Raw genomic sequence first — 69685 nt, 5'->3', positions numbered from 1 at the left:
TATGAAAGAATTGAAGGAATATAGATGTTCAAATATAGGCAGAATGGTGAATGTTACACAGTGTGTAAAGTGTAAAGTCATAAGCCCTGTAGATGCCTAGACTTCCATATTACCTTCTCTTAAATGTTCTTCATCTCTGTTGTAATATGTTATTATATGATTTTTATGCTTTTATCACAATCATTAGATACATAAAACTTCCATCTTTCTTCATTTAATAAAACTATGTGTCAAAAGTAATAAATATATTTATGTAATGCATCCTAATATTTTAAATAAATATTTTTTAGAAAAAGGTGTTTTTCATTTACAAACTTTTTCAACATTTGCTTAAGTTATGATGTAACAACTTTTATTTTATTTTATTTAATTATTTATATATTTTATCTTACAAACTATAATTAATAATAAAAATAATGTGACCTCACTGGGGTTACCCGTGCTGAGGACACCTAACAATTTACTTTTTTTTAAATAATATTTTTACATTTGAGAATAAACTAAGAAGACTAACTTAATAAACAGAGATAATTAACAAAATGTTCAGACAGTTTTAAGCACTACGTATTTATGTTTATAATAAATTTATGTACATCTATATTATTTATATTACAAAACGCACAATGAAAGAACAAAAACCTAACATTCAGCTATACACTTGTGGAGCAGTTGATTCAATATTGGTTTGGGCGAATGAGACAATCCATTTTACTTCTACCTAGCTCCACTATCCATTTTTTAAAGCCTTTTTGAATGATTAAGTTACTAATTAAAAATACTCAGTACACTTCCACTTATTTTTTCGACCAATTAGCACTTTCCCCCTCTAATGGGCATCTTCAGACTGGTAAACATTATACAGTGTAAGGATTATTTATAAAAAACTAAATATTATCTTAAGTGTAGGTACCTTTAAAAATAAGTTGAAAGAGATACAATACGTAATATTTCAATGAAACAAAATAAAACAAAGAGTGGTCGGATAGGAACTCAGGATAACAATCATTTATGGGGCATCCAAAAGAAACAATGAAAAAATCTTCCTCATCGGTCTGACATTTGCACATGGCAGAGTCCCGGACACGGAGTCTGAATAGGTTAGAACCATCACAGCAATGCCCAATATGCATTTTGCATATGGAGGATGTCTCAAACTTGTTTAGAATTACTTTGGAAAACCAGGCTTTTCTGTTACATCTGGTTTCAGTCGGAAAAGATGACTTCCCTCTGCTTGGAAGGAATCTACCTAATATTCTTGCCAAGTGCAAAGTTGCTTCTCCTTCATCATAACGAGGAGATCACCCAGTAATAGTAGATTACTACTGGCAGAATCCCCGGAAGGACCACCTCCTTTGCTAACGAAGAGACTAAACTAACTAACTAAAGAGGGTCCGCAGAAGAGAGAGCCCGGAGAAGAGAGAGAGTTGGGAAGCGGTTCGGAGGAGAGAGAGAGCCGGAGAAAAGAGAGTTCGGGAAGCGGGTGTCACGGTTTTTATCATCTTTTAGACGTCCCCCCTTCCGGGTTGGTCTCGTCGCTCTGATTGGCGGGCGCACGCTACGGTTGGGGCGGTCTTCCTTTCCCGTCAAATTCCTTCTTTCCCACCAAATTATGTTCTTAAAATCTAACTTATTCTAATAAACTTAAATATAAAATTAACCTAGTCTTATAATTAACTTATGTTAACAATCGGAATAATCGGCTCGCGTGCACGAGAAGATGTATGAAGGTAGAAGAAGCGAAATCTATTTGCAGAGATAGAGTGACGTGGCGTTTCATCCTCTCTGCCTACTCTTACGGAGAAACAGCGTCATGGTTGCCGTTATATTTGTCATAAAAAGTTGGAATATATAAATATGGTTTTGATGTAAATAAAGTGATTTGGATGTCATGGATTTGAAAATATAAATATTATTTTTAACTAATTATTACTAGCGTTTTTAAAGTGTCCTGAGCTTCACAAATATTGACATGTGGCCGGTTCTTGGAGGTACCTTCTCGGTAAGAACAATAGGCTCTCGATTGTCTGAGCGGCCGGATATTTATTACTCAGCTTCAACGACCCTTGCGAAAGGCGCAATTCGGGTCATTGTTGCTTTCTAAAAAATCGAACGGTATTTTTTAAAATAGACGCATTTACAAAATAATTATTTTTATATGAAAAATGATAGAATTGATGGATTTGGCACAGCGGTACTTTCGGTCTATATCAAGCTTTTATTGGATGCCTTTGATAAAGAAAGAAGATATCGAGTTTCCACGCAGAGCTCGTCCTCAGGATAAGAAGATGGGGGGGGATTAGATTTTTTGTAGAGCACTCAGGTAATCCGACAGGATAAGAAACTTGCTATATTGTAAGCACAAAGCGCACTTGACAGCTTCTCGGATTGCGATACATTACGCTGTAAATACTGACGCATTATAGTGCAATTTGTACAATCTTTGAAAGTCGTCGTCTTCACAATATATGGCCTCACCCGTGTGGGTTGGCAAATCTGACTGAGATCCACCTGTGTAGATAATTCTCCAACCTATCCATCTTGACGACTGAATACAGTTGAATGTACACCAGGGCTGTTGGTGGCTTTCAACTCCGAATGCGAGTTTTAATATTTGGGGCGTATGCAGAAACTTTAAATGGATTACGATAAAGGGGGAGAAGGTCTTTAGGGTCAATTTCAAAAGATATGTATAAATAATAGTTGTTGACTAGTAAAGGAAGCGGTTTATAGGACCAAAACGATGAAGATGTCACACATTCAGAGAGAAATTTTAGTTTATGAAGGAACAATATCCGCCAAATATTGTCTTCTCATTTCGAGTGGGGCATCAGAAGCCTCTACCTATTAAGCGTTAATTGGAGAGGACTTCATTGCCTCAATGACTATAGTCTCAGACTTTGGGATTGGATCAGGTCTAGTCTTTGGAGATTATTTTTTTAACATGGTCCTGAAAGGAATGAGGCATAATCGAGATGGCTCCTAATATATGCAGCCTAAAAAAGTATCTGTATAAAAGGGTGGCTTCCCCACCATACTTGGGAAACTGCTCTTAACGTATTCAATCCGGCTAAACACTCGTTTACCATATGATTTATGTATGAGTTCCATACAAGATGAGTGTCCAAAATAACTCGCAAGAACTTCTCAAGCCAGTTTTTAGGCCCAGACACCAGTGACAAATTCAGTGGCGTCCGGCACAGTCTCCATTGTGCTACCAGACGAGTCGGAACTTGACCCATCAGGAGGATCTGGAGGTTTTTCTTTATCATTCATTTTTCAAATAAAGAAATAGAACTCCAAAAAATAAAATATGCAAGGCAAAAATAAATATATCAAAAAGTATTGTTACCTGGGTGGAAGGTTTGCGAAACAAATATAAAAAATAAATAAACTAATGAATACTCATATAAATTATTCACAGCACTAAAGTAAGGCGATTCTAACACAGATTTTACTAGATTAGTACGTTATTATGTACAAAACACTTTTATGAATACAAAAGACACGATAACTGACAAGTACGTCCGCCACCTTTTGTTAGTCATAGACAATCCCGGATCCACAAACTATACTCCCGGATCCCAAATCAAATTTACTTTCATGCATTGAAAAAATAAATACCTATTTACTAAATTTTTAAATAAAAATACACTATTGCCCAATGTGGTATTTCTCTATAAAATAATAAAACAAAATGTTATTTCTTTTCTGGAATCCATTCGTGATTTTTTTTTCGTATTTGCCAATATAAATTATTTAGGTTTCAGTTTTTTATTCACATGAAAACCAGCAAAAAACAAATATTTGAAAAACCTTTTAAAAACAAAAAACAAAACCTTAATAATTATGTTATAACTAATTACTCATAATGGGAATATAAATTAGTATTTTGTCCGCGTATCACGGGGGGGTTAAATTAGAATATAACAAATAATGTGTTTATGGGGGAGTTTTTGGTTATTGATAGAGTGGCGATGAGAGAAAAATTAAGATGAGATATGTTTATTGAACTAGAACATGGGAATAATCTTAGAACTAGTTGCAAACATGAGAGAAGAAAAAATACTTACAGATCTAGGTCTTTAACTAATGCAGTTCGTAATTGTCACTCTTCACTTAAAGCTTAACTCTAACACAATATTATCGGTGGTTTCACTTATGTGGAGAGATGACAGATGGTGGTCCGGATGCTGTGTTCGGACGAACACATGCTGGGCGATGTCCTGGGTGGAGATCTGCCATGGATAGAGCCTTGGGTGGCTCTCGGGATTCAGTCCCGTGGTGATGGTGATGGTGACAGCTAGCTGGAAGACTGGCCGGCCGTAGGCTGGGCACACGCGCTGGCGATGCAGGAAACTGGCATTTCTTTGGAGGAACCTTCGCGGTTGGAAGGCGGCCTCCGATGACCCTCGTGGAGTAGTCGGATTCCACGAGGTTGCTACGTAGCACTAGCTACCCTGTACACTCACTGCACTTAAACTCCCTAACTTCAACTTCCACGCTGCATCGTCTCCGCGATCGAGGGTACTTGACTCACTTCCCCGACTCTCGACCGACTCTTGGTCGACTCTCCTTCCTGGCTCTTTTCTGACTCTTCTGTTCCGACCGTTTGGGGTGGTTTTATAACACTCAAATTAGGCGGCCTCCGTGGTGTAGTGGTCAAGACGCTTGACTCACGCACGGAAGGTTCCGGGTTCGATTCCCGGTGAGAACACAAAAATTAAAAATGTGATTTTTCTCAAGCCTGGGTGCTCTGTGATGTAGTTCACCACTGTAATTAGGCCTCCTGGCCTGTTGTGGTGCAAAAAAAAAGAAAAAAAAAATAGGAGAAAAAAACTCTCTCCTTCTCCCTCTCACTCATCACTTTTATTAGTTGTCTCTTTTCAACACTAACTTATGACCGTTTCGTAATATTAAAATCATGATGTTTTGCATATTATTTCTTATAAAACTAAATTATAATTAACTAAGACTATAATTTATATAATATTAAATACGTTTATAACTAATTAATTAAAAATAAACATACACAAAATATAGAAAATTAAATCAATTTACTAATTTATATTATTGAAGATTAGAAAAGAATCATTAATTTTTAAAAAATGGAAATGATTCGCCTCCTAGTGTAGCGGTTGGCGCGTTCGCCTACCAAACTGAGGTCCTAGGTTTGATTCCTGGCAAGGTGGATGTAAAATACCTTCATACATATTATAAAATAATCGCTGATACGTTGCCATTGGCGCACTGACGCAGTGCCTTATGTACCACGGGTGCGGATAAGAAAATGATGGTGCAAAAGTTAATTAGAGTTTTTAGTTAATATGTGGCAGGTTGGAATAATCGGCGCGCGTACAAATGAAGATGTATGAAATTTGAAGAAGAAAGGTTTGTATGTATCGCAGACGAATTGATTATGCGTTTGATTTTGTTATTTTCAAATAAATTGGTAAGTTTTTAAAATAGAAATATAATTTTAATGGGCATCGGTTTGCGATTTATTATTCAAAAATATTATGTTTTCCCCAGCGGAAAACATGGGTCAATATTTATTGTTAAAGTTTTTGTTTTCAATAGAAAGGGTTTTGGAATTCCAAGTAATTTGCCGCTTGGTCATTTGTATTTAACCCGAGGTATCGAATCCTAATTGACATTAACCCTTACGCTGCTACGCAGTTTTTCAAGAATCTAATCAGAAATCCTCTTATTTATACATTTAAACAATATTTTATCGAATACGTTGTTTTCCAAACACACTACTGTTTTATCAATTAATAGCAATTCCAAGAAAAATCTTCCATTTCATAAATATCTAATTCAAGCCTAATGGAGTGAGCAAGATAGACAGTTCGTGCCGCAAATAGACAATTTTCGTACAGCGGTTGTAAACCCTTTCTTAATTGAAAATAAAAACAAACAAACTGATCTCGTAGTGCAATTTCAAGGCGCATTGTTATTATTGAAACGAAATAATTATAGTTTTTTTGTTGATTGCGGAGCAAAGTGCTCTGTTATATATTATCAAACCTACCACTTCCATCAATGCATCTAAACAAAAATTGAGTAAAATATATCTAGAAATTTGTTGCAACAGAGAGGAAAAACATTTTTGCCAAGGGAATATGGAAGTCTAGGCATTTACAGAACTTATGATCTGTCATTGGCTGGTTTAAATGACCACTTTACACACTGCGAAATATTCACTATTCTGGGTATGTTTTACACATACATATTCATGATTATTTTTACATTACCTCAACTCTTCCATCTGTTGACTTTTGCAAACTAAAAGAGCTGAAACCTTTATTGTTGTCGGTAAGTTTCATCTGGATAAATTATTTCACCTCCTAGGTAATGCCTAAAATTACTTAAGTTATTTTAATCAACAATATTTTGAATATGTCCAAATGTTTGTAAGGAGTTATTTAGATTGAAACCTAAAGGTAACCGGTAAATGTACAAATATGTGATACTATTTCTTGGTAGTTGTTATAAAATAATTAAAATTTTAAAAAAATATGTTTTTGTACAACTGTCTCACAAATTGATATCTCTCCTAAGAAAAATTTTCCGTTTCACTAATAGCTAGTTCACGCATAATGGATTGAGCGAGATAGACAACAGTTGCCGAAATTACAAACAGCTGATGTAAATTACATATTTTTTACATTTATATATATTTTTAATCTTACTTTGTTACTCTAACAATTTAACTCTTCAAAGCGTCCTTTTTATTATTAATAAATTTACAAAATATATCATTCAAAATAACGGATAGTGAAAGTGATAAAAAAATAAAAGTACCTCGCCGAGAAAGTCGGAGGCTTAGCAGCTCAACCTATTCCGAAAGTGAATATGACAATAACGATATTTTTTTAAGTGATAGTGATAATAATTTATAATATGACTCTTACGAAGAGCACGAAATCGAAAAAGCTTTTTCTGAAGTATTTTTGGATCAATATCGAGCTGATATACCTCATTTGCGTTTTGTTTGTAGAATAGTTTGTAGAATAGAGTTTGTAAAGTAATAATTATGTTTTGTTAGTAGAGTAATAATTACTACCTAATAAACAGCTAAAACATTATGATTTCCCATTACTGTGGGTACCCATTATAATAAATTAACAAATGATTTTTTAATATTCAAACGTCCTAATTGACAATCATTAGGTTCCATGGTGAATTCTTTTTATGTTTTATGGCTCTTTACTTATTTGTTTATATTCTTAATTATGGGGTTTTCCGGTGATATAGGGACCTCACAAGATAAGAGTTATTATATTAAAGGTAAATTATTCAATTAGTTATTCATTACGGAAATACATCAATATTTTCGTAATCACTGAATCGGGTTTAATAGCGGGGAAAACACCAAATATAATTATTTTCCTCAAATATCATATAAGTGATTAAAAATCTAACTATTAACATTGATTTATTTTTTATTTCACTGTTTTTGGAATGTTAAAAAGTTCACTGTTTCAGGTCCCGACAAGCTAGAAGTTTCCTGTGTTTAGTCGTTTCTCTTTTCTTAAAAGCACTGAGAATTTAAACAACATAAGTAAATTTATAATGAAGATGTTTAGTGGTTTTAAAAAAAAAATCGTTAAAAGACAAAGCTTTTTTTTTCAATTTTTATGTATCGTATTATCAGCGCTACGATATTTTAATGTTTTGTATTTCTGACATTAATCCGCGTGTGACGTCGCAAGTTCTCTTCCGCTTTTTCTCGGTTAGTTCTGTTGATTAGTCCATTGACGATTAGCAAACCGGAAATCTTACACAACCCTCTTATCATTGATTGATTCATATGAACAAGTGACGTCGTTCAAAGTTGTTCGTTTTCATTAAAATATTTTAAATGATTTTTTATTCATTTTCAAGAAACTTTGCCGTACAATTTAATGCTTAAATTTTTACAGCGCGTAAGAAAACATTTTTTGTATAAAATTTTCCGTAAGGCTGAAATAGGTACGAAACTAAATAATAACCCGTCGAATAAGTAATTTTTATGTTTTGAAAATGTTTTATACCACTGACGGTTAAGTGCAACAAGCAGTTCCCGAATTCATTTACCCTTTTGGGGATTATGACGTCAGCATCAGTCTAGTTAGAACTTTATGATAGGGATTAACAACAACGATATATCGTTGTTTAGCAGTATAAGGGTTAAAAATGGACGAAATATTTGTAATACCTAGTGACGGCTCAGGTAAATGGAAATTTATTTTAATGTATTTATTTGTAAAGGCGGTCATTAAAATAGGGTTATTTTCGGAATTGGCTAGCATGAATTAAAAGGTTATATTTAAATGCATTATTGCTGAGAAACCCTAGATTAGAGAACTGTAAAATGTATTGGAAAGTTATATTTAAATTATTATTGTATTGAAATATTTTAAAATATCGCCACGTTTTTTCCCAATACAAACAAAGGTTGATTTTATAATCTAAAACGAAAATACCTGCCTTTTTTTACGGGTACAAAAGATTTTAATGCATGAATATTTTAAACAGGTATGTTTAGCTCGTATCGCACATGCTCGTTCATGTTTATATTATGACAGCCTTTTACAAAAACGAATGGCAAGTATTACTTTTGATGTAAATTTATGATATTGACGATATAACTACATAACCTCATGACAATACAATGAAGAAGAACCAAAATTTTTTAAAAATCTTTTTTTGGTTCACCAATATTTTTTTACTGTTTACTTGTTCTATAAAAAAAGTCGAGAAGTTTTTTTTAGTCTTCCGCGGGTATTTCCAGCGAAATTTCAACGATTTCCTTACTAAAAACATATGAAATAATTCTTTTTTATATTAGTGACAATTTGAGAACCGCCGAACGCAAGTTGAGAACAATATGACTAAGTTGGTGATGCTGCAAGAACTTACTTTTGATTATCGACATTTTACTGCACAACATTATTTTTGTCTATGACAAGTCCATAGAAGTTAATAGTGAATATCCAGAATATCTCTGGCTTACTCGTTCCTTGTTTTGCGTCTACGAATGCGGGCTGTTGACAGAGTGGTTGACAGGTCGCAGCGTTGTTTTCTTTCGTAAAGGCAATTAAAACGACTTATCATTAATATAAACATCGGAGCATTTTCATCATGAGTTTCTCAAGCGACGAAGTAAACTTTCTCGTTTACCGGTATTTACAGGAGTCGGGTAAGTCATGCTTTAATCTAGAGTTCATTCTCAAATACAAGCCACCGTTGTGTTCAATTCGATCGTATCTTTTCCATAAAACCGGCGACAGATTTCAAGAAATGCACTCGATCTGTCGAATTTAAATCGCTTTATCGTTGGTTCTGAAAATATGAATGTTTTTCATGGTGGTTATTTGTTCTTTTTTAGGTTTCCAGCACTCCGCGTACACATTCGGCATCGAATCGCATATTTCCCAAAGTAACATTAATGGAGCCCTGGTACCACCGGCAGCGTTACTCAACATTCTTCAGAAAGGCCTACAATACACAGAAGCAGAAATAAGCATAGGAGATGACGGTAAACCGGAGTTTTTTTTACTTAAAATATTGCAATAATGAAAAGTATGATAAAGGAACTCGATCCTTAATTTATTTTGAAGTAGCTACATTGCGTGTACTTTAAACCGCGTGCATAAGACCCAGGCATTGACCTATTAATTTATGATGCCTAAAATATAATATAATTCTGTATATTGAGAGGATATCACGGTCTCACTTTTCTTCATGCAAATGTATTCCTGTATTTTTCCCTAGATTATGGACATAGTCCTTAAAATATAGCTTGATTAGAATGACAGTTGTCGTTGTTTGTAGTAACGTCTAAGTAGTGATTTATATTGACACACGAAAAATCATTTGTATCTGGTATGTTAATTAATTTTTTTAATACAATGCTTGACATATAAATCAACATAAATATATAAAATCAGCTTTAAAACTAAAATAAACCCAATTATTAACGACGTTCTTACAAGGTTACATCATTTTTCAAAAATGTAGGGATGGACAAATTGATCAATGTAAATTGATCGAATAAAAAAATAATTCATTTGATGTTCATGAAAAAAGTAAAAATGTCTTATTTTTTGGTAAATAATTGTCTTAAACACACTAGAATAGGCTTGTTTTTGCATTTTTATATCAATTTTCGGAAACAGAGTTCCATGTTTGCATGAAAAAACTGATAAAATCGATTTGATTGGTACATGATCAGTGATCAGTAATTTCCCATCACTATTGACAATGTTTGAGTATGTCCAAATGCTTGCAGACTGGCTGGATTTTCTCCCTACGGAGTTGTTCATATTTAAATTTATTTCAACAGAGAGGGAAAACGTTTTTGAGAGGAGAATATGGAAGTCTAGGCATTCACAGGGCTTATGACCTGTCAGTGGCTGGTTTAAGTGGCCACTTTACACACTGTGTTGCCTAGTAGGTGATTTGGTTCAGCCGGATGAATCTCACCCACGTGATAAAGGTTTCAGCTCTTTTACTTCACAAAAGTCAACAGATGGAAGTGTTGAGGAAATGTGGATGTTCAAACATAGGCAGAATGGTGAATGTTACACAGTGTGTAAAGTGGCCACTTAAACCAGCCAATGACAGGTCATAAGCCCTGTGAATGCCTAGACTTCCATATTCCCTTCTCAAAAACGTTTTCCCTCTCTGTTGAAATAAATTTAACTATTGACATTAGTTTGGCAGCTGTCATTTTAATCAAGCTATATTTTAAGGACTAGTTATATATCATTGGCGTGTTCCTATCTTTTGTTTTTTGATAAATTGTTTATTATGGGAACTAGAACCATCCTCAAACTCTTGAAAGCACCCAGTTTTAACTGTTGTCTTCGGACGTACAGTATACAAATACGATAGCTATTTTTGAAAAAAGCAAAAGGTAACTTCACAGAAAACTCCACTCTGATCATTGAAATATTAATACATACGAAGGCGGATTGAAAATAATGCTACCTAAGTAAGAAAAAAACATTTTAGTTTTTCAAAAACCATTTATTTCTAAACATAGTCTCCTTTTACTTCGACACACTTAGTAAGACGATATTCCAACTTTTTTATGCCATCCGAATAATACGATTTCGGGAACCTCTCAAAATACGCGTTAGTTTCGGTAATCACTTCTTCGTTTGAGCTGAATCTTTTTCCAGGGAGCCATTTTTTCAAGTTTCAAAACAGGAAAAAGTCACTAGGAGCTAAATCTGAACTATAGGGGGGTGATCAACCAATTTGAAGTGTACTTCACGTAATTTTAACATCGTATCTAATGCTGTGTGAACCGGTGCGTGCTCTTGAAGAAAGAGCACTTTTTTCTTCTTTAAATGTGGTCGTTTTTCCTTGATTGCATTATTCAATTGATCCAATAACTCACAATAATACTTTCCTGTGATTGTGTATCCTTTTTCAAGATAATCGATGAGCAATATTCCGAGTGCATCCCAAAATACAGTGGCCATAACCTTGCCAGCTGATTTCACTGCCTTTGCCTTCTTCGGAGCACTTCCACCAGCTTCCACCTATTGTTTCGATTGATTTTTGGTTTCAGGTGTATAGTGATGCACCCATGTTTCATCAACAGTTATTAATCGACGCCAAAAATCAACAGGATTACGCTTTATCATGTCCAAACACTGCTGTGAAGTGGTCTTTCGAACTCGTTTTTGTTCGACACTGAGCAAACGTGGCACCCATCTTGCCAATAGCTTTTTCATATGCAAAATGTTGAACACACGTTCATATGAGATGTTTACCATTTCAAAAATCTCACGCAACTCGACTCGGCGATCATTCATAACTATATCGAGGATTTTCTTGATATTATAGTGGAGCAGACTCACCGTAATGTCTATCGAGCTTTTCTTTTGTTTATACGACTCATTAGTTTGTAGTAATTTGGATCTGTAGTCTGGTCACCAGTCACCACATTACGTAACTCACATTAATTTAATTTAATCTCTGCAAAAAAAATCTTCGTATCCTAACGGTTAAATGTAACCTGGGCAGAACCCTTCAAAACTTTTCTTTAAAACTTTCCAGGCACGGAAACCCGCCTGGTGGAGAGTCTCAGTCTCATCGACGCCGTGATGCCAGAGGTGGTCGCCTCCCGCCAGAACCAGCAGAACCAACAGAAGCAGGCGCTCAAGGTGGAGCCGGCCGCCACGCCCACGGGGCCCGCACCAGGCGCCGCCCCCACGCCCACCGGGCCCCCTGCGCCTGACCAAAATGGAGAGGAGGGCGTCAACAGCAACACGGCGTCGGCGGGGGTCGCGACGCCCGCCCCCGACGGAATGGAGGTAGGAATATCTATTTGTGTCACGGATTAATCCCAGTCATTAAGAATACAAGCGAAACTTACTTTCTCGATATATAAATACCTCGTAGAATTAAAAGACATATGACACTAAAATCCGCTAATTTGGAATGTCACTAATCTTTTATTTTTAAAATAAATCTTCTATGTCTGAAAACAATTTCTTAATTTTCATACTTCTTCTTGTACCAGTTAGTTTAATCGGCAATATGGTGTGTCCAAATGTTTGTTTCCAAATGCTGGATTTTCTCCCGAGGGAATGATTTAGATCTTAATTTGTTGCCACGGAGATAGAATCTCAAAACATGGTTGAAGTCTTCTTCTTCAAGCTGACATTCGCACATTGCAGGGTCTGCAGATTACACAAATAATTTTAAGATTCTTGATTTGGAAAACAGTAATTCAAAAATTATTTCTTAAGGGCTATTTTTCTCTAAGATGGTACTTTTGACATAAGACTATAATTACTTTCATAGCGCTTGACGTGGCTGTTTTTAGCACAATTAATTTCTAGAACAATTCGGCCAGTTGACATTTCAATTGAATACCTAATATCGACTGATTTCATAATGCTATTGTTTATTTATTTTTTAATGAGTTCTGTATTAAAGTAATGGATAATATATCACGAAGTTATGTCGTTTGAGTTGATTTCATGGATGAGAGTTGTGTTATCACACAAAACCACAGAAAAATATCAATTTATAGTATATATTACTTACATTATATTATGTAACTTCTATGTAGGTACAAATATATGCTATTTTTTTATAGCTTACCTGTAAATAAAATCACTATTTGCCACTGACATACAGAGGATATCTCAAACTGATTGTTAGATTGTTTGTATTTTTGTTTTGACTTGTTAATTTAGCAGTGGCTTTTAACGCTCCCCAGGTTGACACTTCTATTGAGATTCCTGCCAGCAAAGCGACCGTGCTGAGGGGACACGAATCCGAAGTCTTCATCTGCGCATGGAACCCTTCCACCGACTTGCTAGCTAGTGGGTCTGGAGACAGTACTGCCAGGTATTCCATTTTTCTTCAAATTTAAACATGACCACTAGAAGTAAAATAAAAAGGTTACAAACTTGTAATAATGCGCCAAGCTATAGAGGAGCCCAAACGCAGGAAAACCATTCTATGACTATTGGGTATTAAGTTAGCTACAGTTCCCATCAAAACAATGCGCCGTACTCAGGTTAAGAATTGCCAAATGGATATTTATTTGCATTGTAAATACTTTTATATATGTACCTGTTTATTTATTATTGCAGGGTTATTCCAATTTATTTTTCTATAATTCGCCTATATTTATTTTATAAAACTGAAAATCCAAGTGTGTGTTTATTTTTTATTTATTTATTCACAATATACTTATGTTACATTTATTGAGACATAAATCCCAACTCCATGGAACCAAAGTCCTGTGTTGAGTTTGTTTGTCCGTCATATCTCCGAAACGGCGAGTCGTAGCTGCCTGAAATTTGGACACGTCATTTTAAATGCAATTTCAAGGTTAATGTTGCTGTTTTCGAGCAAAATTTTAATTGACCTCTACTCGATAAAGACTCGAAATATATGGATGCCAGTGCGGCCCCGACATATTGCCCGTAGTCAACTGTCATTAGCAACAGTAAACATACTTTAATTCACAAATTTATCCCCTAAATTGAGAAAAAATAGTATCTGAAGTAAATGTGTAATCATAAGAAAAGTTTTTAAGTTTAAAGGACAATAAATGCCAAAAATGGGAAAATATTCAAAATCAATTACCTGTGAAAACTGACTCCTTTAACAGCTTTGACGCTCCTACTGCTGCAACCAAACATACTGCAATTCACTGTAGTCGATTTTTATTAATTATAACGTAAATATCTAAGTTATTTACCAACAAAGACTCCGATTATGTGCAACAAATCCTGTCCTGACCCTGATCAACCTCTCTATAATAATGGAAAAAGGATCGAGAAAGTTGACAGCTTTAAATACTTGGGAGTTCACATAACTGAGGATGGAAGCACAAAGAGCTCGCAATCCACCTAGGAATCGCTGGAGCAACTTTTAACATGATGCGTGTTGTCTGGAACTCAAGTCTATACTTGGTCAAAATGAAATGCCGATTTTTCAACTTTTGTATAATGCCCGTACTCCCATATGGGTGCAAATCTGGCACCTTACCAAAGCTCAAAACACCAAACTTCAGAGTTTTGAGAGTAAGTGCTTGAGAAGAATATTACGTATAAGGTGGTTCGATTTTATAACTAGCATTGAAGTCCGAAAACGGACGCAGCAGCCTCCTATAATGAGCGTCTTGAGGATGCGGCGGTGGACCTGGCTCGGACACGTGCTGCGCATGCCTCGGGAGAACCTAAACCCAAGCTGCCTCTTCTTTAAACCTGCGGGCTCACGCCGTCCTGGGAGGCCGTCAATGTCGATCTTTAGACTTTATTCGGCGGAATTAAGAGGCGCTGAATTGACATGGGAAGAGGCAAAAATGCTGGCTGGCGATAGGGTCTCTTGGAGACAACTGGTGATGTCCACATGCTCCACTTAGGAGCGGATGTGGAAAAGTAGAAGAAGAATGCTGCTAGGGAAATAATAATTTTAATACGCATTCCAATGACCTGTCTCGGAGCATTGTGATAGTTGATTCTCATTTCAGGATCTGGGACATGTCAGATAACCCTTCCGCGTCCCCCAATCAGCTAGTGCTGCGTCACTGTATACAGCGTGGGGGGGCCGAGGTCCCCAGCAACAAGGATGTCACCTCCCTGGATTGGAATGTGAGTATATTTCTATCTTTCTGTGTTTAACCCTGAAAAAGTGTCTAAAATGTATAATATAAGTAAATAAATATCTTTTGTTGACAGTGCGATGGTCAGTTACTGGCTACAGGCTCGTACGATGGCTACGCTCGCATCTGGACCACAGATGGCCACCTTTCTTCCACTCTCGGCCAGCACAAGGGACCCATCTTCTCCCTCAAGTGGAACAAGAGAAGCAACTTTATCCTCAGTGCCGGGGTGAGTACCTAGCTCTTTGTAAAGATAAATATTCATATAAGTATAATTGATTGAATCTCCCAGTGATTGTCTTCTTTTTCAACATGATATTAATTGCACTTATTTGTTTATAAATTTGTATAAACCACTTAATTTTTTTTTTTTTTTTTAATTACACTTCGACCGGTTTCGAGGTTACTACCTCATCGTCAGGAATTTAACTAACTTATAATTACACGCGTTGCTATTTATATAATAAAATATTGTATGAAAGAGACAGAAAATTGAAAGAAAGAGAGAGAAAGAAGATAAAATAAATCATAACGGGAATAGTTTTAAAAGAGGACTCGAAGTTAAATTTAATTGATTATTTATTATTTGAAGTTTTTGATTAATGGCTTTACTAATTTCTAATCGTTCTAAATTATCTAAACGAAAACCATTTTTATTGACATGCAAAATTTCTACACACTTTTCTTGATTAAATTCATGGTTTTCGGATATAAGATGATTCGCGAATTCTGAAAAATTATTATTACTCAGACATCTTATATGTTCTTTGATTCTAACTTTAAATTTACGTGAAGTTTTTCCAATATAGGAATTGATTATTATTTTGAGTGTGTCGTGCGCGTGAAAAAAGGTAGTGAATTTGTTACCCCATTGAGATTATACAAATGTAGAGGTCTGTACATTATGTAAGGCTGAGACAATTGAGCATTATCGACGAAATCAGAAAAGGAGCTCTGCGCTGGCTTGGACATGTAGAGCAAATGGACATTGAAAGAACCGCTAAGAATATTTACAATAGTAATAATAATAATAATGGTTTATTAACAAAAATTACAATTTCTTTATCTACTACGTACATTTTTTTTTATCAATATTCCTACAGAGATGAGGTAGAATTTTTTCAAATTCTGAATTATCGATATTCACTTTACGTTTTTACAACATTCCCCATTCCGCTTATTAGCGAATATCGACACAGGTAACATTTTGATTCTTGTATATATCTTATTAAATGAGAAACCATTACGTACATACTTAGGTAACAGAATTCTCTGCATTATGTCTAGTGTGCCTAACTAGGTACAAACTGTTTTAAGGCAACCATTTTTTGCAAAAATAAACAATCACATGATTACCTACTAGTTAATTTATTATAAAATTATACAAAATAAATACCATTTATTATTTTAGAATGTTTTTTAGTAAGTTTTCCGATTTTTCTCTACCTAAATCCAGTAACCATTTTATTACGAATTTGTTTAATAGAATTCGGGCCACGGTTTTGTAATGTTCGGGTAACATATTGAATATTTTGGGGCCCAGAAACCTGAAATTTCTTTGCCCAAATTTCGAATTTGTGGTAGACCCCATGACCCATCCTTTAGTGTGACTTCTGGAATTCGGTCGATTTGAAACGCAAATGTTGATGGATGCAGAAATACAGGAAGACTGAGAAAGACTTGGCTTGACCAAACACAACAAATATTTGATGGACATGTCAAAAGTCAGAATAATCGGCACGCGTGCTTCAGAAGATGTACAAATGTAGAGGAAGCGAGATTTGTATGCAAAGATAGAGTGATGTGGTGTTCTATCATCTCTGCCTACCCTTACAGAGACAGTGTGATGTTTTGTTGTAGAGATTATATTTTTATTTTAATAATCCAACTTATTCACCAACCAACCAATTCACCTTTTTTGTGTACGTAGCCACTTCACTAGCCAATAAATACATTTCGGAATGTCAAATTATTATTTTGTTCATAAGTAAAATAAAACTTCGTTTTTACATTCCTAAATTTTACTGATCATCTTACCTTCATACTATTGTTGTAACTATGCAGTGCCCTATGCATCATTTGGTATGGAAAGGAAAAGATAATGATGAATTTTACCTTATCCCGCGATCAGGCAAACCCGGGCTGTCTCATTTCGATACCCTTTCACGATACTTTGCAGTTTTAAAGACACACTGATTAAGACATCTTTAAATAAATAATGACTTGTTTCAGGTGGACAAGACGACTATAATTTGGGACGCAGCGTCGGGTCAGTGCACGCAGCAGTTCTCCTTCCACTCGGCGCCGGCTCTCGACGTCGACTGGCAGAGCAACACCTCCTTCGCCAGCTGCTCCACTGACCAGTGCATCCACGTCTGCAAACTCAATGTCGACAAACCCATCAAGAGCTTCCAAGGACATACGGTAACAAATATTAACCAATTACAAGTTCATACAGCGGGTAAAAATTCCAGTTTCGTAATGTCTTATTTCAATAACTCCATTTCCCGCATAGTATTTTTTTATAAAATTCACAAGTCCCCCGAGAGTCTCCCATTCCTCAACCCATGAGCTAGCAAACTGAATGAATAATCTGAAAGTTCTACCATTCTTGACTAAGTCTGGATTCTTGACTGATCTGGCAACATGTATCAGACCGTTAATTAGATTTATTTTCTGTTATTGTTTTTGATTTATTTGTTATAATATCCTAACTTTTCGCACTTTTAGAGCAGTGCCGGCGTGAAATATATCTCTACCCCTTCTGCTTTCCCCATACAATGCTTCTATTTTTAAAATGCCTTTTGCATTTTCAGAATGAAGTAAACGCGATCAAATGGGACCCGCAAGGCCAGCTCCTCGCCTCGTGCTCCGACGACATGACGCTGAAGATCTGGTCCATGAAGCAGGATACGTGCGTGCACGATCTGCAGGCCCATTCCAAGGAGATATACACCATCAAGTGGTCGCCCACCGGCCCGGGAACCCTGAATCCAAACATGAATCTTATACTGGCCAGCGCCAGCTTCGACTCCACCGTTCGTCTCTGGGACGTGGAGAGGGGAGCCTGCATCCACACCCTGACAAAGCACACAGAACCGGTGTACAGCGTGGCCTTCTCTCCCGACGGGAAGTTCCTGGCCAGCGGGTCCTTCGACAAGTGCGTGCACATTTGGTCCACGCAGACCGGGCAGCTCGTGCACAGCTACAAGGGAACGGGGGGCATCTTCGAGGTCTGCTGGAACTCGCGCGGGTCCAAGGTCGGCGCCAGCGCGTCCGATGGCAGTGTCTTCGTGCTGGACTTGAGAAAATTGTGAATGGCCGACACGGGCGACGCCGGCCGGATCTGCTGTATTCAGAGGATCACGTAATCGCCGGCAGTCGCTAATTATCGTTTGCCGCAAGTTAGGCTAGAGACTTGACCGTTTAGTTCCGGAAACGACATTAAAACATGTGATTTTCGCCGGACCATCAAAAGTATTTAATAAACGACGTCTTCAAATCAATCTCAATATATGAATTAAGAGAGAAACATGTCAATCCTCCGGTATATTAGTTAGTCAAATCCATCCAAGATTTGAATTAAGTTTTATGTCATTTTTCATTTGTACCTGATTCACAATAGGGTATTTTCCTCAGAGTAATGATTCGCTCCCGCTTATAGAGATGCCCTTTCGCTCGATTGCATATAACTATAGCGGTCCAAATTTTTGGTTTAACAGCAAACGTGTAACGGACAGTTTGGTTTACACTTGCAATTCTCGGCCTGAGCACCTGCGGCCCGTTGTATGGACGTAAACTGCAGCTAACTTCATGATTGATAACACAACACTGGTCTACATGATTTTTGTCTCACAAATACCAAAAGGTGAACTTAATGCAGTATTTTACCCTGTTCTCAAATATGTATTCGGAATTTCTCCGTCACCAACGGAGTTTCATCAAAGCCATGGGACAATATGTAACACAAGTTTCTTAAAATTAATGATGCAAAAATCAAAGATGGAATATTTGGGGGTCTACAAATACGATCACGAATGCACGATGAAAAGCTTTCACAACTATTGAATCCACCGGAGAATGCACCTTTGCAAGCATTCAAAAATGTCACGGTTTCTAGGTAAGTCAGAATGTTAAGGTATTAAAATGTTTGAAAGTATTAATGCCCGTATCTTAGGAAACCCTGTGTGATGGGGAGAATCCGATATCATATTTTATTTATTTATATATACGCCCAATGGGCATTTTTATGGACACATTTATACATAGAAAATTATTATAACAAAATTAGAAAGACTCAATGGTTTATAGTAGACTTTGTGGGAGTGGAAGCGGGAGAAATCGTATTGCGTGAAGTTGCTTTAGTGTGCGGTTTATATATAATGATGCCTAGCGGGTGTTTTAGTAACTAAAATTGTGTTGTATGAAGTTAGCTTCGGGGTGTCATTAGCTAGGAATGTAATATGAAGTTGTAGCGAGGTGTTGATTGCGGTAATCAGTAATACCACCTTAACATCTAGGTACCGTTTGACAGTAAATTAGAATTTTATGATAAAACCATAATTTATGTTTTCATATATATGCCCAATGAGCAGTTTTAAGGACATATTTACACATAGAAAATTATTATAAAAGAAAGTAGAAAGACAATAGTATATAGTAGACTTGGTGGGAGTAGAAGCGGGAGACAGGTGTTTATAATTTAATTTGATTCAGTGATCGTTTGAAAGAAGACAACTGGTTATCAAAGAAATCAAGACTGGTATGTTTGTTGGCAGACCTAAGAATTCTGGGCACAGGGGAATGAAAACCATAGTTAGTTTTATGGTTATCGGTATGAAAGAGTAAGTTTTGTCTGAGGTTTCTAGTGGGGATATTTAATTTTATTAATCTCAGTAGTTCAGGCGCATCAAAGAGTGAGTTGAGAATTTTAAATAGGACTATAAGGTCGGATTTATTTCGACGGTCTTGAAGAGAAGATATATTCAAAGTAGTTTCTAACTCGTATGTATATAGGTCTCTGGATAAGCCCAACCTCCAGCCTATCATATTTGAATTCTGGAAAAAAAATACTATCAGATTCCCATATTTTTCTTTCCGAGACAAAAGAAAGCTTTTTTGCTGCATAGTGTAATCATCGAATGGTTTTCGACACTAAAAGCGGATGGCGTATTATTACTCCGAGGTATTTTCACAAATCAGGAATATCATTGAATATGTAAGCAAAGTGTATTAAAAATTGTAGTGGACTGTACTTATTTTTAACTACGAATCATCATAATTAAGTTAAGGAGACTTTTTATCGTTGATTATCAATATAATATGGTTTAAACGTATTTGTTTACCTACACTGGAGTAAATAGTTGGTAGAAAATGTTTGTCTTAGAGCCGTTTTAAATGTAATAACGAGTCATTGGGATGAACTTCGAACGATATTTATAATTATCTTTTTTAAAATACTTAATATTAACCAGAGTAGAATTTGTGCTGTCAGGCAATCGATTTTAGAAAGTTCATACTGTCATGTTAATTCTTTCACGCTTGAAATTATTCCGTGGAATACATGGGCGGCCTCCGTGGTGTAGTGGTCAAGACGCTTGACTCGCGCACGGAAGATTCTGGGTTCGATTCCCGGAGAGAACACAAAAATTGAATGGGATTTTTCTCGAGCCTGGGTAATTCGCCACTGTAATTGGGCCTGGCCTGTTGTCGTGGAAAAAATAAATATTTTTTTTTACAAATATTTAATACTTAAGAAATGTTTTTTTTTTTACATTAATTTTTAATGAACACTGGCTCTCAAACTGATGATAATGCAACAAAATTCGTGAAATACGTATTATTTTATTTGTTTATTATCATAGCATATACGTTAAATTATGCATTCATACAAAGTTACTTTTCTCAGTAATTCTGACTACTAACATACGCATAAAAATAGAGACATAGAAATACTTGTAATTTTAAGTAAAACTCTTTTTAATTTCGGTAGGTATGTAAGAAAATAAATATTAAATTTTGTATATATTTGAATGAACACCCAGGCTGAACGGGTTAACGTGTTATGCCTTGTTTAAATCATCACTTTTTGTCTTTTAAGTAAAAAGAAATATTTGTTTTTACCCAAATATTCAAAAAAAAATATATTTTCAACCAGGCGTAAATAAATGCGCTAAATGTAAATCATGTTGTTGTACAGTTGGTTCGAACCTCGGATCTCCGATCCAGAGGCCGTGACACTACCGCGATACCACAAAACAGTTTTAGCCGACTTCATTGTTATTACATATTGCATTATTTTGCAGTAAATCTATTTAAGAAATAATTAATTAGCAATTAGTAGAGTATAAAAGAAATTAAATATCTGTAACTAATTAAATTATGTGCTTCATATTCATGGAAAAATTTCGATAAAAAATATTTATTGATTTAAATTACTGCATTTTTTTAGAATGAAATGTTTTTGTGATTAATAAAAATTTATATTGATAAAAAATCTGTTGTTTTTTTTTGTCAGCTACATGAAGAGGTCGCCCTTATTTTAAATGTCGTCTGAAATTGCACACAATACAGGCAGTGGCGGTATTTCCATAGAAGCCCACAAGCCGGGCTTGCCTGTTAATTTTATTTAAAAATTACCAATTCTGGAACAACGCTTAAAAATAATTCATTTTGTTGCTTAAATTTCGCGCCGCATGAGAATTAGAGACCTGTTCGACGTTGGTAATGTTCGCATCCCGAGATCCGGACCATTTGAAATCCGTGTGGGCGAACGGCACTATGTCTTCTTATCTCGCTCACGCACGTGGGGTTTTTATGGGTCTTTTTTCACGGCGCAATTCGCATGTGATGCTAACAGTAAACTCATAAAATGTTTGTCTGTATATGTCGAGTTTTATATGGGAATCTGAAGCCAGCTTCTTTAGGGTAAATGTAGCAGAGAGCGCCTCTCGTATTTTGTATCGAACGTACTTTACGATTGTTTATTATGCTCTTTTTTACGGAATTTGAAAATTTGAAACAGTTTTTTTTTTAATAAATTGATTAAAGACCCTTACTGATTAAGATTTATAGTAATTCACTAGCATTTTTGTGCAAACGTCATATATAAAATGAGTTCGGAGATGGCCAACGTTCCGTTTTTATTTGCCTATCTACAATGAACCTTTACCTCTATCCTGTATCAATAATAATCTATCATTACTTTATTTATGTAACTATGGGTTCCGATGACTATCTTTCAACGCATGTTATATTATATTGATGTTATTGATAATGGTTGATATCTAGCAATAACTTTTATATAAAATAATATTGTGTTTTCTTTATTTCGTTTATTTAAACAAACTCAGAAAGATTATCTTATGCATATTTTCATAAGATATTGTTATTTGTCATAATATGCCTTCTGGATGCTTTGTAGACTGTACAAGTGTAGTGAAGAAAGCATACATCATGTTTTCACACAAGTGAATTCATAATCATTGCCTTTCCGCACCTAATGGTGCATAGAGCACTGCATCAGTACACAAATCGCAGTGTAACTTGATCATTTTGTTACATGAAGGTAAGATGATCAGTCTTACGCTTGAGGTACCAATCCAGGGACTTTAACATATTCTAGTGAAAAATTAAACAAATATTTCATGTCAACCATGTCGGGAATCGAACCCGAGACCTCTTGCATGGTAGGCGAACGCGCTGACCACTATACTACGAGGCCGTAAGGTAAATTAAAAATATATGCAAATGGGCTTGCCTTACTGGTAAATCCTAGGCACGCTACCGAATGCAGGCACTTATTCCTATTGGAAAAAATGGGTGTTAGCATATATAAGCTCCTGACGTCACTGCAACCTGTGTAGATCTGTTATGACAGGTCCCCTTAAATTATTTCTCGCTTAAGTCCAGGTATTTAAAGAGCCTGGCTACCGTGTGGAGGACGAGAGTTCACATGTTTGCTAAATCTCCCCCTCCGAAGTATCGGGCTCTTTAACATCCTCAGGTTTAACCAGTGTCCCCCCGAGGATGCGGCTTCTTTCGTGTGACATTCAAAATATAATTCAATGGAGCAAACAAAACAAATTATTCTTCAATGCCTCTAAATGTTTTGTAATGGCAGACACAAGAACATCAAAACAATATACTATCGTTATCTCATGGACTGAGTGAGGCTTGAAAGGGCTTCAACGTCCAGAGATCTCGGGGTGATGTTTGACGCTCAGTTATCTTTTAATCTTCATATATGTAGTTAATCTATGTAATGACTCCCTTAAAATGTTTGGTTTTGTTCTTAGAAATGCCAAGATCTTTTCTAACACTCAGATTATGAGGACATTGTACAATTCTTCGGTAAGAAGTCGTTTGGAGTTTAGTTCCATTATTCGGTTGCCACATGAGGCTTGATACTTTGATGGTGAAGAGAAATTTCTGCGCTATCTGTACCAAAAAGAGTGGATATTATCCTTGGCTCTTCTCAACCGACGTTTTGATGGGGATGCTAGACTATCAGTCATTATGGAGGAGGAGGGACGTTCATTTGGGTGTTCACTTCTTCCAGGTGATTGGTGGTCGCATGCATAACTCAGAAATTCTGATGGATGTAGGTCTGTTCGTATCTAATAACTATCTTCGGCAGAGACAGCATCGAGTATTTTACCTACCGTGGGCCTTCCCTTAGGAAAGCACTTTCAAACTTTTGATTGTTCTTTTTACATTTTGTTATATTACTTTAATAACATAACAATCTACTATAATTTGTGATCTATTATTGTATTTATATGATTTTCTTACAGTAATGTTCTAAATATATGAATAAAATAAATGAAATGATATGAAGCATCGCATTTATTTAAAATGTGTGTAGGTGTTTCTTCATCTGCACTGCAGAACCTACATCTAAAAGTTTGGGAAAGGTTTATTCTAGCGCGGTGTTTGTTCAATCTGCAGTGCCCTGAGCGGGCTCTAGTGATAACCCTCACTTGGTTTCGGCCAAGTTTCATTAGATAGCCAAGCTTTGCAGTACCCCTTTAGTAGTTCCTTCGCATGGTGATAAGCAGGTGCTTTTTGCCAGAGCATTACACTCTGCTTCCGACCCCACAAATTAAGTTCGTTACGAGGACCATATTTGGGCAACCCACAGTAGGTCTCTGGGTCTATTGGGGCTGTTCTCAGCTCCCAGCCTCGCCAATTCAATAGTGTAATTAGATTTATTAATCTTATGTAGCATAATACTATCTATATTTTAGAAATATGTGGCTAGTAAAATAATAATGTAACCTTTTTAATAGATTGAGTTTTTCCACTGAAATTTCTTGGTGGAACTGCATTTTAATTATAATAATAAAAATACGTATATAGTTTTATTCCACTTTTATTTATAATTTTTTACCAGTTACCGGGTTTCGTCGTTATTCGTGACCGACATCGTCAGACTGGTGGGAGACTAAACAAATCTCTATGTTTTATACAAGTGCAAGCAGGGGTTGCAAATTATAATTTTATATAATTATGGGAATAAAAGAGTTTAAATTAAAATAATTTAAGTACAAAGTAAAACAATTGTATGAATTTATGTTTTGTTTGAATGCATATAATAAAAACTGGTGAAAATTACATAATTTTATGCAGTTTTATAATGAAAATGTTTTTGAAATACATGTTTTTAAATTTTACTAAAACTAACAGGGGCCGCTATTTGGTAGTTCTATCGACAGCTATGTTCTTTGGCCTGAGGGTAATTAAGAAATTCTTATATATAACATAGACATTTGTTTAGTCTCCCACCAGTCTGACGATGTCGGTCGCGACAAAACCCGGTCACTGGTAAAAATTTATAAATAAAAGTGGAATAAAACTATGTACGTATTTTTATTATTATAATAATGTACCTAAACATGCAATAAAAAATATATATTTTTTTTGTATAAACTATTTTATTTTTTATAATGAGTTCAATAAATTTGTAATAAAAAAATTGTTTTATTTATTTTAAGTTATGTACATTCTTCTTCTTTGTTTATTGGCTTTTTAACCTCCCTAAAGGGGTGTTCTAGCCAGTGTCAAGTTTAAATCATGTATATATATTTTTTTTCATTGTATTATGGATGGATCTCGGTCAGATTCGCCAACCCACACGAGTGCGGCCATATATTGTGAAGACGACGACTTTCAAAAGTTGTACAAATTGCACAAGAATGCATCCGTATTTACAGCGGAATGTATCGCAATCCGAGAAGCTGTCAAATACGCTTTAAGCTCACAATATAGCAAGTTTCTTATCCTGTCGGATTCCCTGAGTGCCTTACAAAAAATCAAATCCCCCCATCTTCATATCCCGAGGACGAACTCTGCGCAAAAACTCGATTTCTTCTTTCCTTATCAGAGGCATCCAATAAAAGCATTTATATGTCTTGGATCCCTAGCCATTGTGGTATTCCCGGCAACGAGAGGGTGGACAAGTTGGCAAAGGAGGCGGTCCATTCCGGGGATCCTGCTTATAGTAATTTTCTACCACTAGGTGATCTCCTCGTTATGACAAAGGAGAAGCAACTTCACACATGGCAAGAATATTGGGTAGCCTCCTCCCAAGCCAAGGGACGACACCTTTTCCAATTGAAACCAAATGTAACAGAAAAGCCTTGGTTCTCCAAAGTGATTCTGAATAAATTTGAGACATCTTCTATATGCAGAATGAATTGGACATTGTTACAATAGTTCTCATTTGTTTAAAATCCATGTCTGGAACTCTGCCATGTGGGAATGTCAGCTTGAGGAGGAAGATCTGAATCATGTTTTCTTTGGATGCCCCATAAATAATTGTTACCCTGAGTTCCTATCTGACCTCTCCAAAATCAGCGTCCAATTCCCTACTAATATTTTAACTCTTTTGTCCCCACCCAATAAACATATATTTAAAATTTTATGTAAATATGTAGCTATAAATGGTATTAAGTTGTAAATAAGTTATATATTATGTAAAGTGTATGTAATATTAAATACTAACAGAGTAACTTGTATGTATAGTACTAACCATGTGTAAATAATAAAAAAAGTATATCTCAAATTTGACACTGGCTAGAACACCCCCGTTAGGGGTGAAAAAAGCCAATAAAAAACTAAGAAGAAGAAGAAGTATATATATATATATATTTTTAAATAATTACCCCGTTTTTCTTTTTAAATGAAGACATAACGAAATATATTTTGTATCCTGGTAATAAATTACACTAAACGTCAAATATTTACTGAATTTGACAGATCGCATCAGTTGAGAAAAGACTAAACAAAAAATAGTGTCGAGGCTCGTAATTCGATATAACTACCTTTATTTCAATCCTCTCAAGTGTAAAATCTTCAAGATGAAGGCGATTTTAGTGTTCAATAACATGAATGATCTCATATACTGGAAATGGAATCACATATTCGTAAAACACGTTTTGAATTTGGCAAAAGGACAGGGTCTAATAGCGGAAGATATGGTATTGTACAATTATTTTTAATAAATTTCTACGATTTTATCTTTTATTTATTATTTCTATCATTTCGTTTAATCAGTAAGACTTGTCATGTGGTTTTAACGCGGCTTTTTTACGTTTTCTATTACAAACTTATTTAGATACTATCAACGTAATACCATTTATCAGTTTGAGAAACCTTCCACACTTCTGCATTTTAATTGTTTGAGAATGCTGTACTTATTAGGTTATATTTCTCGTCAAAAATGAAGACTTTTAAGTGCAGAAATGGTGTGTTGAATTTATGTTTTTCCCTTCTTTAATTCACAGCTTTTTTTTTGTATAGTTTTAAAATTATTTTCTTTGTTTATTTATATTATAAAAGCGCTGACATACTATTGTTTTATTTTCTTTTATTTAGGAAACATACAGTACAGTTACAAAGTTTAATATTTTACACAATTAGACTTGATTCTAATGGACCAGTGAAGTTTCCATATTATAAAGCAATTATATGTAAGGTTAATTGTGAAAGTATAAAAAAGAGAAAGAAAAAGAAAAACATAAATGAAAGTCGTTTAAAAATTAAAATTTAAGTGAAAAAAGGATATTTTAAAGTTTGTAGTTTGTAGTGAGTATTAACAAATGGAAATAATATTAAAAATGAAGAAAATTTGTAAGAGTAATTCAAAATTGAGAATTGAAATAAAGAATGAAAAACATGCTCAGATGTAAAAATAAAATAAAATAGTAATAACATTTAAAAAAAAAGGAAACACATAAATATACACATATTTATTTTAAGGGATTCAAAGAAACGATGAGAAGAATCTTTAAGTGAAATATAAGACAATAAATTTAGGTCAATTTAAAAAACATCTTCAAAATGAATGACACATTATAGTAAGAGCAGCAATTTATTGATTTTATTTACATATATAATATAAGTAACTAAAAGTAGTTTAAAAGTATAAAAACATGCCAATGCAGCAGAGAAAAAAGAAAAAATAAAGAAGGAATAATAAGTATAGCAAGTAATCTTTAAAATTTGAAAAAGCAATATAGGGAGAAGATTTTAAACCAAGAGAAGTCGGTAAAATTTCATTAAAGCGAGTATTATTTATAATATTTGATAATATCTGTATTTAGTAATGATTTTATTTTTTACAAACTAGAGTATTACATGTGTGAATAATGGCTTGCTCCACGCGAAACATTAATTTTAAAGGCGGTTCACAATTATTTAAACTTAACAGAAAGACCTCGGAAAAACAATAACAGATGTTTTAAAACGGGAATGTGACATATTAAACATAACAAATGAATCCAATTCAATTATCTACTTGAATGATGAATCTGCCTAGACTAGATCTGCCTAGACTCATCCTAGACTTCCATATTCCCTTCCCCAAAACGTTTTCCCTCTCTGTTGAAATAAATTTAAACATGAACAACTCCCTAGGGAGAAAATCCAGCCAGTCTGCAAGCATTTGGAATACTCAAACATTGTTGAATTACTACCTGGTAAAAGAATAAGTATAAAAAATTGGAAAATTGTTTTCAGGCGTTGCCTAGTAGGTGATTTGGTTCAGCCGGATGAATCTCACCCACGCGATAAAGGTTTCAGCTCTTTTACTTCACAAAGGTCAACAGATGGAAGAGTTGAGGAAATGTGGATGTTCAAACATGGGCAGAATGGTGAATGTTACACAGTGTGTAAAGCGGCCACTTAAACCAGCCAATGACAGGTCATAAGCCCTGCAAATGCCTAGACTTCCATATTCCCTTCTCCAAAACGTTTTCCCTCTCTGTTGAAATAAATTTAAATATCAGCTTTAAGCTGCTCGCTTAAAATTATTATGATAATTGAAATATCGACCCATTGTATGTTAATGGTTGTCTCTAATACGTATATTTGTATTTATTTATACATTTCTTTTTCTCTTTCTACAACTAACATAATTATATTAACACAATTTTAGACAGTTGGCTCTGAATACAGGTCCAGATGAATCTAAGAACTTATTTGAACTCCAAATACTTCAAACTCGTAGAAACACAGCTGACGTCATTTTTATATAAAAATCATTCTAACAATTTTTACATTGAATCGGGTGGTAGTTCCATGGCTAGCGTGGCAGACTCCCGGATCAGAGGTCCGAGATTCGAACCCCAGTCTACCCCAACTTGATTCCCATTTTCTAGTAGTGAGTTATTTACAACTTCAACAATGTTTGATTATGTCCAAATGCTTGCAGACTGGCTGGATTTCCTCCCTAGGGAGTTGTTCATATTTAAATTCATTTCAACAGAGAGGGAAAAAAAATTTGAGAAGGGAATATGGAAGTCTAGGCATTTACAGGGCTTATGACCTGTCATTGGCTGGTTTAAAAGAAGTATAAAAATTGAAAAATTGTTTTCAGGCGTTGCCTAGTAGGTGATTTGGTTCAGCCGGATGAATCTCACCCACGCGATAAAGGTTTCAGCTCTTTTACTTCACAAAAGTCAACAGATGGAAGAGTTGAGGAAATGTGGATGTTCAAACATGGGCAGAATGGTGAATGTTACACAGTGTGTAAAGTGGCCACTTAAACCAGCCAATGACAGGTCATAAGCCCTGTAAATGCCTAGACTTCCATATTTCCTTCTCAAAAATTTTTCCCTCTCTGTTGAAATGAATTTAAATATTTACAACTTGTTCGAAATGGCCACCAAAATTAAAATATTTATGTAAATTATAAGATTGCTAATATTTCTTTTCTTTAAAAAAATAAAATAAAATTCAATAAGATAGATTGTCCTATCCGAAGCTTGTATCACTTATTAATTTTATATTATACATTATTTAAGTTACCAATCATGAGAAAGCCTCTAATTTGACCTTAAAAATGTATTTATAATTATGTACCTTATAATTTTATAATTGTCTGTCGGTTTTCCAATAAAATAAAATAATTTTAATAAGATGTTCAGTCAAACTCGTTTTGAAATAATGTCAATGATGATTCAACTTTATAAAGACGTAATTAATTCTGTTTATGTCCTCATTAGATTGTACGTCTTCATGATGATCTCAAATAATTAACATTTGATTTCCACTGTAGTAATAAGTATGTTACAATCAAAACGTCAACAATGATAGCAACAATCTTGTTTGAATGATATTTTAATCGGGTTACTTTATTTATTGTAATGTTAGAGTGATTTATTTTGGCTATTTATTTAGTCAGATGCGGAAAATGAAGAAGACTTAGAAAGACATGGCATGATCAAATCCAACAAATATTTGAGGGTCCAAGTCGGATTGGTCGGCCTCGTGGTGTAATGGTCAGCGCGTTTGCCTACCATGCAAAAGTTTTCGTGTTTGATTCTCGAAATTTTTATTTAAATGGGTGTTTTTACACTATAGTCCTTAAAATATAGCTTGATTAAAATGACAGCTGCCAAACTTATGTCACTAGTGATGGGAAATTACTGATCACTGATCATGTACCGATCACAGCGATTTTATCAGTTTTTTCATGCAAATATGAAACTCTGTTCCCAAAAAATTTATACAAAAATGCAAAAACAAGCCTATTAGTGTGTGTAAAACAATTATTCACCAAAAACGATATTTTTACTTTTTTTCATGAACAACATCAAATTAATTTAAGCTAAGAGTTTGCCTACTTAACATGTACCATTTAAAACCATACATACCATACCCAGTGCTGAGACTAGTTTACTTGGGGCTAGTTGACCCAATTATTCAATATGGATTAAGAATATGGGGACTAAGTTTTAAATCTTATACGGATAGAGTCTTGAACTTACAGGTACAAATTTTAAAAATTATCGTACCTGTAAAAATAAAGAATGAGAAAAAAGACAACAATAAAATATTATTTGATTTTGTTAACGTTCTGCCAATTAACAAACAGTGTCAGTATAAGATAGTGACAGATCATTTCCTCGATTGCAATTTTAAATCCAAAATAAACCACCAGATCATGACCCGACAAGTATCGGCACAGCAGCTGATGGTACCACGACAGAAAAACTACTATGGTGACAGAACAATGGGTAGTGTAGTACCAAAACTGTACAATTTAATACCAGCTAAAAATCGTGAAAAAAACCTAATTTCATTAAAAAAAAATAGTCAAAAAATTATTAAACAGCAAGCGAAACTTAAGTGTATAAATATATTTTATTCTTTAATTACTATTAAACTATGTACTTACTTATGAATTTAAAAAAAAAAAATGTAATGTAACCCGCAGACAAGCTTCGGCTTTGCGGGAGCAAAAATACAATTACGTATGTTACTTATTCGTTAAAATGAATACAAATTATTTTTTATTCAATCCATTTACATTTTTAATTTGTCCCATCTCTAACATTTTTGCAAAATGATGTAACCTTGTAAGAACATCGTTAATCATTAGGTTTATTTTAGTTTTAAAGCTGATTTTATATAATTATGTTGATTTATATGTCAAGCATTGTATTAAAAAAATAAATTAACATGCCAGATACTAATGATTTTTTGTGTCAATATTAATCACTCCTTAGACATTACTACAAAGTTATGTCGTCACTTTGTCATTCTAATCAAGCTATATTTTAAGGACTATAGAATATTTCACTTTCACTGAAGCGTAAGACAGATCATCTTACCTTCATGTAACAAAAATGATCAAGATACGCTGCGATTGGTGTACCATTAAGTGCGGAAAGGGAATGATGATGAAAGTCGGAATAATCGGCCAGCATGCATGACTGAGCAATATGGCATTCTATCCTCTCTGCCTACCCTTACGGGGAACCGGCCTGGTCGTTTGTCTGTTTCTTATTCTTATTATGTACTGTTTTTATTATTTGAATAAATGATGGGTGTTTTATGCCTGCAGGAAGTTCAAGAAAGGGACCGAGCCGGGGAACTTAGTCCCGATGTGGTTATTCAGATCTTTTCTCCCATCATCACATCGCAGAAGATAATGAGTTGTCAGTTTGGGAACTCCTACACCTCGGTGCAGTGCAAAGATGGCACAAACATAGTTTTCGATGAGGTATAATCAGTTAATTTATTTATTTATTTGACGGACTTATGCAGTCCATTCTAACGATGGTAATAACAATGTCTTAAAATAGATACAGGCACTAATAAAATAAAATACAACTAAGTAAAATTAAAGCTAGGACAAAAAAAAATTACTACCTCAAGACAAGATCTGATCTATCTTAGTAAATTTTTAAAACTATAAAGACTTAGACCAAAAAAGTCCAGATCTTGTCTCGAGTTTACAATACGTCACAATCGGGACATTGGTGCATGCAAGCCACAGTTTGTGCTGTGTTGATCGAGGAACAGCACATTATTATTTCGCAACCAGCGGATGCCACTTGTTCCAGTAATGATGGTACATCAATGAGGAACTTCAGCCCTACGGGAAATTGGATACAAAAAATGTTTTCTTACGCGGGGTAAAAATTAGAGCATTAAATTGTAACACAAAGTTTCTTGAAAATGTACAGAAAAAATAATAAAAAATATTTTGATAAAAACGCACTACTTTAAATGACGTCACTGGTTCATGTGAATCAACCTATGATCTGAGAGCTATGGAAGATTCCCGGTCTGCTTGTCGCTTCTGGACCAATAGGAAGAACTGAATGAGAATAAGCGGAAATGAACCTCTGATGTTACACGCGGAGTTATTTCAGAAATACAAAACTTTAAAAAATCGTAGCGCCGATAATACGATATATAAAAATAATAAAAAAAAATTTTGACTTAGTTTAACAGTCTATTAACAAATAAAAATTTTTAAAAAAACCACGGAACTTCCTCATTAAGCCATTCAGCAAATTAAACATAAATATGTAGTCAATGTTATTTCTACGTTTTTGTAGACTTGAGATTTTTAACATTGACTCCATTTCTTCGTAAGTGTAGTCTCCCCTCTCGAGGCCAATCATCCATGCTACTTTTCTTAGCAAACTATGTTGCACCGATTCGATATGATTTATCCAGCCTACATAGAAGGGAGACCAGATCACGGATGCATATTCTAAAAGAGGACGAACAAGTGAGCAATATAATGTTTAAACCGTGAACATATTAGTAAAGTCACTAGATGTCCCGCTAACAAAACCCAAGAGTTTTAGTGACTTGTTAATCATAGTATCCAATAGTTAAGTTTACAGTCCATGATAACTCCGAGGTCCTTAATAGACTTGACTACATCTAAATTAATATTTTCTATTTTGTAATCAAAGGAGATAGGTGTTTTCATTCTATAAAAATACATTATTTTACATTTTTTAATATTCAATTCTAGGTAGCTGGCTTTGCGCCACATATTAAATGAATCAATATGTGACTGAAGCAGCAAACAATCATTTGTATTTTGAATAATTTTAAGATTTTTATTGTCGTCGGCAAAGAGCCAAAAACGCGTAAAGGAGAATAAAACGCGTAAAAGCTAAGGAAAATAATGATATTTTTTAAATTTTGCGGGTTTAAAGAATCTGATTGTATTTTTTTATTATGTTGGTATTCATCCCCCTTAAGTATGCTCAAATTTCCAGTTGTATTCATTGTTTACTTTGTCTGTGGCAGCCGCTAAGGTTAGATGTGTTCGGCGTGCTCGGCGATTTTCGCCTTGGCGATCCAGAATGCCGCCACTGGGACAATTGAGCCTTAGTTTCGACGTCATATCTGTAAACCCATGTTTCGTCACCTGTTATAACACGTTTCAGTAATTCTGCATCGTCGTTGACTTCATTCAGTGACACCTGAGCAACTTTAATTCGACGCTGTTTTAGTTCAAAATTTAAAAAATTTAGAATAAATTTTGCTGCCATGTGTTTTATACCCAAAACATTCGAAAAAAATTCATGGCATGAGCCAATCAATATGCTATAATCATCAGCGACTTCTCTGATTGTGGATTGGCGATCGTTCATAACCATTTATTTTATTTATACTTTTACATTGTTCGTATTCTTTTTTTATACATAATAATGTTTTTTTTTTAAATTTTTATTTAACTTTTTGTACATAATGTTATTTGTACATTGGCGGGCTTATTGCCAAATGGCAATTTCTTCCAACCAACCAATAAAATAAAAGTTTTATTTTTAAAATTCAAGTCACAGAACATATTCAATAAAAAAAAAAATGATTAAAAAGATAAAAATATATAAAAATAGAAATAAACGTATTTGTTTATAAATTACCTAAAATCAAAACTATTATTCAATGGAAAAAAGGAAAAAAGCGGAAAGAGGAAAAAGGAAAGGAGGAGAGATTAAGGAAGAGAAAGGAGATGTTTCTTCAGACGTGATTTAAACAGATTGATGTTCCCTCACTGGGGTGTCCCGTGCCGAGGGAAACATTTTACAAATTGTGAAACATGCCTAAGATTAGCTATTTAACAAAGTTAACATAATAATAACAATAAAAAAACCTAATTAATCTAATTAACCTAATTATCATCAACATAATAAACTAAAATAATCATAAAAAACAATCATTTATATAGACCAATAGAACAAATTTCATAAACAGTACACACATTTTACCTATTTGGCTTGATCCACTCATCGATATGTGCGCAACCCACCTCCACCATCCATTTCTTAATAGCAATTTTATACTGTGAGAACTTACTAACTGTCCTAATGGATAATGGAAGTAGATTGTACACTTTAACCGAGTAGTAAGCCAAATCCTCTTTGACCGAAGGTTGTATATATTATTTTATTTTTTGCAGCATCAGGGTGGAGTATCTAGTAACTCTTGTTATCTTCATTCACTTTTTCCACGTTTTCATCGGTTGTTGATGTGCTGGGGCGTCCGGGCCGTTTGTCATCTTCAATGTCTTCATGGCCATCTTGGAAACGCTTATACCACTCATAAACTCTTGTTTTACTCATAGCAGACTCACCATAGGCCTTTGTTAATATTTTACACACTTTGTTACACTTTATTTCATTTTTTTACACAAAATATGATACAAATTCTTTGATCCATTTTTTTCAACAAACGAAAATTGCCGAGCTTACAAAAACACGTATAAGCTTAGTGCCTGCCACAGACAAAGTAAACAATTAATATAGCTGAAAGTTTTAGCATACTTTAGGGGCATGTATACCAACATAATTAAAAATTGACAGTCGGACTCTCCAAAACCGCGAAATAAAAAAAAATTCCCGTTATTTTCCCGTTAAATTATCATTTTACACACTGTAACAATCACCATTCTGCTTATGAGTAGTTGACTTCCATATTAATGTAAGGCATTTTTTAATTTCCCATATATACTTGGAAGCAATATTACATTCGCACACCTATGGTTCCCTCAGTATAATGTATGTATTAATCAAATTGAAAACATACAAAAGAAATTTATAAGGAGCCTGGAATATCGTTTTGGCAACATTGAAAATGATTACGGCGCATCTTTGATTAATTTTAATATAGAATCACTACAAAAAAGGCGCCTTACATGTGATTTAAGTTTTCTTTTCAAAATTCTAAATTATATGGTTGATTCGCCGTATCTTTTACAAAATATTGGTTTTCGTTGTCTTCTTCGCTATACCAGATTAAATTCCCTTTTTTATATACCAACTTGTAAAAACAATAATACCTCGAATTCATTCATCAGACGTACCTGTAGATATTTATAATGGACTCAGTATTGATGTAGACATTTTTGACTGCACGTTGCATTTGTACAGAAAATTTCTTCATCGATTATTTGGGATAGTTGCTGAATGTGCATCTTGAGTGGTTTATGCTATGTATATGTGCCGCATGTAATGTATATGTTTGTGTATGTTTTATATGTGCGTTCATGTGTGTGCGTGTTTGCATAATGTTTATGTCTTTTGCATAATTTATGAAAACTTAATTGGTCTTTTTATGTCAAAAAATTGTTGTTTTTAATACTTATTATGTATGACTGTATGTTTTCTGAATAAAATAAAATAAAATAGAAATACTTGTGGATATGGAGAATGTAAGAATAGAGTAAACTAGTGACATCTGTTGTTGGAAAGAGGAATTTTTTTATACACCGGAAATCTTTTATTGGATGGTTTCCCGAGCTATACAACAGCGAGTATTTATTTTGTATCACAGTTATTTCCAAATCTTTCTGGATTTTTTCCTTACGAGATTGATACCAATATTAGATATTTTTTCAACAAAGATGAAGCTGTTTAGAATATGAAAGTATGGACAGAGCTTATGATCTGTCACCGGCCGAGTTAAGAGATACGAGTTTGATTTATTTTTGTATTACAGTTTGTGGGCTACCTGCTGGTCCAGATTAGCACAGACAGTGTTGGCAATATGCAGAGAGACCTGGCCACTTGTATTAACCTTCTCCAGTACTTCTGTGGTCCTGATCCCTCATTGTGAGTATGTTTTTAATTTAAGTTGCCTGTTTAACTTCTCTCAAAATTGTAATCTTTTTGTATAAATGGATCTCTTTAATATCGCGAAATAAAAACTAATTGCAGATAAAGCATTTACTTTTATACCAGAGCCGCGATTATAAAGGCTATCTACCTCGGTATGCTCTACCGACTTGTCGCCTCGACATTATATGATCGAATCCAACCAATGAATGGCCATGAAAGTTTAGTCCGCGTTCTCTACTTAAAATTTAAAATGGTTCTCATTTATATTTCAAAACGATTTCTGTGATAAAAAGTGGCCTCTTCAAAGCGATTATAAACTCCAATAAATCCCAATTCAAGCAAAAAATGCTCGCCTAAATCTAATTTTTATACAACTTTTGACACCTACCAAGACGGTTTGCTTAAATTTTGTCTATATTTATCTACCAAGCGATTACAAAGCCGGTTCTTTTAACGTCTTGATACGTACACTCAAGAAGATAATAAAACAGATGGAAAAATATAATAACTACATTTATTTTTTATAGTGGCAACATTTTTACGCCTAGATTCTCTTATATGTTTATAGGGCAGAATCTAGCCACATTATCTGTGCATCTAGCCCTTCGTTTTTAAAACTGGCAGTTATGTCAGAATTTAATTTGACTCCTAATTTTACTTATTTTTTCTCTCGTATTTGAAATAGGATTTTAAGAAAAAAATTTGCCATCTCAGAATCATTAAAAAATGAAATAAATTGTAATTTAAACAAAAACCGCTCGACAATTTTTTTTGACACTTAATGAGTAGATACGTGTACCGTGAGGTACTAGACCCGTCGGTACAAACCGATGTACTTACCTCAAAACTGGAGGGTTGGGGGTCAGTAGTGTATCTTCGTAATCGCTCGGGATAATTTACCGGCGTCCTTAGCTTCCCATTGTTATCGCGGCCCAGGGGATAATTATGATACAATGAAGCCTCTCATAAAGATCTGGGACCAATCTGACCCAGTTATATTATTGCGCGCAAAACCCAAATAAGTTTTTAATTTTAGAGCTTTACCCGACAATTCATGTTGTATTCAAATATGATAACGATTTTTCTCCATCACACAAGGTTTCCAAGATACAGACACTTATAATTTCAAACATATTAATACTTTCTCTATTCTTAACTGCACGATATTCAAACATTCTGACTTACCTGGTAACTGCGGGTAACATTTTCGAATGCTTGCCGAGCTGCATTCTCCAGTGGATTCTTTTCGTCATGCATTAGTGATCGTAATTGGTGACCCACAAATATTCCCACTTTCATTTATTGTTTGAGGTACACAGAACCAGGAGTATTGTTTATGGCTTTGACGAAATTCGGTGGGTGATGGAAAAATTCTAAATACATATTTAAAAACGGAATAAAAAAACTACAATAAATGCATCTATTGATACTCATGAGACAAAAATCTTGTTGACCAGTGAGATTATCGAGTTATGATTATGTATTTCTGGGCGAGACCCACAATAGCATTGAGCCGACGATATGCTAAAGATTTATTTGAATAACTTCCGTTTTCCATGATCCAGCCTGAAGCACGAGAAGCAGCGCGCCGGCGCGGACCTGGCCCTGCGCAGCTGGCAGTGGCTGCGCGCGCGCTCGCAGGCCGCGCTGCTGGGCGCGCTGGAGGCGCTGGGCGGCGGCGGCGAGGCGGCGGCGGCGGCGGGCGGCGCGCTGCGCGCCGCGCTCGACGCGCTGCCGCCGCCGCGCCGCGCCGCCCACGCGGTCATCTTCGTCGGCAGCAAGCTGCTGGCCCTGTACTCCAGGTAATCGCACCGACTCTTGCGTTTGTCAAAAATTGGCTAAATATGTCTTGGTTATTTGTATATTACTAGCCGAACCCGGCCACGCTTCGCTGAGGCTTTGTTGAGCGGTTCAGAATAGCACCCCTGTTTTCTTTAGACACTCTGGTAACGAAAGACGAATCAAGTTTGATTGAAATCAAATGCCTTCCCTGATTCAAAAGCCTGTGCGGCCGCTGGTAACTATTATACATTATCTTACAGTCGTGGTGCTGAAGACCTGACTCCCATGGACTTGTTCTTTTTGGGAGTGATGTGCACCGGAGCCGAGCTACAGTGGTCGCGCCGTCCGCCCAGTACGGAGGGAAGCCGATCCCCTAGTCCCAGCAACCGTGATGATGAAGTTGAAGACATCTGTGAGTTCAATGTTCTTATCACAACCGTTAGGGGATCACTTTTACGCTTCAGGTAGCAATACCACCTTTAAAACAAATATTTCATGTTGATCCTACCATTGAACCTAGTACCTCGAGCATGGTTGGCGAATATGCCAACCACTACCACATGGCGTAGTAACATTAGTCAGTTCCAGCAAGCAGTCATGCTCTCGCGCTTTGTAACCAAGTTTAGTACACGCATCGAACTCAACTTCGTTCCTTCTGTTCACCTCCAACTGGGGTGGGAGCTCCTCCACTAATATCCAATAAAATTTTACAAAACTGTTAAAATGACTTCTGTTGATACTTTTCTATCCTATTTCAGTGGAGTGCGGAGACTTCGGCCAAACTCTTTCCTGGACTGTTATACTCGGCACGGGCGCCCCGTTTGTCCTCCTCCTGCGTCGCCTGTCGGCGGGGGCCACCCTGGCGCTGTGCCTGGGCTGCGGAGGCGCTCCCGGCGCCGGCCCAGCCCTGCGCTCCGCCCTCCTCTCCCTGGCGGGTCTGGCCATTCCCCTAGCCCAGGCCAACACGCAGCAGTTGAGGCCTGACCTCGCCAGGTTGGAAACAGCCATGAAAAAGGTCATTATTATTGCTATTGATCGCGCCACTTGCCCGTTACTGGTGGTTCGCGGGATGCGTTATCCTTTATTTGCTTTGCCACAGAACCCTAAATACAATGACTGCAATTACCTACCTTATTCTGGCTTCTGGCACCTTTATTGTTTGGAAGTTCTGTCACGTGGCAGTCAGGATCAGATCCTTTCTTGTGGTCAGGAAGGAGGGGCACTTGATGATTACACAACACAGCGGATTTAATAGTTATTGATCGCACAATAGGTTCTTCGCGATCGCGGTGAGAATATAAAAAAGAACATGTACACACGGTAAATTCAGTTGTTATTCTGGCGCCGGGACAATCTCAGTGCCTACGGTAGGGAAATGCAACATCTTAACCAGGGCCCAGTAGGTAGCAATTAAATTCGAACGCCTCATCCTAGTAATTTATTTATTTATACTTTTACATTGTTTGTATTCTTTTTTTATACAGAATAATGTTCCATCACTGGGGTGTACCGTGCCGAGGGAAACATTTTACAAAATGTGAAACATGCCCAAGATTAGCTATTTAACAAAGTTAACAAAATAATAACAATAAAAAAAACGTAATTAAACCAATTAACCTAATTATAATTAACATAATAAACAATAAAAAAACAAAAATATTCTTAAAAAACATAACCAATTTATATAGACTAATTAATAAAATTCATAAACAGTGCATACATTTTACATATTTGGCTTGATCCACTCATTGATCCGTGCGCAACCCACCCCCACTATCCATTTCTTAATGGCAATTTTATATTTTGAGAACTTACTAATTGTCCTTATGGATAATGGAAGTAAATTGTACATTTGAACCGAGTAGTAGGTCAATCCTCTTTGACCGAAGCTTGTATTTATTTTTTTATATTTTTGCAGCATCAGGGTGGAGTATCTAGTAACTCTTGTATTTGTAACGGAAGGTAGAAAATAATATTTACGTGCGTATAGTAACAAAGTTTTTAGATTAAGTTGTTTTATAGATTTGACATTCAGATTTTCAAATATACCGAGGGAGCTAGTTCTGATTGGGACTCTTAAGATAATTTTGCTATGTATATGGGTGTGTACACATAGAGTTAATGTGGCGTAACCAGCTATGATACGTAAACATTAAGCACTACGTTGATTCTTAATCTAATATTTGAAGTATTTTATTTATTGAATTTCAAACTCGATATAAAAATATTTGGTGTACGCTTTAAACATAATTTTAGGTTACTTATACATGTTGTCCAATATTTTCGCATGTAATGTCAATTATTATGTTGAAATCAACATTACTCGGATTCGATTTGGCAGTCTACATATCCCTAAGTAGAACTGTCGGGCGTTCTTGGGAAAATTTTACAGAAATATAACTGTTTTTAGGTACTGGACACTCTGAAGAAAAATAAGAACCAACCGGACTCTCCACAACGCAAGCTTCAATCTCACTGGGAGGCTTTGAAGAAGAAAACTAGTGACATTATACGCGCGTCATCGTCTGGCGTCAGTTGGATGAGTGCGGAGGCCGCGTTGTGTCCTCTCCGACTAGCGTTGCGAACAGCATACCACTTGCAGTGTGAAGGGTTTTCTCCGTCCGTAGGAGATACGTCCGCGGCTTTCGACGCAGTTCATTCCAGGCTCGGACCGCTGTACGACTTCCTCAGAGTAAAAGCGATGAAGAATTTCTCTCTCACCTCATATCCTTTTGATTTTAGTTAGTTTATATTACACGGTAGTCTCTAAAACTAATCCCCAGCACCACTCGCTCGGATTAGTCTTAGAGACAAAGTAAGGAATGAAATCACACAAAAAAAATACTGGACATTATTGAAAGAGTTGCAATGTTTAAATGTCGCTGAGCTGGTCATGTTGCTCACAGCTCAGATGATAGATGGACGAAACGCCTCCTGTGCTGGCGCCCAGCTCCGCTGGAGAGATGTTGGGAAGCATTCGAAAACTGCGTGAATGCAAATAGCCTATGACCGTTTGGCATAGAGAAAGATGGAGGAGGATTTGAAATTCCTAGAGTTTTAACCATTGAAAAAAAAAGATGATTGGAAATTAAATCAACAGACAGCTGAAATTTGATGAGTATTATTTTAATAGGTTGTCTATTACAGAAAAATACATACGAGAAATATGCATTTTTATTTATCGTAATAAGAAAAGTATAGTTAATTATAAGAAATTATAATATACTAAACATTAATAATGTAGTTAAATTTTTTTTTGTTGCCACTTAAATAATTGATTACTTATGGGTACACCTAATATTATAAATATTTTTTTGGCACTGTACACATTTTGGAAATTGTTTTAGATGATTTACGTTAAATAATTATTTTGTTACAAAAAAATGATTACGTATTTTATTACGATTTGGAAATTAAACATCAATTTTTTTTATTTTTTTTTATTTATATCCCTACAGAGGTGAGGTAGAATTTTTTCAAATTCAGGATTATGGATATTCGAGTGTTTACAGGGCTTATGACCTGTCATTGGCTGGGTTAAGTGGCCACTTTAAGTAGGTACTACAACATTCCCCATTCCGCTTATTAGCGAATATCCACACAGGTAACATTTTTGATTTTTGTATATATGTTACTAAACGAGAAACCATTCACAAGCGAGTTGGAGCGCCATCTCTGTAGGGATATAAATAAAAATATATACTTACTCCCCCTTGGGAGAAATCCAGATTTGTGTATGTACAAATACACGTACCAAAAAATAATCAAAATTTTTGCCTACGAAAAATTTTAATCGACCCGTGACAAAATACAAATAATAAAAAAATAACCCCAATAGTAATTAAACCAAGGTGTGCAAAAATCCGAATGGCCAAATAATTTCATTTATTTTTATTAGAATCATTAAGTATTTCAACCATTGCTGAATTCACACTGGTTTATTCCTGATAAGTTGCGTGAGAGTTCAACTGTTATGTTTTTCTATGGTTATGTCTACTGTCATCTGTCATGTATCAGAGTGCTCAGGTTTCAAACTTAAGCCGGCGTACGTTCAGGATTGAACGGCTACAGGTCGAAGAAAAAGACATGGCAGAAAAAAAATTGAGTTTAGTCTTCCGAGAACCTTAGATGCAGTAAATCTGACTCGGTTGATATGTTGATTTTAGCGAAGTAAATGTTGGTTCTCCATCCCTGTTATAATTTGTTAATCTCAATGACCATGAATGAAATCCACTCTTGTCCGCAAACATTTGTTCAAACTCAGAATATTGTTAATTGAATGTGTTGAAATTTGACTGTATGTATTTGCCTTAACACGAGCTACCTCGCCTTTGATGAGCAAGTATGTGGAAGAGTTTCCGGGGCTGGTTCACTTCCTGTTCATAGACCGCAGCACCCACCGCCTCACAGCCCCCTCGCTAGAGGATTGCAGCCACATGCTGTCCAGGAAAAAGGTAAAACAAATCAGAAGGTCTTAGCATTATATATTTTTTTATTTTCCGAATTTCTCGGTGAAAGCACTCCCTAACCCTTTATGGGGCAGGACTCTGGGGAACTTTGGAATATTTTTTTAAATACTTATATATTATTATTTAATTTTTCTTCAATGTAATTATTTGTTTATTTGTTTAAATTTAATGTTGTGCACACAGTGCTATGTTAATATAAATCTAGACAATATTACGAACAAAAAATAAACCTAACAAAGCACCAATTACGTACACAACACAATATATGAAACAACTATCTAACAGTACAACAAGATGTAAGAAGAATTTGTGCTTTGTGTGAATTTACTAGTGATTGTGTTTTTATTGTTGTTTGTATGAAATGTAGTGCGTGGAGTGAGGTGTATGGAGTGATGTGTGTAAGATGTGGTGTTTATGTAGTGTGTATTCTGGTAGTACCTAGTTTAGTATTAATTGTTTCTGTTTATTTACAAAGAGGCTAAATGATACTAATATTACAGTAACTTTAAACTTTGAAGTAGGGCACACATAAGCAAATTCCCCTATGTGCTCCAATAATAACAATAATAACACTAGTAATACTAAACATTAAATTATAATTTATACGCTTATTGAAAGTCTATATATAAATAAACAAAACAACACAAAGAGATTTCTATAACTAACATTCTAAAAATAACATTTTAAAAATAATCAAATAAATTAACACAAATAAAATAAAATGGTCAGTTCCATGTACTGCTGTCTTCCATCTATTCGATTAGTCCGTAATAATAGTTTTTTAGAAGTACGCCTTTTATAAAATTTTTGAATTTATTGTCCGCCATAATGAGGAATTCCACTGTTTTCTAATTTTTTTTTCTATTAGCGTACTATTTAACTAAGCAAAAAAATTTTTTTTTTTAATTTGTGCGTTATTTACAAAGATATGATTTTTTAAAGTTACATTTATCAAATACCGCGCCAAATGACTGTAATCAGTGTGTCACTTTTCAGTAGTGACGTCATGAAACGATTGGCGTCCTTACTTTCACTGACCTGACAAGAATCTATGGAATATTGCTTTGATTACTTCATTTAGTTGATCGTAATTTGCTCAATTCTATGTTATGGTTGTTTTTATGAACGTTTCGATTTAGAAAAACCTAGAAAGTTGACATAATCTCTGGTTGAAATGTCAAATTATACTCTTTTTTTTCTATGGTCAAAACGTTCCTTACAAGGTGCGGGGGCTTTAAAGCGGAAACCGGAAATATTACACATAGATATAAGGAGTGACGTCATTATATACGATTTTAAAATGAATACTATTTTTAACATGTTTTATTTATTTTTGCGTGCGTTTTTGAGATATTTCATCCTACGCCAAAATTTTTAAATATTCACGTGTACACGAAAACATTTTTAAAATTTAATTCCGGGTTGGGCTGGAATTTCTCATTAGGACATTGTCGGGTGTTCTATTAGAAGCGTACGCAGTGCCCCACAAAAGATGTGCTCCTTACTTAGCTTTAATTTCGGGATTACTAATTTGTCTTTACTTCTAGTATCGTAATTATGTTTGTCGCTATTTTTTTTAAAGAGAGATATATTTTTATGCACACACATAATATTATCATTAATAAACTGACTCTATACCATCATAATGTTTATTTCTTTAAAAACCTTTCTTAAAGAATTGCGAAAATGCAAGTTGTAAATACCTCTCACTGCCCTCTTTTGCAAAACAAAAACTGCAGCAATATCGGCTGCGCGACCCCAAACTTAAATGCCATTAGACATAATAGTGTGAAAGTAGCTAAAATAGACTATTCTCGTTCTAACTGCATCCGTTGTTTTTTTTTTTTTTTTTTTTCTTTAGAAAAAGAAATATTTGCATTCTTATGATTTACCAAAATATTTAATTTTGAGGGCCATTTTCAACGAGTTGTAAACAACTCACTATTAGAAAATGGGAATCAAGTTGGGGTAGAACAATGAAAGCTTCCACCCCTTTCCCGAAACTGTTCATAAAGACTTGAGTCTTTCTTCAGTTTCGCATATCAATATCAATTTATTTTTTTAAAAACTAATTAAGCATAAACTAATTGAGCAGCTTAAAGCTGATATGCTTAAATCTATTTAAACGAAAGTTAGTTGTTGGCGCACTTTAACTTTTCCGAAAACAAATCTAGTCTATTTTTGAACCATTGAGACTTCACATTGAGATCAGCTCTTGTGGCAGCTTATTCCAACCATCAACAACCCTATTGCTCAGGAAATGCTTCCTTGTAAATGAAAAATAATAGTATCTTCATTATTATTATTTTCTCTATTTATTTATTTATTTAAATCTTAAATTAGGGCACACATATCATACATATTGTTATGTGTGTTCTAATAATAACGTTGCAAATATATTTAATTTATAAATTGTTTATTATTTAATTATTTTAAATTTTGATGTGTTTTTTTTTTCATAAATATTTTTTTCCATTTCGTAATACTTTTTAATTGCTTTAAATAAAATTGAATTTTGTGACTTTGCCTTTTTCCTAAATGGAAGTCTAATTTTGTTCTTTTCTCTAGTATTGTGATCGTGTTCATGCTGGTTCCGATCAATTTTTTTCCAAAATTCTGTTTTTTGATTAGAGTTTATAATTTTATGAACAAATATCATTGTATTGTAAAATATTCTTTGTTTATATGTTAATAATTTCATTTCATTTACCATCGACTTTACCCTCGTGTGTCTGTTTTTTTTAAAAATGATTCTAAAGGCTTTATTTTGTAATACAGTTAGTTTATCTATGTTTTCTTTGTTTGATAAAAATAAAATGCTACTACAGTAGTTAACGTGTGGTTCAATAATTGCTTTGTAAATAGTTTTGCAGGAGTCCTTATCAATAAATCTTCTGATCCTTCCCAAAATTGATATTTTTTTTGCAATCTTATTTATTACCATCTTAGCGTTTTGGTGAAATGTAAGTTTTGAATCCAACATTACACCTAAATATTTAATATAGTATAGCAGATCTGGAACATTGTGGATTGTGAGTTTTACAACGCCCGGGCTCTGCTTTATTTGCCTTTTCGGAGTGGTATTTAGAATGTTCCTGGGATTAGAGCAGCCTTCTACGAATATCCGAGGACTTGTTTCAGATTTGGCGCATGGTGGAGCGCGGGTGTAACGACACGCGGGCAGGACACACGGCCAGCATGTGGAAGGACGAGTCGCTGCACTACGCTCACCTGCTCTGGTGGGAGGACGCGGGGGGGGCGCCACTGAGGCCGCGCCAGGTGCCCGTCGCCTCTCTGCCCAGCTACGCCAAGACCCCCGCGGAATACTATAAGTAAGCTACGGTGGAACCTCGCTTAACGAGCACAATTCGTTGCAGAATCGCACTCATAATGAGAAGCACTCGCAAGCGAAACAATGGGGACATTCAGTAGTTTACCTTTTTCAATATTTGTTAATAGACTATCAAATTAACCCAAAATTAAGTTTGTAATATTTATGCATCGTATTATCATCGCTATGATTTTGTAAAGTTTTGTTATTTTGTCACAAGTTGGTGTTGATGATTTGTCATCTTCAGCGTCATGAGCTCGACAGCCCTGGGTGGGCCCTGACTGCATCCAAGAGTCTCCTTCACTCTCGCCGGTCTGCTGTCCTTCCTCTCCAGTTTTTTTATAGATTTAGATATTTTATTTTAAGAGTTTATTTGATTGACTCTTTAGATAAATCTATTCAATTTACATTAGAATTAGTCGGAAATAAAATTTAGATTTAACAATGGAATTAATTAACGGTAAATTAGATTTCAGTATATTTAGAAAGCCCACATTCAGCGATAACATAATCCATAATTCTACACGTCATCATATTTCGCACAAAATGTCCACATTTCATAAGTTAATTCATAGATTATTAAATGTACCAATGTTAACAAAAAATTATAAAAAAGAACTTTATCTTATTTAAATATTAGCACGTAATAATGACTACAAAGAATCCCTAGTGAATAATTCAATACGGAAAAAACAAAAGAAAAACACAATGTCTCAATCATGTGCAGGACTTACATCTATCGACAAAAATAAGAATAAAAAGTGGGTAAAATTAGTGGGGAACAGTAAGTTATTGTAAATTGGGTGGGATTAGGACAAGGATGCACGAAGAGAGGATAAGAAGAGGAGGGGAGATGCACATAATTATTATTGTAATGTCTACTAAGTTACATAATGCATTTTTAGTGTAAATTTTAAATCTGACAGAGTGATGTTTGTGTAATCTATATCTTTAAATTTTGTATTGTACACTGAAAAAGTCCTACGAAAAAAAGCATTTTTAACACACAGTATTTTACTTATTGGTACATGAAACAGGTGGTACCGTCTACAAATCCTTTTATGAACTATAAAATTTGTTGTTAACCTATTTTCTTCAAATTTGGACAGATCACTTTTGAATGTATGCTTCTCATTTACGAATGAGACGACATATCCGTTGTGTTTTTCACAGTTGCAAAGCATTTTTTCGTCACACATTATGATCATGATGAAAGATCATTAAATGACACGGAGAGTAATTACTCCCAAATTGGATTCTTCACGCTAATAACGTCAATGATTTTGACAGTAAAAAATAAAAAAATAACTCGAACTGTCCCAAAATGAGACCAGATATTGATTCAATAAAAAGTGATGTGTCCCAAATTGGCACCAAATGGATTCATTATAGTGTAATTATTCTTTCAGTAAACTGACTGAAGTCTGCTTTCCCGCTACCAAGGGCGTTCGCTGCCTCGAGCTATATGCGGTCCACTTGGGGCTTCTCCCTGCTGGGACTGCCTTGGCCCACTTCAGGAGACTGGCCGCCACTGTGGGAGATCTCTGGGCCGTTCCACATCCCGCAGGCCTCCTGTGAAGACGACCGACACTTACTGTAGATACCGATCGTCCAGTTCATTGGTCAGAGATGTCAACATTTATAGATAATAATGGCCACCTGAAATCTAATCTATTAACACCTACTCTCAATAATAGTGTAACACTGAATTGGGTACCTGGGCACTTAAATATTGATGGTAACAAGCTGGGAGCTAAGACAGCCCCAATAGGCGCAGAGCCCTACTGTGGTCCTCGTAATGAACTTAGGTTGTGGGCAGAGCATAACACTAAACAAAGTACCTGGTCAGAATCATGCAAAGTTACCGCTAAAGAGGTACTCGCAAAGCTTTGCTTTCAGCCTAATAAAACTTAGCCGAAACCTTGTGAGGATTACCACTTGAGCCCTTACAGGGCACTGCAGATTGAACAAACACCTCGCTTAATTGAACCTTTCTGAAACTTCTAGATGTAGGTTCTGCAGTGCAATGAATGAAACACATGTAACTTTTTCTGACTTGCCTAACTAAGAAACTGGACGGTCAATATATCACACTGGCCCTGTCGAGAGTACCACAAGTCTAAATGAGCCAAACTGAGAAAAAAGACTTGGAGGATTTTGACATTTGCAACGTGTATCAATATAAAACAGTTTTATATATTTATTTTTTAAACATTTATTTTCTAACTACCTGCCTCACTAGGTAACCCTGTATTGAGGCCGGAATTTCTATTTTTTTCAGTTTGTCAGTGGGTATTCAACACACTATATCTGTACCTCAGAGACAGACGGATGCAAATCCAAACGTCAAATGTTCAACACGAGCCTAAAGAATCTACGTTCTCTAAGTGATTTCTAATAATTAATAACATTAATTTGTATTTTTATATCTCAATACATTGGTTCTTTTATTTTAAGACTTGCATTTCTTCCAAATGAATGGACATGGTCATAAACTGGATACGAAAATCGAAATGTCATTTCATCAAATTCTGGATTTGCATCTGTCTGCCTCCGATGTACGGATATTATGAATGAAATGAATAAGCCATCTTTTTATTTCTATTTTTTTTATTGTTTTTATTCCCTGAGCTTCTGCGGCAAGCCATTGAAGACTCTCGGTCCTAGGATCAGGTGACTTCGATGTCCGTACACAGTTAGGAATTTGATAAGCAGAAGATTTCTTTCGAATGGCGTAACCTTTGCCATTTTAGATCTAAATTTTCCCGAGAGGGAACACATTTTTTAGAAGAGAATACAGAAGTCTAGGTAGTTACAGGGCTTATAACCTGTCGTTGGCTGATTTAAGTGACCATATTACACACTGTGCATCATTAATTTTTTTACTTAAAAGCAGTTTATTACAAAGGTTGGTTTGATCGGTTTAAAAAATCATCAAACCTGCATTGCCTTAAAATGATTGACGAATCAGCTGAAAATTATCCGATAGAGTTCCGTAAAAAGACCCCCGTTGATCGCGAAATTTCGCTTATCGCGGCCATGTCCAGAACGTATCCTCGCGATCAACGGGGGGTTACCTGTATTTGTATGGAGCTGAAAGAGTTGAGCGTAATTGCAACGCCAAATGTTGATTGTGTATAATATTAATAATAGTTTTTTAACATATCGTCATCATTCCATGTCCGCTCCCTAGTTGGAGCATATGGCGTCCACAAAGAGCCTCCGTGCATCTCCATCGGCTGCCAGCTTATGTGCGTCCTCCCGAATCTGGTTCGCGTCCCGTAGTTCTGACATAAACTGCCGACGAACAGTCAGCGGTGGACGTCCAGGTCGACGAGAACCCGATGCCATGTAAAGTAGGCAAGCGTGGATGAGGCTCTCAGGAGGCATCCGCAGTGTATGTCCCGGCCGACCGTATCGCATCTGCTTGATGAATATTGTCACCGGAGTTTGCTGGGTCCGTTCACTTATTACTTCATTACTGCACACCCGAGATTCTTCTGAGACACCTATTCTTGAAACTCAGTATTTTGCTGTTTTGGGCCCTCGTGAGGTGCTACGATTTGCATCTGTAGAGGAGAATGAATGTATTTTTAACATTCAATTCCTATAATCTACAACATTTTTGTGTTAATAGGTTTATCTAGATTGTGTGCAGTCGTCTGCCTAACTGATTATTGTCAAAATAACTTATTATTTAATAAAGTAATTTAAAAACAATTTTCATAAAAATCTATTGATTTTTGCCATACTCAATTTTAATATATTATTTTTTTTTTTTTTTTATTCAAAGAGGGATTTATAATCTGTTATTTTGTACTATTTTACTGTGATTTTTAATTATTTTTTTTTATACATTTATTTTTTTGCACCACAACAGGCCAGGAGGCCTAATTACAGTGGTGAATTACATCACAGAGCACCCAGGCTTGAGAAAAATCACATTTTAATTTTTGTGTTCTCACCGGGAATCGAACCCGGAACCTTCCGTGCGTGAATCAAGCGTCTTGACCACTACACCACGGAGGCCGCCGTGATTTCTAATATGCCGTAGAAATATTGCCATTTTGTAAAAACTTTTTTTTCTGCCTGTTTGCCGTGCAGAAAAGAACCAGAAATCAAAGATTGGAAATAAAGACACAACAAATTGATTAAAAAATACATGTAATATTTACTATTATTTATTTATAAATTTATTTCATAAATAAGTACATATTTAATACCAGGCAATCTATATAAAATATTGAACGACAAAATGAATACGGAGCGTCCTCTGGTTGGAATAGTCTCCATCTAACATGGCTCAGCCTGTTCTAAGATGGAGTTTAATATGTAATATAGTTCTTATGAGTATTTTCTATTTTTATTTTGTGTTTGTTGAATAAATACTATTTGTAAAATATTGTTAATTTTATTTTGTGCCTATTTTGGGGTCAAGTTTCTCCTGTATTGGGATCATAAAAATGTCTAGATCGAATCCTAACAAAAAAATTATTACTAAAGTACTAAATCGATTTTCTGTTCAAAACGTATTTGGGGTTATAGTCCATGATCGATAATACATATTATGTGCTAAATCATTTCCTCTGAAATATAGACCAACGACCGACGATGCAAGTCATCATTTTATATTTTATTTAATGCAACATATTCTGTAAGTCTAACAGTATTGCACATATCGTCCTGCAGTACATGAACATCGTTTTACCGTGGAGATCCGGCCAGTCAGCCTGACCAGTCAGATTAACAAGTTTTTTTAATCAAGTTGTGGTCCCGTGGCTAGTGTCTCGGACTCACGGCTCAAAGGTCCGTGGTTCGAATCCCACTCTACCCCAACTTGATTCTCATTTTCTAATAGTGAGTTGTTTATAACTCGTTGAAAATGGCTCTCGAAATGAAATATTTGGGTTAATCGAAAAATCGCAAATATTTCTTTTTAAAAAAAAAAAAAAGTCAGCTCAACGCAGTTACTCAGTTCCAGCGTGTAGTCCTATTGCAGCCAGTTCAGTCTTCTCCAGCAGATATATCTAATATTTGTGAATGGGAAGGCGTAACAAACTTAGGTTTGATGTTTCCAAGTGTTCGGTCACGTCTTTCACTAGGGCCCAAAAAACTCTATTTTTTGGCTACAAAATGAATGACCAGAATCTGATACGAACATCAAATGTTAAGGATCTGGGCGTTAGATTTGTAAGCACCCTGACATTTCATGAACACATAGAGACAATCAGTGGTAATGCATTGAAGATGTTAGGATTCGTTCTGCATACTGCCAGGGTTTTATAAAATACGCGCGTACTGAAAACTCTTTACAACTCCTTGGTGCGAAGTAGACTCGAGAGTGGCTCGATAATTTGGGGTCTACATGAACTGAAGTACTCTCTTATGATAGAGAAAATCCAAAAAAAGTTTCTGAGATATCTCCACATGAGAAAGAGCGGGTATTATCCTCAGCTCTACCCAACCGAGTTTCTCCAGGGTATGCTTGCCTACAACAGTTTAGAGACTAGAAGGAATGTATATTTGGCTTTACATTTTTATCGATTGTTGCGCGGTATGGTCGATAATCCTGAAATTATGATGAGCATTGGTTTGTATGTTCCTGATAATTACCTAAGACAGTGTCAGCATAGATTGTTTCATATTCCGATATACAGGAGCACCCTGCCGTTGGAAGGGCTACCGCTATGCTGAACAACATCTCTCTGGATATTGATCTGTTCCATGCACCCGAAGGGGTTTTCCAGATCAGGATTCTCCTACTACTTTGACATGAGAATTTTTCATGTATTTTTTTATAATATTGAATGTATGCTTGTAATGTATATGTTATATTTAAATAAATGAATTGAATTGAGTTAAACTCCGTATCGCTGTAACACTCGCGCAATATAATTCATTTTTTATTCGCCATGTAATAAATATGGATTAAACAGCAACCTTGTGTCTTCTGTCAATCTCTAACTGGGGTAGGAGCCATATTAAGTTCTCCAAAACGAAAGCCATTTTCAGGAGAAGTTTATACATTTGGATTTGGTCTAAGGGAAGAGACTATTGCCGGAGACTTCTGCGAGACGTTGCATATATTAAGATATAGTACTATTAGGCGTGTTGTCCAGATTTTTATTTAAATTTATGTTTATGTAATAATATTAGGTATAAAGTGATTAGATTTTATAACTAACATTGAAGTCCGAGAACGGACGCAGCAGCCTCCTATAATGAGTGTCTTGAAGATGCGGTGGTGGACTCTGCTTGGTCACGTGCTGCGCATGCCTCAGGAGAACGTAAACCCAAGTTGCCTGTTCTTTAAACCTGCAGGCTCACGCCGTCCTGGAAGGCCGTCGATGACGATCTTTCGACTGTATTCGGCGGAATTAAGGGGCGCTGGATTGAAATTGGAAGAGGCGAAAATGCTGGCTGGCGATAGGGTCTCCTGGAGGCAACTGGTGATGTCCACATGCTCCACTTAAAAGCGGATGTGAAAAAGAAGAAGTAATAATTTTTATTTGTAGTATTCTTTAGTATTATGCATGCTTCCATTTTCTATTTTGTTGTATCCCAACTCAACACGGGGCTCTTGGCCTCTTAAGAGTTAAGGATACTTTTTTTTGCATAAATAAATATTCAATTTTTTAAATGGAAAAATCTTTTTTTCTTTATAGACAATTGAAAATAACCATTAACTTCCCATCGTAATGCTATTTGTTATTACTAATAAACCAAAACAATCAAAGGTCATAATCGCTTGCACCTTTGAACGTGGTCGTGATTTATCCATGTTATTAAAATTACCGCGCATTTTAACTCAACATCAACTGTCACTTGTCTCGCTAATGGCCGGTATTTTCGATTATAAAAAACTAGACGCCGCGTGTTTGTGTCCGAAAGATGAAAAATACGAATCTAAATATGATACGGAATGTGTCAACCCGATTGTTAAACTGCTTTTTCTCCGACCAGTGCCATTATTGTACAAGGGAATGAGGGAAGAATTGACAATTAAAGATTGCACGAAGAATTTGGAAGAAAATACATCGGAGTTACTGGCGAATATTCTGGAAAGGTAGGAATTTTATAAATTTTACTAATTTCATGATGTTGTCAACTTAAGAAAACTTAAATAGATCAATAATTCGGAGGAGTAATCTTTCGCGATTTTTAAAATTACCTGTCAAATGACGTAATTTGATGTAGGTACGTAATAATTTTGAATGTGTCAATAGTTTAAATTGCCGCTGCGGCACTGGTTTTAAAAGTGACCATTTGCAAAAATGACGAAATTGAGATTATTGACTTTTTGACATCGTATTAGCATAATGCTTGACTGGTAAAAATGCCAAGTCGATACGACACTCCAAAAAAAAAATCATTTGTAAAATATGTGACCATTTGATAAAACCTCACAGATTTAAGACAGGTAAAACTGACCAACACACATAGTCACTTTTATTAGTTAATTTAAGATCCAAAGAATTGACCAAGTAACAGTTGGTCAATTTTACTTATAGGTAATGTCACCAGTAAAGAGTTAGAAAGTTAGTATACGTTTTGTATTTGACAGATACAGTTTTTTTATGATAAGTTCATTAATCAAATATATTCATTAGATTATTACGTAAAACTTCTCAATTATTTGTTCTTTATAATTTATTTTGTATTTCTGTGTTTATAACCTTCATAAGTATAAAAAATTAATTATTGGAATAAAAAATCTCAAAAACATAATTTATAGTTATAAAATAAAATACTACCCCCCTCAATGAACGAATCAAAAATGATTATATGAAAAATTTCATGTCAAATTTTACAGGTAAAATTAACTAAGTTTTCCATTTTTTTTTATATAAAAGTAATAATGTATTTTAAATACAATTATACTTTACATCAAAGTTGAAAATACCGTACAAATAATGTAAAATTACCAACCACCTACTAGAAAAATCTGATCTTTGAGAAGCTTTCCTCATTGAGGAACTTCAGCCCTACGGGAAATTGGATACAAAAAATGTTTTCTTACGCGGGGTAAAAATTAGAGCATTAAATTGTACCGCAAAGTTTCTTGAAAATGTACAGAAAAAATAATAAAAAATATTTTGATAAAAACGCACTACTTTAAATGACGTCACTGGTTCATGTGAATCAACCTATGATCTGAGAGCTATGGAAGATTTCCGGTCTGCTTGTCGCTTCTGGACCAATGGGAAGAACTGAATGAGAATAAGCGGAAATGAACCTCTGACGTCACACGCGGAGTTATTTCAGAAATACAAAACTTTAAAAAATCGTAGCGCCGATAATACATGTAAAAATTAAAAAAAAAAAAATTGACTTAGTTTAACAGTCTATTAACAAATAAAACATTTGAAAAAAACCACTGAACTTCCTCATTGAACTCTAGAAAAACACTAAAATAGCTCCCCTGAACATTATTGATTTTGTCACTTAGTCAATTTCCTTGTATGCCCACGATATATTTTATTTATTTAAATTGAAAACATATTCCACATAATTTTATTTCATATTTAGGGACATGCAGATAACAATATTTATTTACATACGTATTTATATTTTTAAACTATTATATTATTTTCAAAAACACACTAGAAATTAAGATACACTACAAATTAAAAGACTATGAAAAAGTTCCAAAAATGACAAAATAAACATAATGCAAGTAAATAAGGTGAGGAAATGAAACATTATCTGTACATAAACGAAACCACGTAAGAGCAAGAAGAAACAATCAGTAAGAGCAAGAAGACATATTGCCACACATAGAATTAAGAATACTCCAGAAACCGCAAACGCGTTTCAAACAGAAAGCGACTAAACTACTCTTAAAAGAGTAGTTTTACGTTTTGACCCATTTTTTTCTTTGTAGACGTCGCTCGGTACGCAAGTCCCGATTTGAATTCAACTATGCCGTGTTGTGTCGTTTTAAAGTGTAGAAATACTGCCGGTATCCTGAAGAAACAGGATGGTATCACATTTCACGTGTAATTAACAAATGCATATGTAAGTAGCATATGCATTACTTAAAAAAAAAAATATTTTTCCATCTGTCAGATTGTCGAAGAAAACAAAATGGACGTTTCGTTAGTGTTGCAAGGGTAGTAAATTATTTTACCCTACTTTGCTCATCTAATCAGATAACTAACGAAAATCGGACCTCGGATTAAACAATGCCGTGGTGGACATTTGACCGACATTATCTTTAAAACATCAAATATTTTTCAACACGTTATAAAAATATCCGTTTAAGTCAAATAAAATTTGTTTTAAATTTTAAGTTCAAAGTTCATTAATTCAATTACTCTTATTAAATAACCCTTTACTTATATACTCTTGTGTCAATCAATGTTTCCGCGTGCACAATAAAATTTTAGAGAAATTAACAAATTGCTTTTTTTTACCTTACATTTGTGTTATGATTATATTTTTTCCCATCTGGTTACATTACGCGGCGACTTCACAAATGCGCGCGGTGAAAGTGGGCAAAGTGGGGGGATTCTGGACACAGTCCGGTGTATTCCAATATGATTCTACGTTCCTTCTGGACTATTCTTAAATCTATGTTGGCACATTAAAATAAGTTTTTAGAACAAATAAAATTTATGAAAATAAAATATTCAAAAAAATGGTTGCTTACTTCCGCAGGGGAGAAACGAGGAGGGGGGAGTCGGGAGTCTGATACGTCAACCGCGCGGCCGCGCCCCCTCGCTTCTCCCCTGCAGAAGTAAGCAACCATTTTTTAAAAATATTTTCTTTTTGTAAATTTTATTTGTTCTAAATATTTTTTTTAATATGCAAATATGTCTTCTTACCCATACTGATCATTGTGGTTTAGGATGTGACAGGGTTTGAAGAACATCCTGTATGAAATAATAAACAAGAAACTTTAAGCAAAACAAGGAATTTTCCACCTCGGTATCTTTGAAGTCTGATTTTAGCGAATAATAGCCTATTGAGTACTATTTTTTTGTATTATTACGAAAGCTTAGAGTCTAGTGTAGTTTTAAAGTCTACTCAGAACCTAAGGACCTGCCTTTTTAGATTTACAATTTTAAGTTGAAAGTTCATGTCTGACTCCGAGCATTTTAGGTCAAAACTTTTGTAGCTTTCTGCGGTTATTTTATGCTTGAAAGTAAAATTAAAAAATGATTAAAAAAAAACATTTAAGTTTGTAAGTGAAAATTCTTGATGGAAGTTCATTGTAATTTATTATATAAATAAAACACGAGTGATACTTTAATCCACAATTTTGGAATATTCAGTGACCGGTTTCATCGCTTTCGCGACATCTTCGAGACTGGTATCTTTATTAAAAAGTTAAATGTATTTATACAGAACAGAGGTAAGGATACATAATTCAAAGTTATATGTAAGTAAATTAAATAAAGTTATTTTTATCTTAAGGATCATTATCGACAAATTTTCTATGTTCTGTATAAATACATTTAACTTTTTAATAAAGATACCAGTCTCGAAGATGTCGCGAAAGCGATGAAACCGGTCACTGGATATTCCAAATTTGTGGATTAAAGTATCACTCGTGTTTTATTTATATAATAATAATAAAAAAAGATAAATTACAAAATAATAGTGGTTAAAAACAAAGTTGATTTATTTATTATTTCAAATATAAAATTTATAAACAATCATCATTTGAATGTAAACGTTTTTTTGCATCAACAAATGTTAGATAGGAGGATCTTTAAATTTTTTAAAGATTCATAAAAATTATTGAAAATATACTATTTCGGCTCTTTATTTGCACCTATAGTTATTAATTGGCACAGAAATTTTCTCAGTTATTGGCACCCTTAAAATTTCCGTGATTATGGAAAAAAATAAAAGACATGGTATTTTTTATAAATGTTGAATGGATTTAATATAGTTACAATTACATTATCGACAAAATTAAGAAAGGTCTTTTGCGATGGTTCGGTCATGTGGAGCGAATGAATGATGAAAGAACGGCTAAAAAGATTTATGATGCGAATGTGTCTGGTTGTAGAAGTCGAGGAAGGCCGAGAAAGACATGGCATGATCAAGTACAACAAATTCTTGAAAGTGGTCATGTGAAAAGTCGGAATAATCGACGTGCGTGCATGAGAAGATGTACGAATGTGAAGGAAGCAAAGGAAGTGTGCCAGGACAGAGTGGTGTGGCGTTCTATCCTCTCTGCCTACCCCTCCGGGGAAATGGCGTGATGGTTAGTTAGTTACAAAAAGACAAAGTATAACTCAATCTGAATCAGATGAAGATAGCAACGCTCTTTTTTATTTAAAAAATTGTCTTAAAAAAAATTCTTCGGAGTATTTCTTTTTATATACAAGCCAATCCTTTTAGTACTAAATGCTAAAATAATTTACTTTATTTTTCGCAAATAATAAACAAACAAAATATCAATATTGCATTTAAAATACTGATTGGCATGTGCCAATAATTAAAATATTAACGAATAATACTACAACATGTTAGTAATAGGCACAGTGCCAATCTATGATTTTGTACATTTTTTTTTGTCTAGTTGGCACCTATTAAAAAAGATTATTTCTTAGTAAAATAATTACACTCAATACAAAACTAGCTTAATAAACATGTATCCAACCACTGGTAAACATAATATAGTTAAGTTTTGTACTTACCTTGCTGAAAATTAAAGTTCAATACAGCTCTATCCTTAAAAAAAATCTAGGGAAACTTTCGATTTCTCGCACGTTCTAGTAGAGCACATTGACTTGTGCTTTTAAATAGGATTACTTCCGAAAAATACATTGACTTTCTAAAGGCCATAGTTACAAAAATTAAAAAAAATAATGAAGGAATTGACTAAGACTCGTGAAAAATAACTGTGTAAAATATACATACCAGGAAAAAAGCTTTGTATGCATAAGCAAATCAATGAATAACGGGAACAAGAGGGAAATTAAAAAAAAAAAAAATAGGATTACCAACATAATAACAACAATTAATTGTGAACAGTATTCAAGAATATAATTGATACATTTATGTACTCCGTTTTCAATACTAAAATTACTAACCATATTTTCTGAGTTTGAATAAGAGAGTGCCAATTACCGGGGGCGTGCCGACAATACCTTGGTTTACCCTACTTCAGTTATTATTTACTCAAATATTTAACTTTTTAGACCATTTCCTGAAAGCCGTAAATAAATTGTGCTGGAAAAATGGAAATCGATTTGTGGTATAGTGGATTCAAACCTTTGGTTCATAAGTCCACAATACTACCACGGGACCACAATCCGGTTTTAAATTATATGCTTTTATTATTGTTTTGTTTTTTTTCATACTACTATATTTTACTATTATTTTGTTGATTTTGATAATACCATTATTTTTTAAATTTTTTTTATTTTTTATTTTTTATTTTGTCTTTAAATAGTACAAACATAATAAATGAATGTCCTAATATTAACTTATATCTAATTATTATTAAAACATATACTAATTATTAACATTTTTCAAACGATATACGTACATTTAAAAAGAAAACTTCTATAAAGCTAACACGAATAAGATTACTTTCTAAAACTTATCTGCTAAACACATGTTTTTTTTAAATTGACATTGAAATGAAATTATTTTGTATATTTGATTATGTGTGATTCTTAATTTGTATAATTTATATTTTAAAAATGATTTCTGATTATCTTTTTTGCATTGTATTCTTTGGAATTTTATTCTTTATAACTCATACCTTATTTTTAAGATTTTTTTTTATTTTTTATTATCATCATATTACATACACAAAATTATAATTTATGTAAAGTTGCTTTGACTGTCTAACTAGGGCTATTTACCCCGTTCTAAAACAGTCAAAAAAATATAAAAAACAGTAATCAATTTATAGAAACAGTTATAAAGATACAGGACAAAGTGAAAAACAAAGTAAAAAATGGAGTAAAAACATGGTAAAAAATGTAGTAAAAACATAGTAAAATTGTAATAAAAACATAGTAAAATTGTAGTAAAAACATAGTAAAAACATAGTAAAATTGTAGTAAAAACATAGTAAAAATGTAGTAAAAACATAGTAAGAAATGTAGTAAAAACATAGTAAAAAATGTAGTAAAAAAAACGTAGCAAAAAAAATAAATTATTAAAACAAAGTAATAAATGCAGTGAAAACATAAAAACAGAATACATAGTAAGAAACATATTTAAAGTCATAATAAAAAAATGAATGTATGTTGTATAGCAAAAAGCATATTTAAAGAAAGAAAAAAAAAACAGCATATTAAAAAATAAAGTAAAAGATGTAATAAAAATTTAAAAAAATAAATACATAGTTAAAACAAGTTAAAAAGTCATGAGGATCTTAAAAATTAAATCAGCAAAAAAATTAAATCAGCAAAAAACTAAAAATATATATTAACAATTTAAATTAAAACATGTGTTGGCCATCTAACAGCCGCCATTAACCCCTCAGACTCCCTGCGACCAATTTCTCCAAGGAAAGTAGTCAGCAACCTCTTTAGCTTGTTATTCTATTGCACCACAGGTCATTATAATTTAATGTAATTAATTCTACCGTGTATTTTTATTGATATTTATTGTGGCTTGACACGGGCATAGCCTAAAAAGCCTTAATAAGTTCATTAATATTTAAACTAGTGTAATTTTGAATGAATAAATAAATATGTCCCGTATAAAGTGGCTTTGGCCTATTATAAGACGCATTGTAACCTTCTTGTCAATAAATTGTATTTAAATCGTTCACTCAGTGACGGTTTTCACTGACATTCGAAAACCGTCAAGCTGCGATATAATAATCTCGACCGTCAAATGTCGCGAGTTGCATATCGTGGTGTTACTGCCAAAAGTTGGTAAGTCCACATTTTAGGTATATGGAGTTAGCGATGAATTGTGTGTCTTTACGTGAATTACTGGAATGCCCGGAAAAAGTTTCTAGCTCCTTCGATCTCAGTAAAGCAGTTTTATAGCTTTTTTTAAAAAGAAAATATCGTAAGTCCAGTTTTTTTCTATTATCAAACAGGAAGAAGTTTGTAAAAACACTAACAATATTAACCTTCCGTCAGGGGCGAACCGTGCATAGAAGCGATTATGCACAGCTTACCATTATATTTGACTAACCATAATAATGTTTTATTGTAACTTTATTTACAGAACAACAAATAAATGTTTACCATTTATTTAAAATCATTTCCACCGTTTGTATTTTTGTCCTAATATAAATATAAATTTTAATAAAGCGCGCCTAGCGCCTGCGGTGAGCCAAGAAACTAGTCGATTATTCCAGCTTATTTTTTCATACAAATAAGTATACTATATTTTGAATGTATTAACCCCAGTGCGGGTTTTTTTTCCTAGATTAAACTTGCAGATTACACAAATTATTTGAAGATTCTTGATTTTGAAAATAGTATTTCACACATTATTTCTTAAGGAGTATTTTTCTTTGAAATGGTACTTTTGACATAAGACCATAATTACTTTCATGCTTTATATTGCAGGACATATAGTACTCCACGCGGCCGTTTTTAGCACTAGTAATTACTAGAATAATTTGGCCAGTTGACATTTCAATTGAATTTTTAATATCGGCTGAATTCATAGTGGTATTTTTTAATGAATTATATATTAAAGTAATAGATAATATATATATATATATTTATATATAATATAATATATCACGAAGTTACATAGTTTGAGTTGATTTCATGGATGAGAGTTGTTGTATCACACAGAACCACAGAAAAATATCCATTTATAGTATATATTACTTACATTATATTATGTACCTCATATGTAGGTACAAATATATGATATTTTTTATAGCTTACCTGTAAATAAAATCACCATTCGCCATTCCGTCCCCGGTGATGTGTAGCTAGTACACATTGCGTCTTATAACTATAATATCTTTATAAATATAATAAATATTGGGTTTAGATTTTCAGTATTCCACCATTACACATTTGCGTATCGACTGAAATAATTTGTTATTAAATAATAAGTACTTATTAGGCACAAAAAAGCATTTTATCGGAAATCGGGGATAAATTACAAATATCATCAAAAGTATACTCCCAGTTAGTCACGTAGTCCAGTACTAGCTACGAGTACTTAGTAGATCTCGGGAAGTTGGCGTGGGTGCACGTTTCGCCCGAGTTGTTAGCGATACCCAATGGTTTTTTAATGTTTTCAGCAGTTAGATTTGAAATATTATCATCTTTGAATTGAATTATGGTTAATTAAAGCCATTCCCTCTAAATATTTATTTTTTCCCTTTTTAAATCTCTTATTTTATAAATGTGTAGTGACTTCACAGCATCGTAACTCGGGGGTGTTTTTAGAATAGTAAGGGAAAGGTTAACTTAGGCAATGAACAAGTCAAAATTGGCATGTATCTTTACTGCCAAAACATTGTAATATCACTAATCATTTTTTTATGTCAGAATGTCAAACTTTAATATTTCGATAACTCCATTACATGTTTTATGGACCTACCAACTTTTGGCGGTAACCCCACGATATGCTTGATTTTTTACGAGCTTTAAATTACCAGATATGCTCGACTCGACATTTTATGATCGTCACGTGTCGGTGACAAAATCGAGTGTTCTTGTTGGCACCTTTATCAATTGAACAGAATTAACTAATTGTCAGGCGGATATCACGCGGCTCGATTGTTTTAAGCTTCTATAGTCCTTAAAATATAGCTTGATTGGAATGACAGCTGTCAAACTAATTTCATTAGTGATGGGAAATTACTGATCACTGATCAAATCGATTTTATCAGTTATTTCATGCAATCATGAAACTCTGTTGCGGAAAATTGATATAAAAAACGCAAAAACAAGCCTATTTTAGTGTGTTTAACACAATTATTCACCAAAAAATAAGACCTTTATACTTTTTTCATAAACAACATTAAATTAACTATTGTTTTATTCGATCAATCTACATTGATCAATTTGTTCTATCTCTAACGTTTTTGCAAAATGGTGTAACCTTGTAAGAACGTCGTTAATAATTAGGTTTAGTTTTTTTTTTAGTTTTAAAGCTGATTTTTTATATTAATGTTGATTTATGTTTCAAGAATTGTATTAAAAAATAATTTACACGCCAGATACAAATATTTTTTCGTGTGTCAATATAAATAACTCCTTTGACGTTACTACAAAGTTATGTCGTCACTTTTTCTGACGACTGTCATTCTAATCATGTTACATTTAAAGACTATTAAGGTGGTTCTAAACGAAAATATTAAACTTATTATTCATAGATGGCGCTTTTATAATTTTTATTGAAAAATGCCATTTTACGTCTATTTTCAATATAAATTTTACAAAACTTGGTTTGCAGAAATTTTACACTATATTGATTTGAACAAATACCATAGCAATATAATTTAGATCGTTTTCACAAAATGGTGTACAAAACAAAAAATAAGTTATCATGTAACTAAAGAAATAACAAATAACGAAGTAATGTTTTCGAGATACACACCTGTCAGATGTGATTCGTTAGGTCGGCATACTGGAGGCGTAATTATCGTATTCCAAAGTGAAATTTATTTCTAGATAATTTCAAATAAAGTTCTGCAAGAAACAAAACTCGCGATGCTCGTTATACAAGTTGAGAATAAATGTAAAACAGGAACATAATATGCAGTGGTGTGTCATTCTCCAAATCGAGACCTTAATTTTGTATTGGATTTCTTCTAAGATTGGTGTCGAAAAACAAAATAACACCAAAGAAAAATGTATGGATCATCAAAGAAAAAAATAGAATAATGAAACATCTATATGCGAAGTAAATGATAGAGAATATCGTTTTGGGATGTAAGTAATTGACAACATCATGCCTAGTAAAAAAATAGTATATAAGTAAACCAACCAATAATAGTACACAACAACCCTTGTGTGAACTTCGAAAACAGGGGGTGATGACGCATACAAAGGTACCCAAAGAATTCAATCAAATGAAGAATGGAAAATACAAAAAAAAAATTGGAAACATAAAGCGTCTAAATCCAATAACTTGTAATATAGTAACTGAAATTATTTTTGTTCATATTGATTATAATGTAAGTTATAACTAGTTGTTTACGTTTTTTTTTACAGCTATCTGAATAAATACGTTTATGTAAAAAAATAATATTAAAAAAAATGTGACACAACGCCTTCTTTCACTCATGTCTCCAATAGAGAAATATCACTTTTCTTTACATTTTTAGTAATAAAGGTCTATGAAATACTGTCCAGTAAAAAAAGCGTAAAAAATACGTTTAAATTTGAAATTCCCCCAAAAACGTTGATTCCATTGGCCACGCCCCTAATACGTCACGATTCATGTTTATTTGTTCCTGCCATTGAAATTTGTTTCGAACAATATCACTAATCTTGACGTCACATGGTGCATAGGGCACTGGATTGGTACACCAATTGTTACATCAATTTTGTTACATTAAGGTAAGGTGATCAGTCCTACGCTTCAGGTACCAGTCCAGGGACTATGAAAATATTCTAGGGTAAAACACCATTTTAAATTAATTTTTCATATCAACCATGTCGGGAATCGAACTTAAAATCTCTTACATGGTAGGCAAACGCGCTGACCGCGCACCACGAGGCCGACGCGTCACATCAACCAAGGCCAAACACGTCGCGTTTTTCTACGAACGTATTTTTATTGAATTTCTTTTTTTACATTTATGTAAAAAAACTTCTCCACAATATCTTTATTGATTTTGAAAATACAATTAATTATTCTAAATCCTTTCTGTATATTTTTATCGAGATTCGTAGTATGTGATATTTCCCTTTTGTCAGGCGGATATCACGCGGATCGTTCGTTTGTTTGCTCGGAGCTTCTAGTAACGATGTGCAGAGTTTAGTTGAAAACTACCGGCTGGCTTTGTAATTATTTGATAGCCTAGCAGCCGGTTTTCCGCGCTCGCAACACTCGCGTCGATTTGGGCGCGGAATCCCTCTCCATTCGAACTCGTCAGTCGTCGATGGCCGCCGCGGGTTATGGAAATAGCTTCAGCTGCAAGCTTTAGTTGTCGTTTCTGTACTGTTAATTAAGATTATTTCCCGTCGCTATGTCGAATCCGGTTGAGGAAATCAAAATGGACACTAAGATCGGTGACGCGGAGCTTGACGATTATAAATACAAGCGGAAACCAGTTGGGAAAAACCTCGTAGCAGTGCTTTTATTTTATAGGTATTTGGTGTTGTTTATGCTAGGCAATAAAAAGAACTTGGAAATTGAAGATTTGGGGGAAAATCACGACGCGGATCTTTCAGAATCGCTGGGAGAGGCTTTGGAAAAGTGAGTTTTTCATTCATTCTATTTATTTTTAAACCGTTGAATGAATATATTACCTTTTTTTATTTTGTGCCTGCTATTTTTTTAATAACATCTCTACACCTTCAACAGACAAAGCATTAAATCTAAATAAATTAGTTTAAGTTCATACAGTTAACACTATTTACAAAATAAATTATTTATGTATTTATTTATTTGACGGACTTATGCAGTCCATTCTAACGATGGTAAATACAATTTCTTATAATAAATACAGGCACTAATAAAATAAAATTAAAGCTAGGACGAAAAAATAAAAATTACTACCTCAAGACGAGATCCCGTCTATCTTAGTGATTTTTTAAATCATTTTTATATTGTACAAATTTACAAAGAAGAAAACCTTAACGAATTTGAGATGAATAAGTCACTCAGATACCAAAATAATATCAAATTCCTTCATTCCGCACAAATCATGATCAAAATAGTTTTATTTTCAAAGACAAAAAAATTACGAGAATCTCCCCAATTAACTATAAACTATTAAAACTAACAATATTTTGAGTTTGTCCAAATTTTTGTAGACAAGAACTGGATTCAACTCCCTGGGGAGCTGTTTATATTAACATATTACAACAGAGATGAAGAACATTTAAGAGAAGGTAATATAGAAGTCTAAGTCTAAGTTGTAATATGTTAATATAAACAGCTCCCCAGGGAGTTGAATCCAGTTATTGTCTACAAAAATTTGGACAAACTCAAAATATTGTTGATAAATTACCTGGTCCATGAAGAAGTATAGAAATTGAAAAAATAATATTTTCAGGCGTTGTCTAGTCTAGTATGTAGGTGAAATAATTCAATTGGATGAATCTCGCCCGCATAAATAAAGGTTTCAGCTATTTAACTTCACAAACATCAACAGATGAAAAAATTGAAGGAATATAGATGTTCAAATATAGGCGAATGGTGAATGTTACACAGTGTGTAAAGTTGCCACTAAAACCAGCCATTGACAGGTCATAAGCCCTGTAGATGCTTAGACTTCTATATTACCTTCTCTTGAATGTTCTTCATCTCTGTTGTAATATGTTTTTAAAACTAATTTATCAGTAAATAAATTCAAAGTAATTATTTTTTTTAAATTGAACCTGAGCTGAACTACATTCTTTTTTAATAAGTATGATTGTGTTATTGTTTTCTGTTTTTCTTTTATCTCCAATAATTTATTTTTTTCTCTTGTATATTTGGATTTTATATAACTTCAAATTACTTAACAAATATAATAGTGTAAGTCACTCTCCAAGCACAAGAGCTAGTCCCTTTTTTGGAAAGTTAGTTATAAGACGGAAAAATTATAAAAGTAATAAAAAAAAGTATTTTTTTGTGGTTCGTATTTTTTTTTTTTTTTACTTATTTGCGGTTTATCAACTTTTTACGATGTTTCAAACACAATATCTACATAACCAACTTGAAACAGAAGCATTTATTTATATTTTGTCATGTATAAATTAATACTTAAACATAGTGTTTCAAGGCCAGACCACAAAACTACAATAAAACTTTTTAAAAAAATATTTTTTTTCGAAAACTTTTTTTTTATAAAAAAAAACAATTATAATGTTAAAATTAGTGATATGGCGTTCTTTCGTGTGATGATTAAAAAAAATGGAATCAATCCTTAATATCTCTGACTAGCATCCCTTACACAAACCTCTACCCCACTCCTACCCAGCTACTTCCTAGTTTGCGTCCGGTAATCGCTTCGTTGGTCAAATGCATTTTCAAAAATTTATTAGGATGTATTTTTAAAAACTACATAAAAAAATGTTCCTCTAAAGTTTCGCGGTATGGCCCTGAAAATCGTGAATACATATTTTGTATATTATATTCTTTAGAGTTACATAAATTCTTTATAACAAAGCGAATTATTTATACAATATTTTAATTACTATTTTTTTGTTGGAAAAAACTACAGAAATCATATAAATTCGTGTATTTGATTCATTTCATTTTCAGTTTCAATATTTTATATACATATATTTTAAGTATAATCTCATGTTTTTAAATGCTGTTTGTCCCTCTCTAAAAAAGAGGCAAGATCTTGTGCTTGAGAATTTATACTGACACATAGTATTTTTACATAGTATTTATTTTAAATAAAAATATTTACATATTAAATTAATCGTCCTTTATTTATAATCTACTTGCTTTTTTAAGCGTTCTTTGATTTAAAACTTTTTTACTTCTTTTATTTTTTTGATCTCTCTAAGGAGGTTATTAAAGTTTTATTGCCTTAAAATATACATAATTTGGCTGGAATTATTTAGTATTGTAATAGTTTAATAATTTGTAATTGATTGGAAATCTTAAAGATATGTTGGTGTTTTTTTTTTTTTATTGTTTTCTTTGATCAATTGCATAATCGGGTTGTGGTCCTGTGGCTAGTGTCTCGGACTCACGGACCAAAGGTTCGTGGCTCGAATCTCACTCTACCCGCAACTCGATTCCATTTTCTAATAGTGAGTTATTTGCAACTCGTTTAAAATGGCCCTCAAAATTAAATATTTGCGTAAATATTTATTTATTTTTGTTTTTTTTTTTTTCTTGTTTTTTTCTTCTGCAAAATTTTTGTCTACTCTAGAAACTTGGTAAATAAATTAAATCATTAGTTAAATCATAAGTCATAATCTGCTTTTTATAAAATCTTCTAAGAGCAACTTTTATTTTTATGCCCCAATGTCCAGAATGTGTAGATTAGTCAATTGGTCGCAAAACTTTATTAAAAATTATTTACAAAATAAATTACATAATACAAATTTACAAAGAAGATAAAATAAACACATTGGGAAGAAAGAAGTTGACCAGATACCAAAATAATATCAACATTCCTATATTCCACACTAGTCATGGTCAAAATAGTTTAGTTTTCAAAGGTTTAAAAACTTAATATAATCTCCCCGATGAACCAAAAACTAATAAAACTATTATATCACTAAATAAATACAAATTAAATTTAAAGAAATTTTGTAAAGAACAACTTGTATCATTTTATGTAACTATTGAATTTATTTATTTATTCAATTTTTTTTTCCACATTGTTAACAATGATTTATAATAAAAATAATGTGACCTCACTGTAGTTATCCGTGCCGAGGACACTCAACAAAATACTTTTTTTTATTTGATGGGAGAATATACGGAGAAGACTTAATATACAGACAGGAATAGCAAAATGTTCAGACAGCTTTAAACCCTACGTATTTTATGTATTTATTTTGTTCATTAACGCCCAAAAGACATTTACAAATAAATAAAATGAAATACATGCTAACATACTAAATAATAAACACAGAATATACATAACAAATATGTGAAATTAGTTAGAAAAGATATAATAAAAAGTTTTACAAAGTAAAAAAAAAACAATAATAACAAAGGTATGCAAAAAAAAACAGTAAGCATATAAACAAAAAATGCAAAGATCTAAGCTTTTGAAATAAATTATGTAAAGCAAACAATAAATAAAGTGTTACGGTAAGCAAGAAAGACAACTTTAAGTTAAATTAATAAACAAGCGAGCATATATTATCACGAAAAAATAAGAAATAAAAATATGTGTATATGAAATGCGTATTTGCCAATACTACAATGCAATTTGATATAATAGTAAAAAATAAAAAACAAGTATAAGGTAATAAAAATTAACAGGTATTTTTTTTAATTTATGGAATTGAATTGTCAATAATAGTTTGACGAGCAGCTACAAATAGACGTGATATTGTGGACTTATAAGATAGTAAAGAATTGGACAGAATGTCTGCAGCCTTTCCATAAGTGTTACCTAACCTATGCAGTCTCGGTATCAATGAATTGTTTTGTTGGTTGGACGAAGTACTAGAGCAATGAAACAATAAAGTACTCCTTGTGTTGACAGCAGGTACTCTAAAATTAATCAATGTATACCTATATTAGCAGTTCACAATGGAGTCCTGGTCCCGACTCTGATGTATTGGGGTGATGTATGGACTTGGAAAAACAGGAATGAAAGTAGCCATTTGTTTTTTTTAAATATTTTGATTTGAAAAATTTTATTCGTTCTAAAAAAATATTTTAATGTGCCAATATGTCTTCTTGCTCATACTGATCATCGTGGTTTCGGACGTGAAAGGGTTTTAGGAACACCCTGTATTGTGTTTTATAAACCAATGGTCATTTACTTGGGGTGGTCATTTACCGGTGCTTTGACCCTACATATGCATTTGTATGAAATTAATAAAAATAAATGTAAAATATGGCTAACAAACGAACTTACGAAATGAAATTGTGGCATTTTGTTTTACTTCTTGTGTTAATTTTTAAATTTTGAAGAAAGCGACACAATTTATTTTAACACCCAATACAACTGACCCTAAATGGCCTTCAATTTTAGATCAAACAAAAAAAACACAATGACGCAAATTCTCTTTTTCGACGTTTTTGTTGGAATTGGCGTTGTTTATTCAAACAACGGTAAAAAAATAACATAAAAACAGTAATTTTTCAACAGACTGTAACCTGTAAAATATGGTGTGAAAATATTATTTAACCCGCCCGTTGCTGGAATGTAACCGGCGCACAGTGGTTTGCCCCTGTACAAGAGGTTCGCCATAGGGTCAAAGCACCAATGAATGACCGTTTAAGGTTCAGCTTGTAGTGGAATCCACATTGAAGGCATAAATTTCATTATTTAAGCGTACAAAATAAAAGGAAACAATAAAATACACATTAATTTTTCTAAGTACTTTTACTTATTTATTGAAATACGAGTACTACAATTATAATTAATATTACTCTAAAAAATAGCAGAATCACCAGTGAATGACCACTACTACCCCAGTAAAAATAATACTCAGATTTAGTTACAGCATAACATTATAAAACACCCTAACACACTAGAATTTGGATATATTCAAAGAATTGCATAAGAAATTGCATCAAATAAAACATTTACCACAGTTTTCCTTATAAAAACACACTATCAATCTCAGAACAATAACGGTAAGACGCACCATTTGACAACTCACAGTTCAAAACTGATAGATTTGTTTCTTACCAAAAGATGTGTCCGCCTACTGCTTTTGTCATAGTTTCTAGTGTTAAAAGTTTTTTGACTGGACACATGTGGCAATTCTTATTATATTGTGTTTTATTAACCAATGGTCATTTACTGGGGGGTGGTCATTTACTGGTGCTTTGACCCTAGTATATTGAAATATTTAAAGTCTTAGTTTCACAAAACTAAATACTCCATTCGATTTCTATAGTACTACTACTTCTACTACCATCACGCCATTTCTATGTAGGGGTAGGCAGAGATAATAGACCCCCACACACGTCTATCCTGGCATACATTCAATATTCTTCCACATTCATACATCTTGTCATACATGCCCTTCGGTTCTGTCTGCTTTTGACATGGCCAGACATAAGATTTTGGTTTATCTGATCATGCCACGTCTTCCTTGGTCGTCTTCGTCTCACGTTACCGTTCATTTTTGCCATATATACTTGCTTTACCATTCTTTCGTCGTCCATTCGTTCTACGTGACCAAACCATCTCAGAGCCCTTTCTTAATCTTATCAATTATACTTAACTCAGATTTACACTCTCGCCTGATTTCATCATTCGTAACCCTGTCATACATTGTTTCCCACACATTCGTCTAAAAGATCGCATTTCAACCGCGTTCACTCGGCTTTCATTCTTCCTCTGCCAGTTCCATATTTCACTTCTATACATAAGTGTTGGGAC

At 34.0% G+C, this 69685-nt stretch overlaps 3 protein-coding genes across 3 annotated transcripts; all 3 read left to right on the top strand.

The window, feature by feature from the left end:
- Window positions 1–9003: 9003 nt before the first annotated feature.
- On the top strand, window positions 9004–19750 carry ebi (transducin beta like ebi). The gene is made up of 8 exons (XM_088229684.1): window positions 9004–9184; window positions 9374–9523; window positions 12058–12314; window positions 13229–13359; window positions 14996–15116; window positions 15204–15356; window positions 17360–17551; window positions 17944–19750. Exons 1-8 carry the CDS (start codon window positions 9127–9129, stop codon window positions 18442–18444), a joined length of 1563 nt encoding a protein of 520 aa, XP_088085810.1. The 5' UTR covers window positions 9004–9126; the 3' UTR covers window positions 18445–19750.
- A 6644-nt stretch (window positions 19751–26394) lies between these two features.
- On the top strand, window positions 26395–40941 carry LOC148279604 (uncharacterized). The gene is made up of 7 exons (XM_088229682.1): window positions 26395–26607; window positions 31479–31637; window positions 35885–35997; window positions 37569–37805; window positions 38046–38197; window positions 38544–38800; window positions 40196–40941. The coding sequence occupies exons 1-7, from the start codon at window positions 26488–26490 to the stop codon at window positions 40529–40531; spliced, it is 1374 nt and encodes a 457-aa protein (XP_088085808.1). The 5' UTR covers window positions 26395–26487; the 3' UTR covers window positions 40532–40941.
- Window positions 40942–41622: 681 nt separating this feature from the next.
- LOC148279603 (BLOC-3 complex member HPS1-like) lies at window positions 41623–49985 on the top strand. The gene is made up of 3 exons (XM_088229681.1): window positions 41623–42239; window positions 45396–45586; window positions 46995–49985. Exons 1-3 carry the CDS (start codon window positions 42120–42122, stop codon window positions 47161–47163), a joined length of 480 nt encoding a protein of 159 aa, XP_088085807.1. The 5' UTR covers window positions 41623–42119; the 3' UTR covers window positions 47164–49985.
- The last annotated feature ends 19700 nt before the right edge of the window (window positions 49986–69685 follow it).

The sequence above is a fragment of the Micrasema longulum genome, unplaced genomic scaffold, assembly GCF_059751315.1.
Source record: "Micrasema longulum isolate JH-2025_06_02 unplaced genomic scaffold, ASM5975131v1 h1tg000695l, whole genome shotgun sequence".
NCBI lineage: Eukaryota > Metazoa > Arthropoda > Insecta > Trichoptera > Brachycentridae > Micrasema > Micrasema longulum.
Note: the sequence above shows the minus strand (reverse complement) of the source record. Positions and strands in the feature narration are given on the sequence as shown.

Coding starts and splice junctions, on each gene's coding strand:
- LOC148279603 (XM_088229681.1), top strand. CDS start 42,120: ATGAGCAAGTATGTGGAAGAGTTTCCGGGGCTGGTTCACTTCCTGTTC. Junction 42,240..45,395: donor ACATGCTGTCCAGGAAAAAG/GTAAAACAAATC, acceptor GACTTGTTTCAG/ATTTGGCGCATGGTGGAGCG. Junction 45,587..46,994: donor ACCCCCGCGGAATACTATAA/GTAAGCTACGGT, acceptor TTATTCTTTCAG/TAAACTGACTGAAGTCTGCT.
- LOC148279604 (XM_088229682.1), top strand. CDS start 26,488: ATGAAGGCGATTTTAGTGTTCAATAACATGAATGATCTCATATACTGG. Junction 26,608..31,478: donor GTCTAATAGCGGAAGATATG/GTATTGTACAAT, acceptor TTATGCCTGCAG/GAAGTTCAAGAAAGGGACCG. Junction 38,801..40,195: donor TGGAAACAGCCATGAAAAAG/GTCATTATTATT, acceptor AACTGTTTTTAG/GTACTGGACACTCTGAAGAA.
- ebi (XM_088229684.1), top strand. CDS start 9,127: ATGAGTTTCTCAAGCGACGAAGTAAACTTTCTCGTTTACCGGTATTTA. Junction 9,185..9,373: donor CCGGTATTTACAGGAGTCGG/GTAAGTCATGCT, acceptor GTTCTTTTTTAG/GTTTCCAGCACTCCGCGTAC. Junction 13,360..14,995: donor TCTGGAGACAGTACTGCCAG/GTATTCCATTTT, acceptor TTCTCATTTCAG/GATCTGGGACATGTCAGATA.